This window comes from Ranitomeya variabilis, chromosome 3, assembly GCF_051348905.1.
Source record: "Ranitomeya variabilis isolate aRanVar5 chromosome 3, aRanVar5.hap1, whole genome shotgun sequence".
NCBI lineage: Eukaryota > Metazoa > Chordata > Amphibia > Anura > Dendrobatidae > Ranitomeya > Ranitomeya variabilis.
The window spans coordinates 47,838,981-47,911,069 of NC_135234.1; positions in this window are offsets into that span (position 1 = coordinate 47,838,981).

Genomic DNA, 72,089 nt, shown 5'->3' on the forward strand with positions numbered 1-72,089 from the left:
TACTGGATACTGACCTGAAAGCTGAATTCTGGACCATAGGTGTGTGTATGTATAAATATACATATATATATATATATATATATATATATATATATATATATATATATATATATATATATGGTACTTCCATCTGTTTCTAACTTCAGTCTGTCTGTCGCGGAAATCCCGGGTCGCTGATTGGTCGCGGGCTGCTTGCCGCGACCAATCAGTGACAGGCACAGTCCGGCCGCGAATTAGCCCCTCCCTACTCCACTCCAGTCAGTGCCCCTCCTTACTCCCCTCCAGTCAGCAGCCACATAGGGTTTTAGCAGTCCGTTAACGCTGCTATTAACCCTGTGTGACTAACTTTTTACTATTGATGCTGCCTATGCAGCATCAATAGTAAAAAAATATAATGTTAAAAATAATAATAAAAAAATCATTCTATTCTCACCTTCCTGTGCCTTTCCCACTCCTCGTGACGCTCCGATCCCAAGAATGCATTTTGGCAATTACCGGAGATCAATTAGCGGTCTCGCGAGATGATGACGTAGCGGTCTCGCGACACCGTTACATCATCACATGTTATTGCCGCAATGCATTCTTGGGACCAGAGAGTAAATGCCTGGCCTGGATCTGGGGGCTGACGGAAGGTGAGTATATAACTATTTTTTATTTTAAGTCTTTTTTTAACAGGGATATGGTGCCCACATTGCTATATACTACGTGGCTGTGTTATATAATGCGTGGGCTGTGTTATATACTGCATGGCCTACTATATACTGTGTGGGCTGTGTTATATACTATGTGGCTGTGCAATATACTGCGTGGCTTGGCAATATACTACGTGGCTGTGCTATATACTACGTGGGCTGTGTTATATACTGCATGGGCTGTGCAATATACTGTGTGGCTGTGCAATATACTACGTGGGTGTGCTATATACTATGTGGCTGTGCAATTTACTGCGTGGCTGTGCAATATACTTCGTGGCTGTGCTATATACTACGTGGCTGTGCTATATACTATGTGTGCTGTGTTATACACTACGTGGGCTGTTTTATTTACTGCGTGGCCTGTGTTATATACTACTTGGGCTGTGCTATATACTACTTGGGCTGTGCTATATATTACTATATATATTCTAGAATACCCAATGCATTAGAATCGGGCCACCATCTAGTATATATATATATATATATATATATATATATATACAATATATATATATATATATATATATATATATATATATATATATATGTGTGTGTGTGTGTGTATATATACAGTACAAACCAAAAGTTTGGACACACCTTCTCATTTAAAGATTTTCCTGTATTTTCATGACTATGAAAATTCTACATTCACACTTAAGGCAGCAAAACTATGAATTAACACATGTGTAATTATATGCTTAAGAAAAAAGTGTGAAACAACTGAAATTATGTCTTAGGCTACTTTTACACTAGCGTCGTGCACTGCACGTCGCTATGCGGCATGGCAGCGCACCAACGCATAGTGTGGAAGTGCCGCACAATGGGGGCAGCGGATGCTGTTTTACATCGTATCCGCTGCCTCATTGTGAGGTGCGGGGAGGCGGGAGTGGAGTTCCGGCCGTGCATGCGCGGTCAGAAAAGATGCTATCGACGCACAAAAAAACGTTACATGCAACGTTTTTTGTGCCGACGGACCGACGCAACACGACGCAACCGTCGCACGACGGTTGCGACTTGTGGCAATGCGTCGCACTGCGTCACTAATTCAAGTCTATGGAGAAAAAATGCATCCTGCAAGCAATTTTGCAGGATGCGTTTTTCCTACAGAACGACGCATAGCGATGTGCAGTGCATGATGCTAATGTGAAAGTAGCCTTATATTCTAGGTTCTCTAGGTTCTTCAAAGTAGCCACCTTTTGCTTTGATGACTGCTTTGAACACTGTTGGCATTCTCTTGATGAGATTCAAGAGGTAGTCACCGGGAATGGTCTTCCTACAATCTTGAATGAGTTCCCAGAGATGCTTAGCACTTGTTGGCCCTTTTGCCTTCACTCTGCGGTCTAGCTCACCCGAAACCATCTCGATTGGATTCAGATTTGGTGACTGTGGAGGCCAAGTCATCTGGCGTAGCACCCCATCACTCTTCTTCTTGGTCAAATAGCCCTTACACATGCCTGGAGGTGTGTTTGGGGTCCTTGTCGTGTTGAAAAATAAATGGAGAAGCATGCCGCTGCAAGATGCTCTGCAAGCCATGCTGGTTCAGCATGCCTTCAATTTTGAATAAATCCCCAACAGTGACACCAGCAAAGCAACTCCATACCATCATACCTCCTCCTCCATACTTCACGGTGGGAACCAGGCATGTAGAGTCCATCCATTCACCTTTTCTGCGTCGCACAAAGACACGGTGGTTGGAAAAAAAGATCTCAAATTTGGACTCATCAGACCAAAGCACAGATTTCCACTGGTCTAATGTCCATTCCATGTGTTCTTTAGCCCAAACAAGATTCTTCTGCTTGCTGCCTGTCCTTAGCAGTGGTTTGCTAGCAGCTATTTTACCATGAAGGCCTGCTGCACAAAGTCTCCTCTTAACAGTTGTTGTAGAGATGTGTCTGCTGCTAGAACTCTGTGTGGCATTGACCTGGTCTCTAATCTGAGCTGCTGTTAACCTGCGATTTCTGAGGCTCGTGACTCGGATAAACTTATCCTCAGAAGCAGAGGTGACTCTTGGTCTTCCTTTCCTGGGGCGGTCCTCATGTGAGCCAGTTTCTTTGTAGCGTTTGATGGTTTTTGCCATTGCACTTGGGGACACTTTCAAAGTTTTCCCAATTTTTCAGACTGACTGACCTTCATTTCTTAAAGTAATGCTAGCCACTCTTTTTCTTTACTTAGCTGCTTTTTTCTTGCCATAATACAAATTCTAACAGTCTATTCAATAGGACTATCAGCGGTGTATCTACCAGACGTCTGCACAACACAACTAATGGTCCCAACACCATTTATAAGGCAAGAAATCCCACTTATTAAACCTAACAGGGCACTCCTGTGAAGTGAGAACCATTCCCGGTGACTACCTCTTGGCCAAGAGTGTGCAAAGTGTTCATCAAAGCAAAAGGTGGCTACTTTAAAGAACCTAGAATATAAGACATAATTTCAGTTGTTTCACACTTTTTTTTTAAGTATATAATTCCACATAATTCCATTCATAATTTTAATGCCTTCAGTGTGAATGTACAATTTTCATAGTCATGAAAATACAGAAAAATCTTTAAATGAGAAGGTGTCCAAACTTTTGCTCTGTACAGTATATACATACAGTATATACAGGTGCTTCTAACAAAATTAGAATATCATCAAAAAGTTAATTTATTTCGGTTCTTAAATACAAAAAGTGAAACTCATGCTGTATATTAAATAGAGACATTATAGAGTGATCTATTTCATGGGTTTATTTCTCTCAATATTGATGATTATGGCTTACAGTCAATGAAAATCCAAGTAATTTTCTCAGTAAATCAGAATAATTAACAAAAAAACACCTGCAAAGGCTTCCTAATCATTTAAAAAGGTCCCTTAATCTGTTTCAGTAGGCTCCACAATGATGGGATGACTGCTGACTTGACAGATGTCCAGAACGCTGTCAATGACACACTCTACTTGGTGGGTAAGCCACAAAAGGGTCATTTCTAGAGCAGCTGGCTGTTCACATAGTGCTGTATCCAAGTATATTAATGGAAAGTTGAGTGAAAGGAAAAAGTGTGGTAGAAAAAGGTGCACAAGCAACCGGGATAACAGCAGCCTTGAAGGGATTAAGAAAAAGCCATTCAAAAATTTTGGGGAGATTCACAAGGAGTGGACAGCTACTCGAGTCATTGCTTCAATAGCCACCACACACAGACGTCTCCAGGACATGGGTTACAAGTGTCGCACTCCTTGTGTCAAGCCGCTCATGACCAATAGACAACACCAGAAGCGTCTTACCTGGGCCAAGGAAAAAAATAACTGGACTGTCGCTCAGTGGTCCAAGGTGTTGTTTTCACATGAAAGTACATTTTGTATTTAATTTGGAAATCAAGGTCTGAGAGTCTGGAGGAAGAGTGGGAGGCCACAATCCAAGCAGCTTGAGGTGTAATGTGAAGTTTCCACAATCATTGATGGTTTGGGGAGCCATGTCATCTGTTGGTGTAGGTACACTGTGTTTTATCAAGACCAAAGTCAGCACAACCGTCTATCAGGAAATATTAGAGCACTTCATGCTTCCCTCTGCCGGCAAGCTTTTTGGAGATGGAAATTTCATTCACCAGCAGGACTTGGCAACTGCCAAAAGTACCAATACCTGGTTTAAAAACAAAAGTATCACTGTGCTTGATTGGCCAGCAAACTCTCCTGACCTTAACCCCATAGAAAATCAAATGGGTATTGTCAAGAGGAAGATGAGAGACACCAGGCCCAACAATGCAAATGAGCTGAAGACTGCTATCAAAGAAACTTGGGCTGCTATAACACCTCAGCAGTGCCACAGGCTGATTTCCTCCATGCCACGCCACATTGATGCAATAGTTGATGGAAAAGGAGCCCTGATCAAGTATTAAGTGCATTTACTGAGCATAGATTTTAGTAGGCCAACATTTTGGATTTTAAAATCATTTTTCAAGCTGTTGTTGTAAAGTATTCTAATTTACTGAGATAATGACTTTTTGGTTTTAATTGGCTGTAAGCTATAATCATCAACATTAACAGAAATAAACACTTGAAATAGATCACTCTATTTGTAATGACTCTATATAATATGTAAGTTTCACTTTTTGTATTGAAGAACTGAAATATATTAACTTTTTGATGATATTTTACTTTTGTCAGAAGCACCTGTATTTATGCCATTAGATAGAAAAGCTAAAATATAATAAATACATTAAAACATGGGGTATTTTCTTTTTTATTTTTTCAATCCTGTCTTATCCATGCATCCAGCAATGCAATACACATTATACATATTAAATTCCCACCCTTTTAAGATATTGCAGTGATTTTGCTGACTTTGTGCCAGTCTGCACAGCAAAGCTGACAAGATTTTCAAAAATTAGAAATGGACAAATTTATTTGAGTGAATTCAATTCTATCTGAGTTTTGCAAAAATCCATATTCTCTGTTATACTGATTTTTTTGAAATTAATTATTTGTAAATTCAGAAAAATAATGGCCTTCATTTTGCTAAATGGCAGAGGTCTAGCAAAATGAAAAAAAAAAAAGAAACTATTACCTTATTGGTCACCTTTCTGGCATCTCCCATGTGGTCCTTGGCACCTCTTCATAATGCCACCAGGTGCTGAAAACCAGGGCTTTTCACACTAGGCCAGTACCTCCTCTGCATGCTTGTTGGAAGTTTGCAATGTCATGATGTCACAAAGTACATCGCTATGCTATGACGTCTGGCCAATACCAGGCTTGGGATATCCCTGCACATATGCATCATTAAATCATGCATGCACAAGGATGTGTATGACCTGTTCACAGCTGGAAGTCACAGTCTGTTGTGAAGAGGTCCAGGGTTTCAGGATCCAGCAGGGGTAAAAAGAGGCACAAAGAACAAGACGGCAGACATAGGACAGCAGGAGAGGTGAAGGTGATATTATTATTATTATTTGTTTTTTACTTTTTCTCCATAAGACCTCATAGCATTATAAGGAATATTCAATTTGCAGAGAATAAATCCCTTTTGATTTGGCAAATTGAAATCTTGCAAAACCAAGACAAAAACAAAATTATCAAATACCCTGCAGTAAATAAATGACAAAAGTGCATGAAAATAATATAGGGTACTTGGTTAACATAATTTTGATTAAAAAAAAATGTGAAAGCCATCTCACCATGTCACAGTGACCCTATTCATGTTGGTCCTAACCGCTAGTATTAAAACCTTAAGATATGTTAAATGACATAATGTGAATAAGGGCCATTCAAACAAGTGCAAACACTGAAACAAAAATCAAAAGCATGCTGCATATATAACAACTTATATTCCAGTTCATTGCTTTTGTTTTCTACAAAAGGTTTTGCTTTCTGTGAAAATAAGGGTGTGGCCTGGCTTTTCTTTGAGCTGGACATTATGTTTACATAGCTCTCCATTGTTCACTGTTGGTTGTCCATTAGTGGGGGCCTCAATCCTTATCATCTTTCAATCACATGTATGTCATTAGACACATGGTAAGGTTTTAGCACTAGAGGTTAGGAACATCCCGAAAAGGGTTACCGTGAAAGGGCGGGAAGGCTTTTACATTTTTTTAATTAAGATTATGTTATCTAAGTACCCTATATTATTTTCATGCTGTTAGGAGTCGATTTCCCGCCTCTGCACAGGGGGAATCTTGAACCATCTCCGCTGCGGTCTTCCATTCTTCTCCAGCCGTGGTGGAGCCTGCTCAGTGGAGACGTCGGTCCCAGCGTCTGGCTCAGCCTGATATGGTTCAGATGGTTACTTCTGCCTTTCCATGCTCAGCCATTGTAGCCAGTACTGGTCAGCGGCAAGCAGACATCTCTGGGACTAAGTCCTGCTTTTTCCCTTCTGAGCATGCTCAGGGTAAGTCCTCTCATTGGAGGTTGGGGTCACATGCTCAGGTACTACTGCAGCTCCCATTGGTCTTCTAGGAAGGTCCTGAAGTGGCTCAGGTACTGTAGCAGTTCTCATTGGTCCTCTAGGAAGGTCCTGTAGTTGCTTCAGCTATAAAAGGTTTGCATGGCCGCACGGCCATGCGCTAGTATCAACTAAGTTATGTGTTCTGCGCCAGTGTGGTCATATGTATGTGGTTTCAGGGTTCAGCTGAAATAAGCCCCTAGAATACAGGCACCTATGGTGAGGAGTTTTGTGTGAGTGGATTCAGGGCCCGGCTGAAATAAGCCCCTAGAATAATGGCACCTCCGGTAAGGAGTTTTTCGTGTGCTATTCTGACTGCATGACCACTGTTCGCTCTATTTGGTAGCTGTGTTCCTCTGTGATGTTAGCAGGGTACAGCGTTCTCTTGTCTTAAGTGACTCTGTGAAGTAGCAGAGTTCACTTATACCGCCATATAGTACCATCAGTTACTAGCAGCGGGTTTTATTCCTGCACAGTGGACCCTGGGTTGCGAACTCACCTATTGCTCTATAAATATATATTTGATGTGTTCCGCCAAACCCTAACACATGCACTATTGCTATTTACTGCAAGGTGTTTGCTCATTTTGTTTTTGTCTTGCATTTTATTTGCTTAGTGGTCAGTGTGAAAATGAGGAATGCACACCAACTTATATTCTAGTTTATCGCTTTTGTTTTTTAAATTCAAATCCTGGCAGATTTGATACTTGACTTGAGCTTTATACTTGAGCATTATAAGAGCTTCCTTGCGTCTATCATGACTAGGGTTGAGCGAAACGGGTCGATCATTTTCAAAAGTCGCCGACTTTTGGCTAAGTCGGCGTCTCATGAAACCCGATCCGACCCCTGTGCTTGTCGGCCATGCGGTACGCGACTTTCGCGCCAAAGTCGCATTTCAATGACGCGAAAAGCGCCATTTCTCAGCCAATTAAGGTGAACGCAGAGTGTGGGCAGCGTGATGACATAGATCCTGGTCCTCACCATCTTAGAGAAGGGCATTGCAGTGATTGGCTTGCTGTCTGCGGCGTCACAGGGGCTATAAAGGGGCGTTCCCGCCGACCGCCATCTTACTGCTGCTGATCTGAGCTTAGGGACAGGTTGCTGCCGCTTCGTCAGAAGCAGGGAGAGCGTTAGGCAGGGTCCACTAACCACCAAACCGCTTGTGCTGCAGCGATTTCCACTGTCCAACACCACCTTCGGTGTGCAGGGACTGTGGAAGCTACTTTTTTTTTTTTTTCCCCTCAGCGCTGTAGCTCATTGGGCTGCCCTAGAAGGCTCCGTGATAGCTGTATTGCTGTGTGTACGCCACTGTGGAAACCAACTGCTTTTTTCAAAGCACATATCCTCTTGTTCCTTCCTTTCTGCACAGCTATCTTTTTTGTTTGTCCACACTTTTTATTTAATTTGTGCATCAGTCCACTCCTATTGCTGCCTGCCATACCTGGCTTAGATTACTGCAGGGAGATAGTAATTGTAGGACAGTCCCTGTTTTTTTTTTGTTTTTTTTGTGGGAGATTAAGATTGGCATTTCTGCTACAGTGCCATCCCTGTGTGTGCCATCTCTCACTGAGTGGGCCATAGAAAGCCTATTTATTTTTTCCGTGATTTGTGTTCTAAATTCTACCTCAACACAAAAACACTACATCAATCAGTGGGAGAAAAATATTGGCCTCAGTCAGGGCTTGTGTGCCACTGCTGTGTGTGCTATCTCTCATTCAGTGGGCTATAGAAAGCCTATTTATTTATTTTTTTTTTTTAATATTATTTGGTTTCTAAAGTCTCCCTGAAAAAAAAAAAAACCTAAAAAAACAGTGGGAGAGTAATATTGCCCTTTCAGCTTGTGTGCCAGTCTTGACTCCTGGGTGTGCCACCTCTCTCCCTCTCATTCAGTGGGCCATAGAAAGCCTATTTATTTATTTTTTTAAATATTATTGGGTTTCTAAAGTCTCCCTTAAAAAACAAAAAGTACATAAAAAAACAGTGGGAGAGTAATATTGCCCTTTCAGCTTGTGTGCCAGTCTTGACTCCTGGGTGTGCCACCTCTCTCCCTCTCATTCAGTGGGCCATAGAAAGCCTATTTATTTTTTTTTTAAATATTATTGGGTTTCTAAAGTCTCCCTTAAAAAACAAAAAGTACATAAAAAAACAGTGGGAGAGTAATATTGCCCTTTCAGCTTGTGTGCCAGTCTTGACTCCTGGGTGTGCCACCTCTCTCCCTCTCATTCAGTGGGCCATAGAAAGCTTATTTATTTTTTTTTTAAATATTATTGGGTTTCTAAAGTCTCCCTTAAAAAACAAAAAATACATAAAAAAACAGTGGGAGAGTAATATTGCCCTTTCAGCTTGTGTGCCAGTCTTGACTCCTGGGTGTGCCACCTCTCTCTCATTCAGTGGGCCATAGAAAGCATTTTTTTTTTTCCTTGATTTGTGTTCTAAAATCTACCTCAACACAAAAACACTACATCAATCAGTGGGAGAAAAATATTGGCCTCAGTCAGGGCTTGTGTGCCACTGCTGTGTGTGCTATCTCTCATTCAGTGGGCTATAGAAAGCCTATTTATTTATTTATTTTTTTTCTTATTATTTGGTTTCTAAAGTCTCCCTGAAAAAAATAAATAAATAAAAAAACAGTGGGAGAGTAATATTGCCCTTTCAGCTTGTGTGCCAGTCTTGACTCCTGGGTGTGCCACCTCTCTCTCATTCAATGGGCCATAGAAAGCCTATTTATTTTTTTGGTTTTTTTTAATATTATTTGGTTTCTAAAGTCTCCCTGAAAAAAAAAAAAAACATAAAAAAACAGTGGGAGAGTAATATTGCCCTTTCAGCTTGTGTGCCAGTCTTGACTCCTGGGTGTGCCACCTCTCTCCCTCTCATTCAGTGGGCCATAGAAAGCCTATTTTTTTTTTTTTTTTAATATTATTGGGTTTCTAAAGTCTCCCTTAAAAAACAAAAAATACATAAAAAAACAGTGGGAGAGTAATATTGCCCTTTCAGCTTGTGTGCCAGTCTTGACTCCTGGGTGTGCCACCTCTCTCCCTCTCATTCAGTGGGCCATAGAAAGCCTATTTATTTTTTTTTAAAATATTATTGGGTTTCTAAAGTCTCCCTTAAAAAACAAAAAGTACATAAAAAAACAGTGGGAGAGTAATATTGCCCTTTCAGCTTGTGTGCCAGTCTTGACTCCTGGGTGTGCCACCTCTCTCCCTCTCATTCAGTGGGCCATAGAAAGCCTATTTATTTTTTTGGTTTTTTTAATATTATTTGGTTTCTAAAGTCTCCCTGAAAAAAAAAAAAACATAAAAAAAACAGTGGGAGAGTAATATTGCCCTTTCAGCTTGTGTGCCAGTCTTGACTCCTGGGTGTGCCACCTCTCTCATTCAGTGGGCCATAGAAAGCCTATTTATTTATTTTTTTTAAATATTATTGGGTTTCTAAAGTCTCCCTTAAAAAACAAAAAATACATAAAAAAACAGTGGGAGAGTAATATTGCCCTTTCAGCTTGTGTGCCAGTCTTGACTCCTGGGTGTGCCACCTCTCTCATTCAGTGGGCCATAGAAAGCCTATTTATTTTTTTGGTTTTTTTAATATTATTTGGTTTCTAAAGTCTCCCTGAAAAAAAAAAAAAAAAAAAAAAAACAGTGGGAGAGTAATATTGCCCTTTCAGCTTGTGCGCCAGTCTTGACTCCTGGGTGTGCCACCTCTCTCTCTCTAATTGTGGGCCATAGAAAGCCTTTTTTTTTTTTAATATTATTTGGTTTCTAAAGTCTCCCTGAGAAAAAAAAATAAATAAATTAGGTGGGAGATTAATATTGACATTAGTGCTTGAGTGACAGTCCTGCGTGTGTGTCATCTCTGTGATTTTGTGCCACAGAAAACAGAGTGTGTAACATTGTGCCTGATTTTCCTTGTGGTCTCACCAACCTGTTAAGGGATATTTAAATCATACTGAAGTTATAGCTCACCGTGTAAGTTGTTTGACAGCAACAAATAAAGTTACTTTGGTTAAGATTTTAAAACAATGAGGAAGTCTGGTGCAAGAGGTCGTCGTGGGCGTTCATTGTCAGCTGGTAATGATGGTAGTGGTAGTGGAGCATCAGGTGGTCGTGGGGATAAAAATATTCCACCTAAGTCTGGAGCTGTGGAGCCAGTTTCGTCGTCAGGCTACACAAGGCCTCGAACGCTCTCTTTTCTGGGAGTAGGAAAACCGCTTTTAAAGGCGGAGCAGCAACAGCAAGTTTTGGCTTACATTGCAGACTCAGCCTCTAGCTCTTTTGCCTCCTCTTCCGAAACTGGTAAATGTAAAAGCAGCGCGTCGCTTGTGGATGTTCACGGTCAGGGACAAGTCGCTTCCTTGTCCTCCTCAGCAAAAACTACAACAAGAGAGAAGGATGCAGCAGGCGACACAACGGGTCACTCCATGGAGCTCTTTACACATACCGTCCCTGGCTTAGAAAGTGAAACATTTAACAGGCCATGCCCATTACAAGTATATTCTGACATGGAGTGCACTGATGCACAGCCACAGCCAGAGTACTATGCTGCTCCTTTGACTCAGACCACCACATTGCCCTCTCAGGGTACAGATCCACAATCAGACCCTGATGAGACTATGTTGCCCCGCCACGAACGCTATACCACCGACCGACACAGTGACACAGACGAAGTTGCACACGAGCTCGAAGAGGAGGTAATAGATGACCCAGTTATTGACCCCGATTGGCAGCCATTGGGGGAACAGGGTGCAGGCGGCAGTAGTTCAGAAGCGGAGGTGGAGGAGGGGCCGCAGCAGGCATCAACATCGCAACAGGTTCCATCTGCCGGGCCCGTATCTGGCCCAAAACGCGTGTCAAAGCCAAAACCTGTTGGAGGACAGCGTGGCCATCCGGTTAAAGCTCAGTCTGCAATCCCTGAAAAGGGATCCGAGTCTAGGAAGAGTGCAGTCTGGCATTTTTTTAAACAACATCCAACTGATCAGCGCAAAGTCATCTGTCAAAAATGTTCAACTAGCTTAAGCAGAGGTCAGAATCTGAAAAGTCTAAATACTAGTTGCATGCATAGACACTTAACCACCATGCATTTTCAAGCCTGGACTAACTACCAAACGTCCCTTAAGGTTGTAGCACCCTCGGCCAATGAAGCTAGTCAGCAACGCAACATCCCTTCCGTCACTGTAAGGCCACCATTTTCCGCACCACCGGCAGTATCTGTGCAGGTTTCTTTGCCAGCCAAAAGCAGTCAGGGTCAGGGAACCACCAGTTTTGTAGGAGGAAATATTGCATCTAGGGCACCGGCGGAAACAATACCGTCTCCAACCGTCTCTCAGTCTGCCATGTACACCGGCACACCTGAAAGTTCCACGATCTCCAGCTCTCCAGTCCAGCTCACCCTACATGAGACTCTGGTTAGAAAAAGGAAGTACTTATCCTCGCATCCGCGTACACAGGGTTTTAACGCCCACATAGCTAGACTAATCTCGTTAGAGATGATGCCCTACCGGTTAGTTGAAAGCGAAGCTTTCAAAGCCCTGATGGAGTACGCTGAACCACGATACGAGCTACCCAGTCGACACTTTTTTTCCAGAAAAGCCATCCCAGCCCTGCACCAGCATGTTAAACAGCGCATCGTCCATGCACTCAGGCAATCTGTGAGTACAAAGGTGCACCTGACTACAGATGCATGGACCAGTAGGCATGGCCAGGGACGTTATGTGTCCATCACGGCACACTGGGTGAATGTGGTGGATGCAGGGTCCACAGGCGACATCAATTTAGGGACAGTTGTGCCTAGCCCACGGTCTAGGAAACAGTTGGCTGTAGGCGTTCGCACCCCCTCCTCCTCCTCCTCCTCGTCCTCCTGCAGAAGCTACAGCTCTTCCACAGAACGCAGTCTGCCAACCACTCCATCGGCAGATGACACTGTTGCACACCAGTTGTCCCATTATGGGCCAGCTACTGCCAAGCGTCAGCAGGCTGTATTGGCTATGAAGTGCTTGGGCGACAACAGACACACCGCGAAAGTTCTGTCCGAGTTCTTGCAACAAGAAACGCAGTCGTGGCTGGGCACAGTAGATCTTGAGGCAGGCAAGGTAGTGAGTGATAACGGAAGGAATTTCATGGCTGCCATCTCCCTTTCCCAACTGAAACACATTCCTTGCCTGGCTCACACCTTAAACCTGGTGGTGCAGTGCTTATTGAAAACTTATCCTGGGTTCTCCGACCTGCTCCTCAAAGTGCGTGCACTTTGCTCACATATCCGACGTTCGCCTGTACACGCCAGCCGTATGCAGACCTATCAGCGGTCTTTGAACCTTCCCCAGCATCGCCAAATCATAGACGTTGCAACAAGGTGGAACTCAACACTGCACATGCTTCAGAGACTGTGCGAACAGAGGCGTGCTGTTATTTATTTGTGGGAGGATACACGGGCAGGCAGTAGGATGGCAGACATGGAGTTGTCAGGTGTGCAGTGGTCTAAGATACAAGACATGTGTCAAGTCCTTCAGTGTTTTGAGGAATGCACACGGCTGGTTAGTGCAGACAACGCCGTAATAAGCATGAGCATCCCCCTAATGCGTCTGCTGATGCAAAGTTTGACGCACATAAAGGAGCAGGCGTCTGCACCAGAGGAAGAGGAAAGCCTTGATGACAGTCAGCCATTGTCTGGTCAGGGCAGTGTACAGGACGAGGTAGCGGGCGAAGAGGAGGTGGAGGACGAGGAGGATGATGGGGATGAGTATATTTTTAATGCCGAACCTTTCCCGGGGGCACAGGAAATTGGTTGCGTGTCACGGCCGGGTTCTGGTTTTTTGAGGGACACAAGTGACGTAGATTTGCCTGCAACTGCCCCTCAACCAATCACAACCGGAGATTTGACAACTGGAACTTTGGCCCACATGGCGGATTATGCCTTACGTATCCTAAAAAGGGACACTCGCATTACGAAAATGATGAACGATGACGATTACTGGTTGGCCTGCCTCCTTGATCCACGCTATAAAGGCAAATTGCAAAATATTATGCCACATGAGAACTTGGAACTAATATTAGCAACCAAACAATCAACTCTTGTTGACCGTTTGCTTCAGGCATTCCCAGCACACAGCGCACGTGATCGTTCTCACACGAGCTCCAGGGGGCAGCAGACTAGGAGTGTTAGGGGTGCACACATCAGAAGTGGCATTGGACAGAGGGGTTTTCTGACCAGGTTGTGGAGTGATTTTGCTATGACCGCAGACAGGACAGGTACTGCTGCATCAATTGAAAGTGACAGGAGACAACATTTGTCCAGTATGGTTACTAACTATTTTTCATCCCTTATCGATGTTCTCCCTCAACCGTCATTCCCATTTGATTACTGGGCCTCCAAATTAGACACCTGGCCAGAATTGGCAGAATATGCATTGCAGGAGCTTGCTTGCCCGGCAGCAAGTGTCCTATCAGAAAGAGTATTCAGTGCTGCAGGTTCAATATTAACCGAAAAAAGGACTCGTCTGGCTACCCAAAATGTTGACGATCTAACATTCATTAAAATGAACCACAACTGGATTTCGAAATCTTTTGCCCCACCTTGCCCGGCCGACACCTAGCTTTCCTATGAAAGGCTCTTGCCTGTGAATTACTTTTCTAATGTCTAATTTGCTGCAGCTGATTGTACAGCATACGACATGTTTACACCTCCCTAAATGGCCAAACTCCCCACACGGGGCCGTGGTATCGCGACTTGGCGCAAGCACCCGTGAGACTGCTGTTTGTCTGAAGAGGTGGGTGTGCTCGCTTTTGGTTGACGGCATTGCTACTGGGTCCCTCATAGTACAATGTAGTGTCTCTGGCGGTGGTGGTGCGCACCCAACGTCAGACACACCGTTGTAACATGAGGGGCCCTGGGGCGGTCCCGCCGGCCTCTAGAGAGTTCCCCCCTACCCCAGCTCAAAATGTGCTCTACCACATGCAAAATTATGTCGCACAGCTCCACCAATCTTTAGTCTATTCGCTGACATCATTCAATGTCTGGCACTGACAATACAAATTTGTAGACATCTATGATGCAACTTAAAGTAGTCTGTGTCTGTGTCCTATATTGGCACCATTAAATAGTTACTGCCAAATTACTATGTCAGAAACTCAGCAGATGAGCCCACCCCTGTACCTAAGTATGCCACCTTTTTTTTTGTTTTGGTTGTTTTGCGAGACATTAACATCTATTTATATTTTGGGAGTACTGGGACAGACACTCCTTGCACTACTCCTCCACTCACCACCAAGCTGCCCGTGTATCCATGTAACCGCTGTAAAACTGCCATGAGCCTATTGTTTGTTATTTTAGGCCTTTGATAGCCTGTCTGCGGTCCCTACTTTAAATACTCCTCCACTCACCACCAAGCTGCCTGCCCGTGTATCCATGTAACCGCTGTAAAACTGCCATGAGCCTATTGTTTGTTATGTTAGGCCTTTGAAGCCTGTCTGCGGTCCCTCCTTCCACTAGTCCTCCACTGACCAGACCACTGCTGCCCGTGTACCCCTGGAACCAATTATAAAGTGCCTACAGTCAGCCCATTTTTTTATGTTAGGCCTTTGAAGCCTGTCTGCGGTCCCTCCTTCCACTAGTCCTCCACTGGCCAGACCACTGCTGCCCGTGTACCCCTGGAACCAATTATAAAGTGCCTACAGCCAGCCCATTTTTTTATGTTAGGCCTTTGAAGCCTGTCTGCGGTCCCTCCTTCCACTAGTCCTCCACTGGCCAGACCACTGCTGCCCGTGTACCCCTGGAACCAATTATAAAGTGCCTACAGCCAGCCCATTTTTTTATGTTAGGCCTTTGAAGCCTGTCTACGGTCCCTCCTTCCACTAGTCCTCCACTGGCCAGACCACTGCTGCCCGTGTACCCCTGGAACCAATTATAAAGTGCCTACAGCCAGCCCATTTTCTTATGTTAGGCCTTTGAAGCCTGTCTGCGGTCCCTCCTTCCACTAGTCCTCCACTGACCAGACCACTGCTGCCCGTGTACCCCTGGAACCAATTATAAAGTGCCTACAGCCAGCCCATTTTTTTATGTTAGGCCTTTGAAGCCTGTCTGCGGTCCCTCCTTCCACTAGTCCTCCACTGGCCAGACCACTGCTGCCCGTGTACCCCTGGAACCAATTATAAAGTGCCTACAGCCAGCCCATTTTTTTATGTTAGGCCTTTGTAGCCTGTCTGCGGTCCCTCCTTCCACTAGTCCTCCACTGGCCAGACCACTGCTGCCCGTGTACCCCTGGAACCAATTATAAAGTGCCTACAGCCAGCCCATTTTTTTATGTTAGGCCTTTGAAGCCTATCTGCGGTCCCTCCTTCCACTAGTCCTCCACTGGCCAGACCACTGCTGCCCGTGTACCCCTGGAACCAATTATAAAGTGCCTACAGCCAGCCCATTTTTTTATTTTAGGCCTTTGAAGCCTGTCTGCGGTCCCTCCTTCCACTAGTCCTCCACTGACCAGACCACTGCTGCCCGTGTACCCCTGGAACCAATTATAAAGTGCCTACAGCCAGCCCATTTTTTTATGTTAGGCCTTTGAAGCCTGTCTGCGGTCCCTCCTTCCACTAGTCCTCCACTGACCAGACCACTGCTGCCCGTGTACCCCTGGAACCAATTATAAAGTGCCTACAGCCAGCCCATTTTCTTATGTTAGGCCTTTGAAGCCTGTCTGCGGTCCCTACTTTAAATACTCCTCCACTCACCACCAAGCTGCCTGCCCGTCTATCCATGTAACCGCTGTAAAACTGCCATGAGCCTATTGTTTGTTATGTTAGGCCTTTGATAGCCTGTCTGCGGTCCTTACTTTAAATACTCCTCCACTCACCACCTAGCTGCCTGTGTATCCATGTAACCGCTGTAAAACTGCAATGAGCCTATTGTTTGTTATTTTAGGCCTTTGATAGCCTGTCTGCGGCCCCTACTTGCAATACTCCTCCACTGACCACAATGCTGCCTGGAGTGCCTGCCTGTGTATCCATGTAACCGATGTAAAACTGCCATGACTGCCTACTGTTTGTTATTTTAGGCCTTTGATAGCCTGTCTGCGGCCCCTACTTGCAATACTCCTCCACTGACCACAATGCTGCCTGGAGTGCCTGCCTGTGTATCCATGTAACCGATGTAAAACTGCCATGACTGCCTACTGTTTGTTATTTTAGGCCTTTGATAGCCTGTCTGCGGCCCCTACTTGCAATACTCCTCCACTGACCACAATGCTGCCTGGAGTGCCTGCCTGTGTATCCATGTAACCGATGTAAAACTGCCATGACTGCCTACTGTTTGTTATTTTAGGCCTTTGATAGCCTGTCTGCGGCCCCTACTTGCAATACTCCTCCACTGACCACAATGCTGCCTGGAGTGCCTGCCTGTGTATCCATGTAACCGATGTAAAACTGCCATGACTGCCTACTGTTTGTTATTTTAGGCCTTTGATAGCCTGTCTGCGGCCCCTACTTGCAATACTCCTCCACTGACCACAATGCTGCCTGGAGTGCCTGCCTGTGTATCCATGTAACCGATGTAAAACTGCCATGACTGCCTACTGTTTGTTATTTTAGGCCTTTGATAGCCTGTCTGCGGCCCCTACTTGCAATACTCCTCCACTGACCACAATGCTGCCTGGAGTGCCTGCCTGTGTATCCATGTAACCGATGTAAAACTGCCATGAGTGCCTACTGTTTGGTATTTTAGGCCTTTGATAGCCTGTCTGCAGCCCCTACTTGCAATACTCCTCCACTGACCACACCAATGCTGCCCGTGTACCCCTGGAACCTATTTAAAAGTTCATAGAGCCTAGTTATATATTTTATTTACTATTAATAAGGCCATGATGGACTACGCTGTACCACGCTACAAGCTAACCAGTCGACACTTCTTTTGCGAGAAAAGCCATCCCAACCCTCCACCAGCATGTAGAAGACCGCATTGTCCATGCACTCTGGCAATCTGTGAGTACAAAGGTGCACCTGACAACAGAGGCATGGACCTGTAGGCATGGCCACGGAAAATTACGTGTCCATTACGGCGCAATGGGTTAATGTGTTGGATGCATGGTCCACAGGGGACAGCCTACTAAGTCTGTCTGCAGTCCCTAATTCAAATTGTCCTCCACTGTCTAAATCGGAGCTTCCACCTTCTGGCTTTCGGCCTATAGTATCAGAAATTAAACTGCATTTGGCCTTCAACTTTGGTTAGGGCCTACTAACGGCTTCTGCCCCTCCCTGGTGTTGCCCTCAACTAAATAAAGCTGAGCTTCAACCTTCTGCTCCAAATTACCATTTTAAAAAATGCAATAGGCTTTTCCGGCCTACTAAAGGTGTCTGTCTGTGTGCCCCCTGCCTGGTGTTGTCCTCAACTGAATAAAGCTGAGCTTCAACCTTCCGGCTCTCATTAAGTGGTTTTTAAAAAACAAAATGGTGGTTAGGGCCTACTAACGGCTTCTGCCCCTCCCTGGTGTTGCCCTCAACTAAATAAAGCTGAGCTTCAACCTTCTGCTCCAAATTACCATTTTAAAAAATGCAATAGGCTTTTCCGGCCTACTAAAGGTGTCTGTCTGTGTGCCCCTGCCTGGTGTTGTCCTCAACTGAATAAAGCTGAGCTTCAACCTTCTGCTCCAAATTACCATTTTAAAAAATGCAATAGGCTTTTCCGGCCTACTAAAGGTGTCTGTCTGTGTGCCCCTGCCTGGTGTTGTCCTCAACTGAATAAAGCTGAGCTTCAACCTTCTGCTCCAAATTACCATTTTAAAAAATGCAATAGGCTTTTCCGGCCTACTAAAGGTGTCTGTCTGTGTGCCCCTGCCTGGTGTTGTCCTCAACTAAATAAAGCTGAGCTTCAACCTTCTGCTCCAAATTACCATTTTAAAAAATGCAATAGGCTTTTCCGGCCTACTAAAGGTGTCTGTCTGTGTGCCCCTGCCTGGTGTTGTCCTCAACTGAATAAAGCTGAGCTTCAACCTTCTGCTCCAAATTACCATTTTAAAAAATGCAATAGGCTTTTCCGGCCTACTAAAGGTGTCTGTCTGTGTGCCCCTGCCTGGTGTTGTCCTCAACTAAATAAAGCTGAGCTTCAACCTTCTGCTCCAAATTACCATTTTAAAAAATGCAATAGGCTTTTCCGGCCTACTAAAGGTGTCTGTCTGTGTGCCCCTGCCTGGTGTTGTCCTCAACTAAATAAAGCTGAGCTTCAACCTTCTGCTCCAAATTACCATTTTAAAAAATGCAATAGGCTTTTCCGGCCTACTAAAGGTGTCTGTCTGTGTGCCCCTGCCTGGTGTTGTCCTCAACTAAATAAAGCTGAGCTTCAACCTTCTGCTCCAAATTACCATTTTAAAAAATGCAATAGGCTTTTCCGGCCTACTAAAGGTGTCTGTCTGTGTGCCCCTGCCTGGTGTTGTCCTCAACTGAATAAAGCTGAGCTTCAACCTTCTGCTCCAAATTACCATTTTAAAAAATGCAATAGGCTTTTCCGGCCTACTAAAGGTGTCTGTCTGTGTGCCCCTGCCTGGTGTTGTCCTCAACTGAATAAAGCTGAGCTTCAACCTTCCGGCTCTCATTAAGTGGTTTTTAAAAAACAAAATGGTGGTTAGGGCCTACTAACGGCTTCTGCCCCTCCCTGGTGTTGCCCTCAACTAAATAAAGCTGAGCTTCAACCTTCTGCTCCAAATTACCATTTTAAAAAATGCAATAGGCTTTTCCGGCCTACTAAAGGTGTCTGTCTGTGTGCCCCTGCCTGGTGTTGTCCTCAACTAAATAAAGCTGAGCTTCAACCTTCTGCTCCAAATTACCATTTTAAAAAATGCAATAGGCTTTTCCGGCCTACTAAAGGTGTCTGTCTGTGTGCCCCTGCCTGGTGTTGTCCTCAACTAAATAAAGCTGAGCTTCAACCTTCTGCTCCAAATTACCATTTTAAAAAATGCAATAGGCTTTTCCGGCCTACTAAAGGTGTCTGTCTGTGTGCCCCTGCCTGGTGTTGTCCTCAACTAAATAAAGCTGAGCTTCAACCTTCTGCTCCAAATTACCATTTTAAAAAATGCAATAGGCTTTTCCGGCCTACTAAAGGTGTCTGTCTGTGTGCCCCTGCCTGGTGTTGTCCTCAACTAAATAAAGCTGAGCTTCAACCTTCTGCTCCAAATTACCATTTTAAAAAATGCAATAGGCTTTTCCGGCCTACTAAAGGTGTCTGTCTGTGTGCCCCTGCCTGGTGTTGTCCTCAACTGAATAAAGCTGAGCTTCAACCTTCCGGCTCTCATTAAGTGGTTTTTAAAAAACAAAATGGTGGTTAGGGCCTACTAACGGCTTCTGCCCCTCCCTGGTGTTGCCCTCAACTAAATAAAGCTGAGCTTCAACCTTCTGCTCCAAATTACCATTTTAAAAAATGCAATAGGCTTTTTCGGCCTACTAAAGGTGTCTGTCTGTGTGCCCCTGCCTGGTGTTGTCCTCAACTGAATAAAGCTGAGCTTCAACCTTCTGCTCCAAATTACCATTTTAAAAAATGCAATAGGCTTTTCCGGCCTACTAAAGGTGTCTGTCTGTGTGCCCCTGCCTGGTGTTGTCCTCAACTAAATAAAGCTGAGCTTCAACCTTCTGCTCCAAATTACCATTTTAAAAAATGCAATAGGCTTTTCCGGCCTACTAAAGGTGTCTGTCTGTGTGCCCCTGCCTGGTGTTGTCCTCAACTGAATAAAGCTGAGCTTCAACCTTCTGCTCCAAATTACCATTTTAAAAAATGCAATAGGCTTTTCCGGCCTACTAAAGGTGTCTGTCTGTGTGCCCCTGCCTGGTGTTGTCCTCAACTGAATAAAGCTGAGCTTCAACCTTCCGGCTCTCATTAAGTGGTTTTTAAAAAACAAAATGGTGGTTAGGGCCTACTAACGGCTTCTGCCCCTCCCTGGTGTTGCCCTCAACTAAATAAAGCTGAGCTTCAACCTTCTGCTCCAAATTACCATTTTAAAAAATGCAATAGGCTTTTCCGGCCTACTAAAGGTGTCTGTCTGTGTGCCCCTGCCTGGTGTTGTCCTCAACTGAATAAAGCTGAGCTTCAACCTTCTGCTCCAAATTACCATTTTAAAAAATGCAATAGGCTTTTCCGGCCTACTAAAGGTGTCTGTCTGTGTGCCCCTGCCTGGTGTTGTCCTCAACTGAATAAAGCTGAGCTTCAACCTTCCGGCTCTCATTAAGTGGTTTTTAAAAAACAAAATGGTGGTTAGGGCCTACTAACGGCTTCTGCCCCTCCCTGGTGTTGTCCTCAACTAAATAAAGCTGAGCTTCAACCTTCTGCTCCAAATTACCATTTTAAAAAATGCAATAGGCTTTTCCGGCCTACTAAAGGTGTCTGTCTGTGTGCCCCTGCCTGGTGTTGTCCTCAACTGAATAAAGCTGAGCTTCAACCTTCCGGCTCTCATTAAGTGGTTTTTAAAAAACAAAATGGTGGTTAGGGCCTACTAACGGCTTCTGCCCCTCCCTGGTGTTGCCCTCAACTAAATAAAGCTGAGCTTCAACCTTCTGCTCCAAATTACCATTTTAAAAAATGCAATAGGCTTTTTCGGCCTACTAAAGGTGTCTGTCTGTGTGCCCCTGCCTGGTGTTGTCCTCAACTAAATAAAGCTGAGCTTCAACCTTCTGCTCCAAATTACCATTTTAAAAAATGCAATAGGCTTTTCCGGCCTATTAAAGGTGTCTGTCTGTGTGCCCCTGCCTGGTGTTGTCCTCAACTGAATAAAGCTGAGCTTCAACCTTCCGGCTCTCATTAAGTGGTTTTTAAAAAACAAAATGGTGGTTAGGGCCTACTAACGGCTTCTGCCCCTCCCTGGTGTTGCCCTCAACTAAATAAAGCTGAGCTTCAACCTTCTGCTCCAAATTACCATTTTAAAAAATGCAATAGGCTTTTCCGGCCTACTAAAGGTGTCTGTCTGTGTGCCCCTGCCTGGTGTTGTCCTCAACTAAATAAAGCTGAGCTTCAACCTTCTGCTCCAAATTACCATTTTAAAAAATGCAATAGGCTTTTCCGGCCTACTAAAGGTGTCTGTCTGTGTGCCCCTGCCTGGTGTTGTCCTCAACTAAATAAAGCTGAGCTTCAACCTTCTGCTCCAAATTACCATTTTAAAAAATGCAATAGGCTTTTCCGGCCTACTAAAGGTGTCTGTCTGTGTGCCCCTGCCTGGTGTTGTCCTCAACTAAATAAAGCTGAGCTTCAACCTTCTGCTCCAAATTACCATTTTAAAAAATGCAATAGGCTTTTCCGGCCTACTAAAGGTGTCTGTCTGTGTGCCCCTGCCTGGTGTTGTCCTCAACTAAATAAAGCTGAGCTTCAACCTTCTGCTCCAAATTACCATTTTAAAAAATGCAATAGGCTTTTCCGGCCTACTAAAGGTGTCTGTCTGTGTGCCCCTGCCTGGTGTTGTCCTCAACTGAATAAAGCTGAGCTTCAACCTTCCGGCTCTCATTAAGTGGTTTTTAAAAAACAAAATGGTGGTTAGGGCCTACTAACGGCTTCTGCCCCTCCCTGGTGTTGCCCTCAACTAAATAAAGCTGAGCTTCAACCTTCTGCTCCAAATTACCATTTTAAAAAATGCAATAGGCTTTTTCGGCCTACTAAAGGTGTCTGTCTGTGTGCCCCTGCCTGGTGTTGTCCTCAACTAAATAAAGCTGAGCTTCAACCTTCTGCTCCAAATTACCATTTTAAAAAATGCAATAGGCTTTTCCGGCCTACTAAAGGTGTCTGTCTGTGTGCCCCTGCCTGGTGTTGTCCTCAACTGAATAAAGCTGAGCTTCAACCTTCCGGCTCTCATTAAGTGGTTTTTAAAAAACAAAATGGTGGTTAGGGCCTACTAACGGCTTCTGCCCCTCCCTGGTGTTGCCCTCAACTAAATAAAGCTGAGCTTCAACCTTCTGCTCCAAATTACCATTTTAAAAAATGCAATAGGCTTTTCCGGCCTACTAAAGGTGTCTGTCTGTGTGCCCCTGCCTGGTGTTGTCCTCAACTAAATAAAGCTGAGCTTCAACCTTCTGCTCTAAATTACCATTTTAAAAAATGCAATAGGCTTTTCCGGCCTACTAAAGGTGTCTGTCTGTGTGCCCCTGCCTGGTGTTGTCCTCAACTAAATAAAGCTGAGCTTCAACCTTCTGCTCCAAATTACCATTTCAAAAAAATGCAATAGGCTTTTCCGGCCTACTAAAGGTGTCTGTCTGTGTGCCCCTGCCTGGTGTTGTCCTCAACTAAATAAAGCTGAGCTTCAACCTTCTGCTCCAAATTACCATTTTAAAAAATGCAATAGGCTTTTCCGGCCTACTAAAGGTGTCTGTCTGTGTGCCCCTGCCTGGTGTTGTCCTCAACTAAATAAAGCTGAGCTTCAACCTTCTGCTCCAAATTACCATTTTAAAAAATGCAATAGGCTTTTCCGGCCTACTAAAGGTGTCTGTCTGTGTGCCCCTGCCTGGTGTTGTCCTCAACTGAATAAAGCTGAGCTTCAACCTTCCGGCTCTCATTAAGTGGTTTTTAAAAAACAAAATGGTGGTTAGGGCCTACTAACGGCTTCTGCCCCTCCCTGGTGTTGCCCTCAACTAAATAAAGCTGAGCTTCAACCTTCTGCTCCAAATTACCATTTTAAAAAATGCAATAGGCTTTTCCGGCCTACTAAAGGTGTCTGTCTGTGTGCCCCTGCCTGGTGTTGTCCTCAACTAAATAAAGCTGAGCTTCAACCTTCTGCTCCAAATTACCATTTTAAAAAATGCAATAGGCTTTTCCGGCCTACTAAAGGTGTCTGTCTGTGTGCCCCTGCCTGGTGTTGTCCTCAACTAAATAAAGCTGAGCTTCAACCTTCTGCTCCAAATTACCATTTTAAAAAATGCAATAGGCTTTTCCGGCCTACTAAAGGTGTCTGTCTGTGTGCCCCTGCCTGGTGTTGTCCTCAACTAAATAAAGCTGAGCTTCAACCTTCTGCTCCAAATTACCATTTTAAAAAATGCAATAGGCTTTTCCGGCCTACTAAAGGTGTCTGTCTGTGTGCCCCTGCCTGGTGTTGTCCTCAACTAAATAAAGCTGAGCTTCAACCTTCTGCTCCAAATTACCATTTTAAAAAATGCAATAGGCTTTTCCGGCCTACTAAAGGTGTCTGTCTGTGTGCCCCTGCCTGGTGTTGTCCTCAACTAAATAAAGCTGAGCTTCAACCTTCTGCTCCAAATTACCATTTTAAAAAATGCAATAGGCTTTTCCGGCCTACTAAAGGTGTCTGTCTGTGTGCCCCTGCCTGGTGTTGTCCTCAACTAAATAAAGCTGAGCTTCAACCTTCTGCTCCAAATTACCATTTTAAAAAATGCAATAGGCTTTTCCGGCCTACTAAAGGTGTCTGTCTGTGTGCCCCTGCCTGGTGTTGTCCTCAACTAAATAAAGCTGAGCTTCAACCTTCTGCTCCAAATTACCATTTTAAAAAATGCAATAGGCTTTTCCGGCCTACTAAAGGTGTCTGTCTGTGTGCCCCTGCCTGATGTTGTCCTCAACTAAATAAAGCTGAGCTTCAACCTTCTGCTCCAAATTACCATTTTAAAAAATGCAATAGGCTTTTCCGGCCTACTAAAGGTGTCTGTCTGTGTGCCCCTGCCTGGTGTTGTCCTCAACTAAATAAAGCTGAGCTTCAACCTTCTGCTCCAAATTACCATTTTAAAAAATGCAATAGGCTTTTCCGGCCTACTAAAGGTGTCTGCCCCTCCCTGGTGTTGTCCTCAACTGAACAAAGCTGAGCTTCCACATTCTGGCTTTCGCCCTATACTATCAGATATTAAACTGCATTTGGCCTACTAGTGTGGTTAGGCCCTTGAAACAGTGTCTGCTGCTCTTGGGTTTGCTACTCCACTGAACAAAGCAATGCCGCCTGTTTAGTCCTGTTACCAATTTTGAACTGCATTTAGCCTACTTTATTCTTTGGCCCTATATCTGTTTCCTCCTCATCCTGCCCATTGCCCAGCCACTGCTAAATGAGTCTGCTGGTACATTGACCTAGACCACTACATTCCCCTTGTACTCTACACAGCCAGAATCTGACCCTGCTGAAAGTAAGGTTCCCCTTCCCGCATGTTATACCACCTTACACAGGGACAAAGAGGAAGGTGCAGATGAAAGTGCAGGTTCCTTCATCAGGTGGGGGGGCATACTCGTTGGCGACGTCACTGGCACAGGGCCCCTCAGAGTACGCAAAAGTGTCGCTGCTGGTGGGAGGCGCCCCCGCCATGCAAACACACCGCCGTACTTTGAGGGGCCCTGTGCCAGTGCCAATGCGAACGAGTGGGCCCCCCCCTGCTTGCTCAGGATCACAGCACTTGCAACGTTTAAATACTTACCTTTCCCTGCAACACCGCCGTGACGTAGTCCGCATTTCCTGGGCCCACGAAAAACTTGAGCCAGCCCTACTCCCCCCACAACTTTCCCCCAATTCCCTATGCCCAACTATTATTATACAGTTAATTAAGATTGGCAAGCTTCAGAAACAAGAATGGATGTTTTTGGCATTAAAATGGGCACTGTAGGTGTTTTCCTGGCCTCCACTCACTGCCGACTATGCTTCCCCATTGACTTGCATTGGGTTTCGTGTTTCGGTCGATCCCCGACTTTTAGCGATAATCGGCCGACTGCACTCGACTCGACTCTGGACAAAATCGGGTTTCCCAAAACCCTACTCGATCTTAAAAAAATGAAAGTCGCTCAACCCTAATCATGACCATACATTAAAACTGCACCATAAAAATTACACCTGAAATATAATTTGTACACTTTTTTAATATACATTAAAATGTTTTAGTCTAGTTAAGAATGTCTTGCTTTTTCAAGATGTAGTCAAATTTTTACAGAACAAATGCCACTGTATTGGATCTAAATCAGTATGTGGAAATAGAACATCATACAATAACAAAAAAGTATCATCAAGCAGACAAAAGAGAGAGGAGAGAAATTCACCTTTAAGAGTATAAAGTTTTCAAAATTCCCTTTTGTACTGACTATTAAAAGGTAGAGATCAGTGAATATCGCAAAATTGGACTGAACAGATTCACTTCATATCTTCTGGCGGATTTTATTTGGTTCAAATAAATTTGGTTCAAATTTAAACTTCCTCAATTTCCATAAAAGGACCATATAATAATAATAATTATTATTATTATTATTTTATATAGCCCTAACACATTCTACAGCACTTTACAATTAAATGACGGTGTTGACAATAAATTCAATACAAGGTGAGACAGTTTAAAAAATTACATTAGGGGTGAGGGCCCTGCTCATGATCTTACAATCTACAATGAAATAGGGGGACACAATAGGTGAAAAGTGCTTGCTAGTTCAGATCCAGCAATTATAATAAATCGGGTTTTTTATCTGTCCTGATGCTGCCTCCACTGTATCATGGTCTTTTAACACTCCATATGCTTGCCATGCAGGATGTGACCTCATAAGACCATAAGATCATAAGATCTCAGCTTCACCATTTGTGGTCACTTTTGAGTGATGCACGTTATTATGGATGTAGCTGCTTCTCGTGAATGCATGTGTCAAAACATAGACCTCAGATTGGCCTCTGAAGTGGGCCAACGTAAAAACAAAAGATCTCCGAGCCACAGCAGTAGCTGAGGTGGTGAAGGATAGGTCAAGATGAGTATAAATCCTTTTTACTTTAATTCCTTGGTTCTCAAAGAACAATCTGCAAAATGGTGTCTGAATGGCCTCCTTTTTGAAGGATTCATGAAAATCAAATTCCCAAATAGTTAGCACTAACTTGATTTGATATGATTGCTTTCTCTCATCTCCACTAGCAGAAGATCAGATGATTCCAGATCACAGCTGCGAAAATATATTGACAAATAGACATTAAATACGAGGCCAAAATGTGACATAAAAGGATCTGGTTCCAATTTTTTTTTAAAAGTAATGATCTCACACCTGTGGCTAAAGGAAAGTTTGTGATGACTCTACTGTAAGTCTAAATAAAGGTACCAGAAAAAAACTGGATGGTGTTCAAGATTACTGCTATAGGTAAACTTTATTTCCGGCCATCAGTCTTTTACTTGAATATGTATTTATGTCAAATATTAAATCACAAACTTCTCATCCTCCTTTTTTAGTGATCACATTAAAAGTTCTGTTAGTTTCTTTGTGATGTTAAGCTTGGTTACAATAAATCTGTTTTAACAATTCTTCATGAAAGGTTAAGCCATACTAGTGGCCATAAATATCGAGCACAAGATTTTCAGAGTTATTAAAGTGGTGTCCTTGTTGGTCATAAAAAAAAGCAAAACAATTTTTATATTTTGTAGGTATAGTGATTTTTAATGTTTGAGATTAGCCTAGAGTGGGATGATCTAAGTTGAAAGTAAAGTGACAATTTTCTGTCAAGGAGTAAGACAGAGCCTGTAGTGCATAGAAATAGGACCTAAGGTCCATTCTGACAGTGCCACATTCTGGGGTGTCCATAAAGGGAGAGGAGACTGAAGGGAAAACAAGATCCGGAGCAAAAGTGAGACAGAGTGATCGATCAGAGATGGGTCCTTGGAGAGGACACAAAACAGAAAGGCACAGAGTTTATCATTAGTGATGATCGAATAGTGAAATATTCAGATTTGGGAAAATTGGCACAAATAATTTCTAATATACGTGTATTTGTACCGAATAACGAATTCAATGCAAGTCAATGGGAAAGTCGAATATTTTTCTGCTGGACCCAACAAACAGGTCTGGGGCATGAGAAAAAAAGCTGAAATGGGTGGGAAATAACTGATGCTAAATGGGAACAGCATGGAGAAGATGCCCGCATGCCTTTCTGACTCACATATGGTATCTGGGATACGGATTTTTAAAAAGACCTAACAAACCAAATTTTTTTTAAAGGGAAAAATGCTAAGAAACATTACTTCCTTCATAATTACATGTATATAGAGCAAAATAAAAATGAAAAAAAAATTATACCTCCCCTTCAGCATATGTTCACATGGAGCATTTTGGCTTTAGTTTTTTCTTTAACATTTGTGAGGGCCCTCACTCCTACATTTGAGAGATCCCTCTCTCATGCCAAATAGTTAGCAAGATAGTGGAATACATATTCCCCATCCCTTTACAATGCCATTTAAAACATGCTCATTTGAATTTTGGGCTTTGCCCGCCACCATCACCATGTCCACCGCCATGTCATTATGTGGCCCTCGCTTACAATTTGCAGAGTGACAGCAGGTGCCATGAAATCTGAATTTATTAATGCCACTCAGGTGGCCCTGAATCATACATTTGGAAGAGATCTCAGTTCTACATTCGGGAGGTCCCACCCTCATGCCAAATAGTTAGTAAGATAGTGGAATACATATTACCCATCCCTTTACAATTCCATTTAAAAAATGCCCATTTGAATTTTGGGCTTTGCCCACCACCACCACCATGCCCACGGCCATGTCATTATGCGGCCCTCGCTTTTAATTTTAAAAGGGCCACCAGGAGCTGTGAAAATAGCATTTTGCAAGGTCCACAGTTCATTTTTGCCACGGAACAACTGCCATAGCGGGTGAAGCCACTGTAAGGTGAATATAATACTGGAGTTGGGGGAGCTGTATGATTAATGTCAGTAAATTGTATTCTACCAGACAACAAAAGCATTAGAATTAAATTCTGAATACAGTGTATGCAAGCAAGGGCCTGTATTGTGGTCAGTCTGTCAGGCCTGAAACCCATGTACAAGCCTAATTTTACTTGGAAGCAGCCTCCTCAAAGGAAAGAGATAGAAGTGCCATTGACTAATCTGCACAAGCCTGCACACTTCTTCTGGATACTACCTAACCAGGCAGAATGGATCTTTTGCATGGTTTTGAGCAACAATGGAGTAATTACAGGATATGTCCCAGAGAATGTCGAGGTCTATGGCGTGTATTACTCAGGTGACAGGCAGTGCTACAGAGCTCCGTAAAAGGATTTAGCGTGGCAATGACCATGTTCAAATATGTATAAGGCTCCGACCTGAATAGGTCTGTGGAGTGTATTAACACAGTCTCTAAGAAGTGCTTAAAATATACAGAATCTGGCCAATACCTCACCACTACTTTTTTGGAAGGACCCAAATGTAGTAAATGTATGAGAAGCAACAGTTTAATAAAGAGACACAAGTCTCATTTAGGAGCCTGGAAAATTCAGCAATGGTCTTTGTTCAACATGATACAATGTAAATTGCTAACGAATATGTATGCCCTATCTAACTAACAATTTGTGATCAGACATATACAGTGGGGGAAAAAGTATTCAGTCAGCCACCAATTGTGCAAGTTTTCCCACTTAAAAAGATGAGAGAGGCCTATAATTAACATCATAGGTAGACCACAACTATGAGAGTCAAAATGAGATGGTGGAAAATAAGTATTTGCTCATTAACAAAAGTTCATCTCAATATTTTGTTATATATCCTTTGCTGGCAATGACAGAGGTCAAACATTTTCTGTAAGTCTTCATAAGGTTGTCACACACTGTTGGTGGCGTGCTGGCCCACTCCTCCATGCAGATCACCTCTGGAATAGTGATTTTTTCTGTCACTGGACAACACGGACTTTCATCTCCTGCCAAAGGTTTTCTATGGGGTTGAGATCTGGAGACTGGTTAGGCCACTCCAGAACCTTCATATGCTTTTTATGAAGCCACTCATTCGTTGCCCTAGTGGTGTGCTGGGGATCATTATCATGCTGATAGACACATCCACTTTTCATCTTCAATGCCCTTACGGATGGAAGGAGGTTTGCACTCAAAATCTCACGATACAAGGCCCCATTCATTCTTTCATGTACATGGACCAGTTGTTCTGATTCCTTTGCAGAGAAACAGCCCCAAAGCATGATGTTGCCACCCCTATGTTTCACAGTAGGTATGGTGTTCTTTGGATGAAACTCAGCATTCTGTCTCCTCTAAACAAGATGAGTTTTGTTTCTATCAAACAATTCTACTTTGGTTTCATCAGACCATATGACATTCTCCCAATACTCTTCTGGATAATCCAAATGATCTTTAACAAACTTCATACGGGCCCAGACATGTATTGGCTTAAGCAGGGGGACACATCTGGCACTGCAGGATCTGAGTCCCTGGTGGCGTAGTGTGTTACTGATGGTAGCCTTTTTTGCAATGGTCCCAGCCCTATGCAGGGCATTTACTAGGTCCCCCTTGTGGTTCTTGGATTCTTGCTCACTGTTCTTGTGATAATTTTGACCCTATGATCTTGCATGGAGCCCCAGATTGAGGGAGATTATCAGTGGTCTTGTATGTCTTCCATTTTCTTATTATTGCTCCCAGAGTTGATTTCATCACACCAAGATGCCTGCCTATTGCAGATTCAGTCTTCCCAGCATGGTGCAAGGCTAAAATTTTGCTTCTGGTGTCCTTTGACAGCTTTTTGGTCTTCACCATAGCGGGGTTTAGAGTGTGACTGAGGTTGTGGACAGGTGCCATTCATACTGACAAGTTCAAACAGGTGCCATTACTACAGGTAATGAGTGGAGAACAGAAGAGCCTCTTAAATAAGAAGTTACAGGTCTGTGAGAGCCAGAAATCTTGCATGTTTTTAGGTGACCAAATACTTATTTTCCACCATAATTTGCAAAATAAATCTTGCTAAATCAGACAAGGTGATTTTCTGGATTTGTTTTCTCATTTTGACTCTCATAGTTGTGGTCTACCTATGATGTCAATTACAGGCCTCTCTCATCTTTTTAAGTGGAAGAACTTGCACACTTGGTGGCTGACTAAATACTTGTCCCCCACTGTATAGCAAAGTTGTTTGTTTGACCAAGGTGGGGCTAGCTCAGCCAAGTCCAAGTGGCCGGGGATTGTTCTGTTTAGTTATCATCTGAGCAAGGCTAGGAATTTCTTTATGAGTTTGTTTTGATGCTTGACAACCTGTGAAATGCAATAAAAACTGCACTAGTTTGGATCAAAGCTGCATTGCCTGTTTGGACGCTATCTAATGCCTAATGCCTACCAGAGAAAATTAATCCTTGCAATTGGTGGAAAATGCAGCATGGGATCCCAGAGAGCACAGGCGATTGCAATATAAGGATATCCTTGATAAAGGTGGCTACAGTATTGTAGATGCAGTCTGAAAGCATGGAAGAGCTGTCCTCCTGGAAGGTGAAATTGGTGCAGTGTCATGGTGCCGCTAGTGCAGTTCAGAGGAGCACTGAAAACTTGGAGCTGTTTCTCTATGTGGAGTTGTGCGGAGGAGAACTGACTTCCACATTGACGGCTGCCAGTGGACTGCAACATTGGCCGTCACAACTAATAGTTTGCCTATCCTGCCTGCAGTGCTGTTCCTCATCTGAGAGACCTCAGGAGCGCTAGGTGACTGTGGAATAGTGTCCAAGTATCTGGACTCAGGGAGTTTTGTCATGCTTCCGAATATGCTAGTTCCTGGGGCGAGGGTAAAGTGTATCCAAAGAGATGCCAAGAACTGTCCAGATCGACATACGCACAGATTGTTGTTTCGTTGCCCACAATGTGAGAGTGGTCAAGGACTTGTTGCCTGCTATGGGACTCACGGGCCTAAGTGGTAGCACACAGTAATCCGGTATGCCATCAGGAGTTGGCTGTGGTGAGAATGTCATATGATGTGTAGTGATATGATGCTTGGTGATGTGTAGACGAGGCGGGACGCCACATGGGACCCGCAGTTCCCACCAGGACCAATGTCCCTCTCAGTGCTTTCCGGATTTACTCAAATACTGCCATATAGCTCTGCTTGTGAGCCCCTATACTCTACTGTGGCTCCTCTTTTCCTTCTCTTATCTTCTTAAAAGTGAGGTTTGATAAAGACTTATTACGGGGTCAAAACGTTACCTTGACAACATTTTTTTTTTCTATTTCTGTGGTGACTCAAATAAATACCTGATTTTTGTTGCGCATTTGAAAACCTACACCCTGAGTGCAGCTGTTTTTCTATTTTATGGTACAGACGAGGTGGCAGTGTGTAGGGTTGTGTACAGTGTTCAGGACTGTGTGCAATGGGTTTACAGCCTTATGATGTCAGTATTGATTGTGCAGCATGCGTTGTGTGTGATGCTGTGTGTCTGCAGAACAGTATGGAACTTGTGTATGTGTTGTAAGTTTGATTTTAGTACCAGACTGGCTGCATGTTGTAGGCAGTGAGTGTCTTTGTAATATGCATATAGCAGGGCCTGTGTGCGTTATGTGTAGGTAGCGGAATATTGTGTTTAATCTATAGGTAGCAGATCCATGTAGGCTCTGTGTATTAGCAGATGGTTCCCAGCCCCCCCCCCCCCCCCCGCTTTGGCAGGGGGGAGATCTGTAGCAAAGCCATATAAATCCCACCTCAGGAGGGTCTTTATTAGATGCACCTATAGGGTAGTGGCTTAGAACCAGTCTGGAGGTTGAGCAGAGTTGAGATTGCTACTGTTGAGTGGCAAGCCAAAATGTGAGCTATAGCTGATATAGGGAGACCTGCTGGGTCTCTCTCTAATTGGAGACTGCGCTAGGCAGTCTGTTTGTGGAAGCTGCAGAGAACCATGTTGAAGCTGCAGCCTGTTCAGTGTGGATTTTGACAGGAGTTAAACACTTCTGTTTGGCACTGGAAACTGCTGTATCTCGAGCTGAACAGGTTACTGCAACTGTTGAGATTATGCATCTTCCATGTATGAAGTCTGCTCAGGGAGTAAGGACTGTAATCTATTAAAATGAGCCAACACTGACATATGTGATCATGGTTAAATGCTCAAGCTATGTCCCGAGAACCGCAAGTATAACTGGTTGCTATGGGCAATAGCTGTTTGTTTGACCTAGCTGGGTCTAGCTTAGACGTGTATGAGTAGCCAGGCTCTGTTGTGTTTAGTTAGTGCCTGGACAAGGCTAGGGATTTATGTTTATGAGTTTGTTTTGTTGCTGGGAAACCTGTGGAAGCAATAAAAACTGCTTGTGTTTGGACCAAGTAACCATTGCCTTTGGACCAAATCACTAATGCATTTCATAGTTAGATGCATTGAAACAATAAAACATAAAAATAATCAATGTAAATCCAAATTAATATTCCATGGACATCTGGATTTGGAATGATACTCAAAATCAAAGTGGAAAATCAAACTACAGGCTGATCCAACTTCAGTGGAGATGCCCCAAGATAAGGAAATGATGCTCAGTAGTATGTGTGGCCTCCACGTGCCTGTATGACCTCCCTATAATGCCTATGCATGATCCTGATAAGGCGACAGATGTTTTCCTGAAGTTATCTCCTCCCAGACCTGGATTAAAGCATCAGTCAACTTCTTGACAGACATTTTGTCCCAGATGTGGGCGATACGACTCAGGTCTGGGGAACAGACAGGCCAGTCCATAGCATCATTGCTTTCATCATGCAGTTACTGCTGACACACTTCAGATACATGGTGCCTAGCATTTTCATGCTTCAGAAGGAACCCAGGGCCCAGTACACCTGCGTATGTTCTCGCAATGGGTCTGAGGATCTCACCTCAGTACCTAACAGCAGTGAACCTGCTCTTATTAATGAAGAGCACAGGGCAACACTGTCTAATCTGTCAATCTTGTTTTTTTCGGGTAAATGAAAATCGCCCTGCTTGGTGTTGGGCAACACCTACTTGTGGACGTTGGGCCCTCATATCACCTTCATGGAGTCTGTTTCTGACAATTTAACCAGACACATGGATGTTAGTGGCCTGCTGTAAGTCATTATGCAGGGCTCTGGCACTGCTCCTCCTATTTCTCCTTACACAAAGGAGGAGATAGCGATCCTGCTGCTGGGTTGTTGCCCTCCTATAGCCCCCTCCACATCTTTTGGTGTGTGAGGGTACTGTCACACAGTGGCACTTTGGTCGCTACGACGGTACGATCTGTGACGTTCCAGCGATTTCCATACGATATTGCAGTGTCTGACACGCTACTGCGATCAGGGACCCTGCTGAGAATCGTACGTCGTAGCAGATCGTTTGAAACTTTATTTCGTCGCTGGATCTCCCGCTGTCATCGCTGGATCGTTGTGTGTGACAGCGATCCAGCGATGCGTTCGCTTGTAACCAGGGTAAACATCGGGTTACTAAGCACAGGGCCGCGCTTAGTAACCCGATGTTTACCGTGGTTACCAGCGTAAAAGTAAAAAAAAAAAAACCGTACATACACACATTCCGGTGTCCTTCAGGTCCCTTGCCGTCTGCTTCCCGCTCTGACTGACTGCCGGACGGAAAGTGAGAGCAGATCACAGCGGCGACGTCACCACTGTGATCTGCTTTCACTTTATGGCGGCACTCAGTCAGTGCGGGAAGCAGACGGCAAGGGACCTGAAGGACACCGGAATGTGAGTATGTACGTTTTTTTTTTTTTAACTTTTACGATGGTAACCAGGGTAAACATCGGGTTACTAAGCGCAGCCCTGCGCTTAGTAACCCGATGTTTACCCTGGTTACCCGGGGCCTTCGGCATCGTTGGTCGCTGGAGAGCTGTCTGTGTGACAGCTCTCCAGCGACCACACAACGACTTTCCAACGATCACGGCCAGGTCGTATCGCTGGTTGTGATCGTTGGAAAGTTGCAGAGTGTGACAGTACCCTAAATTTTATATGCAAATTGCCTCTTCAGAGAGAAAGAGGACTTGAACTCTAGCACCATCTAAAGGCTTGATTGTGACTTGTAGGATCGCTACTTCCAACAGGTGGCACTAGAGTTTAAGTCCTCTTTCTCTCTGAAAAGGCAATTTGCATATAAATGTGTTATATTCATTACGATCAGTGCAATGAACTACAGATTGTTGAGCTTGTTACTTTCATAACTTCAATGTTGTGCATCTGCCATGTCACACACAGCTAGAGTACAGACGTCGAATGGCTGGTTTGATATCTAATTTCCTAACTGACTCTACCTTGTATACCTCTAAACAAATGCTTTGTATTCAACATTAGCAAAGTTTCCATATCCATAACGAGATTATATTTACAGGTAAACATTTAAGCAAACTATAGTTGGGTTGTCCTGGCAGTCATGTCTTCCAATTATTTAAGAGACAAGATGCCGGCTATTAATTTAGCGTTCAGTATTCAGCAATAGGATGGTTATTAAAAGAAATCTCAGATTGGTCTGCTTCAGAGGCAATTTTCTTACCAATGTAGTCTCTGAGTGAGAAATTGCAAGTCATTATAAGATCTAGCCTGTCTTTTCCATCCCTAGTCAAATGCATTTTAGATGTTATATAAATTGTCAGCGGATTACAACCCATGCTGTATTCAATCATTGGCCTGTCAGATGCAAAATATACAGAAAAAAATAGAAGATGAATAATAATTGCCAAAAATCGAGAGTACTTTGCATAGTTCTATTTCACTTAAGGAAAGATCTGAAAGGAAAGGGTTCACAAAGATTAGTATACTCCACAGTTTATTTTCTAACTGTAATTAAATTTAATGGCTAATTCGACAAAAATACCTAATTGGCTGCATAAAAAAGGTTGATATAATGGATTCTAGGTGAGCTCTCAAAAAATGAAACAGAGGAAGTACAGTACTTAATATTGTTTAAGTAATATACAAGCGCAGGGAAATGGGGGGAGGATGAATTTGTAGCAAGAATAATGTTATGAACTTCTCTGAAAAGGAAACTAATTTGAGTAATAGTGGAAATGGAATTTCAAAGTGTGGATGAGGTGAAATGGGAGAAATGTCACAGCTGTCCATGTGTAATTTTAATACACAAAAGGACATTATATTCTCGTTTATGATTTATGTGCTGGGTAACAATATGGAGAGAGGAGGATTTTGATCATCTGATGTGTTTTGGTCTTGGATTGCAATATTTTATTATGCCCTGGCTTTCTTTCTAATTATTCTCAAGATTAACCATTGGATGTTCTCTTCATTTTGCACTTTTTACTGCCTAATCAATCCCTGCTCTTCTATTCCTGGACTCTGATGCGGCTAACCTTGACTTTGTTTTTTTTATCAGATTCTATCCTAGTAATTGCTTCCCTGGTTCTGTTCTGACTTCTTTCACTTTTACCTCAGCTCTCATAAACAGTAAGTAGCTACTCTGTGCACACAACCTGAAAGCCCTTGTAAGGATAAAAACAAGTGAACCTTTTTGATCTGGACAAGCAGAATTAATTTGGTATGAATTACGTTTAAATGTAACAAACTGATATACAAAGCACTTAAAAAACTATTATAACAAGTGTCATACCATGGGAGAGAAGCAGGACGAAGGCACAGCTGTATGACCTCGGATTAATGAAGCTGCACACACACCAGGGATTACGGGTGCCACTTCCAAAGAAAAAGAATCTGTGTATCAATAGAAAAGAAAGTGGATAGGCACATACCGTCCCGTGCAACCAACAGCAGGCGGATAGAACAATGGAGCAAATACAGGCGATGATCGTTTCGCATTTACATTGCGCTTCAACAGGTCCAGCTTCCTAGTCAGCCACGAAATCATGATATTCAACAGGATGCTACTGAGTCAATAGAAAAATAGTATATCCGGCTCTAGCAAAGATGTTAGGACTTAGCATATGACAACACATCTCATGTCCACACCCGTTTACTATCCTGTGCCTTTGTTGAAGGTTTAAAGGCCATGATTAAAGACTATAGGTACCGTCACACTTAGCGATGTTGCAGCGATACAGACAACGATGCCGATCGCTGCAGCTTCGCTGGGGAGCTGTCACACAGACCGCTCTCCAGCGACCAACGATGCCGAGGTCCCCGGGTAACCAGGGTAAACATCGGGTTGCTATGCGCAGGGTCGCGCTTAGTAACCCGATGTTTACCCTGGTTACCAGCGTAAAATGTAAAAAAAACAAACACTACATACTCACATTCGCGTCCCCCGGCATCCGCTTCCTGCACTGACTGAGCCCGGCCCTAACAGCAGAGCGGTGACGTCACCGCTGTGCTGTACTTTCACTTTCACTTTGCGGCGCTCAGTCAGTGTGGGAAGCGGACAGCGGGGGACTCGAAGGTGAGCATGTACTGTTTGTTTTTTTACATTTTACACTGGTAACCAGGGTAAACATCGGGTTACTAAGCGCGGCCCTGCGCTTAGCAACCCGATGTTTACCCTGGTTACCAGTGTAAAACATCGCTGGTATCGTTGCTTTTGGTGTCAAACACGACGATACACGCCGGTCTGATGACCAAATAAAGTTCTGAACTTTCTTCAACGACCAGCGACATCACAGCAGGATCCTGATCGCTGCTGCGTCACACTCAACGATATCGCTAGCCAGGACGCTGCAACATCACGGATCGCTAGCAATATCGTTTAGTGTGCGGTACCTTATGTCTCCGGTTGTGATAGTCCAAATAGCCAAGGGCATAGAACAACCAATGCCCTGAATAACAAGGCAGAAACCTGGTCCTTAGCCCCTCTAATGTACAAACAGACCAGGCAAGGATGAATACATTTCACATGTTATAATTATTGAAAGCCTGGACACATAGAGAAATTGCAGCCTTCCTCCTAGACTCAGAGTAGAGCATGATAACCACCCTTCTTCTCCTCTTTCTCCAGCAGGGGAGTCAGGTTCCCACTAAGCAATAAATGATGTGCAGCTACTGTTGGATTAGTCTGCTGAAATTGTTCTGACTTTCTTTCTCACTGTTTATATCCCTTGTGATTAGTGTTGAGCGATACCGTCCGATACTTGAAAGCATCGGTATCGGAAAGTATCGGCCGATACCGGCAAAGTATCGGATCTAATCCGATACCGATACCCGATACCAATACAAGTCAATGGGACTCATGTATCGGACGGTATTCCTGATGGTTCCCAGGGTCTGAAGGAGAGGAAACTCTCCTTCAGGCCCTGGGAACCATATTAATGTGTAAAATAAAGAATTAAAATAAAAAATATTGCTATACTCACCTCTCCGACGCAGCCTGGACCTCACCGAGGGAACCGGGAGCCTTCTTTGCTTAAAATGCGCGCTTTTCCTTCCTTCCGTGACGTCACGGCTTCTGATTGGTCGCGTCGCCCATGTGGCCGCGACGCAACCAATCACAGCAAGCCGTGACGTAATTTCAGGTCCTTCAGGATTTTAAAATTACGTTCCGGCGTTGTGATTGGTCGCGTCGTGGTCACATGGGCGACGCGACCAATCACAAGCCGTGACGTCACGGGAGGCTGGACACGCGCGCATTTTAAAATGCGCGCGTCTCCTGCCCCCCGTGACGTCACGGCTTGTGATTGGTCGCGTCGCCCATGTGACCGCGACGCGACCAATCACAACGCCGGAACGTAATTTTAAAATACTGAATGCCTAGAAGGACCTGAAAATTACGTCACGGCTTGCTGTGATTGGTCGCGTCGCGGCCACATGGGCAGCAAGCGACCAATCAGAAGCCGTGATGTCACGGAAGGAAGGAAAAGCGCGCATTTTAAGAAAATAACGCTGCCGGTTCCCTCGGTGAGGTCCAGGCTGCGTCGGAGAGGTGAGTATAGCAATATTTTTTATTTTAATTCTTTCTTTTACACATTAATGTTGTTTCGATACCGATACCCGATACCACAAAAGTATCGGATCTCGGTATCGGAATTCCGATACCCGCAAGTATCGGCCGATACCCGATACTTGCGGTATCGGAATGCTCAACACTACTTGTGATGTTTCATTTTCTCAAGTACAACCAGGACATTTCAGTAGTTCTTGGAATATTAGGCTTTAATGTGCCCTCCTTATGCCTGATAACATCACGTTCAATGTTGCACTACTCTGAATCGAGCCACCTTGTTGCCACTGGAGGGGGAGGAAGGGTGGTATTGGTAACTTAAGTGATCTGCTAGCTCATCCAGAAGAGAAACATGACTGTGTACAACTAATGACCCAGTAAACGGGGGTTGCAGTCATGTTACCGATGTCCCACTAAATAACCCAGACAATGAGCTCTTTGTGGATCGATCACAGTATGGCATGAATGGACAGTTCTTCACATGATATTCTGTTTTTCTCCATGAAACCATAAAAGTAGAAGCACTACCTGTCCCACACGTCCACTCAGGAAGCAGAAGTCTGTGCCCTAGAAGAAGCCTGCAGGCATGCTAAAGATCAAACTGCCACCATTTATACATATAGTCTCTATGCTTTTGGGATAGCTCAAGACTATAGACCTATATGGAGAGCTTGATCTTTCCTCACAGCGCTTGAGATAGTGTAGAGAGTAGGGTTGAGCGAAACGGGTCGGCCATTTTCAGAAGTCGCCGACTTTTGGCAAAGTCGGGTTTCATGAAACCCGATCCGACCCCTGTGTGGGGTCGGCCATGGGGTTGTCGATCTTCTGAATCTGGTATGGGAATTCCGATACCGAGTTCCGATATGTTTGCGATATCGGGAATCGGTATCGGAATCCATATTTAAGTGTAAAATAAAGAATAAAAATAAAAAATATTGATATACTCACCCTCGGACGCGCCCTGGTACTAACTGGCAGCCTTCCTTCCTAAGAATGAGCGCGTGAAAGACCTGCGGTGACGTCGCGGCTTGTGATTGGTCGCGTGAGCGGTCATATGGGCGGTCGCGACCAATCACAAGCCATCTAAGGTCCTTCACGCGCTCATTCTTAGGAAGGAAGGCTGCCGGAAAGAAGCAGGGCACGTCCGAGGGTGAGTATATACCTAATATTTTTTATAGGATCGGCCGATTTCACTCGACCCGACTTTTGAGAAAGTCGGGTTTCGTGAAACCCGACCTGATCCTATAAAAATAAAAGTCGCTCAACCCTAGTAGAGAGCTTTAATGGGACTCTGAAACTTAAAATCCAGAAAGCCATGGCTGAAACTTCTTCTCAATCAGGTATACTCCCATCGAAAAAACTGGCCTCAGTACATGTGAGGTTTTATTTGAGCCAGCCCCTATGCTAGAGTTGTATTTGCCACACCAGCTCCCGATGCAACATGATAGGCTGTCTTATGTTATTGCAATCACAAAATGCATGTCTAATATATACTTTCGAGTTTATACTTATCTTTCAGATCTAAATTCTGTGGAAAGGAGCCACCCCCTGCAGCCTGGATACTGGGTAGTGGTCAGAAGACACATCAGAAGAGCCCTTGAGCCTCGATTTAATGGTCCCTTCCAAGATCTAAAAACAACTGAGAAAGCTGTAAACCTCGAGGAAAGCCCAACTGGATTCATGCCTCACACTGGAACAAGATAGCTGATCCCAGGAATGGCATCAAATGATGTGTACACACACTCTATGCCTTATCCTTTTTGTATGGATAAATGGGGACTCATCAAGGGCTTTGACCATAGAGAGAAAATTTGGGGTGCTATTTATCTCTTTCTGGTTTAATACCTCAGAACTTGTAGTCAGTTATAAATTTGATCTGTGTAACATGGTCTCCTGCCCTAGGGTGGAGTGGCAGCGTGGGGACACCTATAGATTCACCCAAAATATATATGTGCCACTACCACCAATACTGGCTATTGGTCCTGGAGTATGGTGGGGTGGAACACTTTGCAACACTGGGCCTACAACCCTTCCAATGCTCGAGAAAAGACAAACAAGACAGACTCATTTGAAAAATGACTATGTTATAACCAGAATACATGTCCAAACTCTATACAGTGGGGTCCTGTCTTACTTGTAATCTGGCTACTGTCTTCCCTGTTGTGAATTTGGTTTCTGGGCTCCCCCGGTGGTTTCTGGTGGTACTGCACTTGTGTGCTTCATCTCCTCTGTTCACCTGTTTTCCATCAGTATGTGGGAGTTTTCTATTTAGCCTTGCTCCTCAGTCATTTCTATGCCGGCCAACAATGTTACCAGAAGCCTTTCTGTTGCATGTTCCTGCTCCTAGACTACTATCAGCTAAGTTGGACTTGTTGTCCTAAGTTTGTTTTGCATTTTTGTTCCAGTTCTCTGTGATTGAATATTTCTGAGGCTGGAAGCTCTTGTGAGCTGAAATTGCCACTCTGGTGACATGAGTTGATGTTAGAGTCTTAAAGTAATTTCAGGATGGTATTTTGAAAGGGTTTTCAGCTGACCGTGAAGTTCCCTTTTCTGCCTTCCTACTATCTAGTAAGCGGACCTCAATTTGCTAAACCTATCTTCATACTTCGTATGTCATTTTCCTCTAAAATCACCGCCAATATATGTGGGGGCTACTGTCTGCCTTTTGGGGAAAATTTCTCTAGAGGTAAGCCAGGTCTGTATTTTCCTCTGCTAGGGTCAGTCAGTTCTCCGGCTGGCGCTGGGCGTCTAGGGATAAAACGTAGGCACGTGTTATGACCCCAATGGCGAGGGTCTCAGAGGAACGTAGAAGTCTGCAGAATACAAAAATCCAGCTCATAGGGCAGTGGTAACTGGGTTGACCATATATCTACTCCTAACGCCAACACTAGAAGTAGCCGGGGATCATTCCTACGTTGATTCTAGATGACACGCTCCAGCCAGAGAATCTAGCTACCCCTAGTAGAGGAAAACAAAAGACCTTTCTTGCCTCCAGAGAAGGGGACCCCAAAGCTGGATAGAAGCCCCCCACAAATAATAACGGTGAGGTAAGAGGAAATGACAAACACAGAAATGAACCAGGTTTAGCACAGAGAGGCCCGCTAACTGATAGCAGAATAAAGAAAGGTAACTTATATGGTCCACAAAAACCCTATCAAAATCCACACTGGAAATTCAAGAACCCCCGAACCGTCTAACGGTCCGGGGGGAGAACACCAGCCCCCTAGAGCTTCCAGCAAAGGTCAGGATATAGATTTGGAACAAGCTGGACAAAAATACAAAACCAAAACAAATAGCAAAAAGCAAAGGCAGACTTAGCTGATATAACTGGAACCAGGATCAGTAGACAAGAGCACAGCAGACTAGCTCTGATAACTACGTTGCCAGGCATTGAACTGAAGGTCCAGGAAGCTTATATAGCAACACCCCTAACTAACGACCCAGGTGCGGATAAAAGGAATGACAGAAAAACCAGAGTCAAAAAACTAGTAACCACTAGAGGGAGCAAAAAGCAAATTCACAACAGTACCCCCCCCTTAGTGAGGGGTCACCGAACCCTCACCACGACCACCAGGGCGATCAGGATGAGCGGCATGAAAGGCACGAACTAAATCGGCCGCATGAACATCAGAGGCGACCACCCAGGAATTATCCTCCTGACCATAGCCCTTCCACTTGACCAGGTACTGAAGCCTCCGCCTGGAGAGGCGAGAATCCAAGATCTTCTCCACCACGTACTCCAACTCGCCCTCAACCAACACCGGAGCAGGAGGCTCAGCAGAAGGAACCACAGGCACAATGTACCGCCGCAACAAGGACCTATGAAATACATTGTGAATAGCAAACGACACAGGAAGATCCAGACGAAAAGATACAGGATTAAGGATTTCCAATATCTTGTAAGGCCCAATAAAACGAGGTTTAAATTTGGGAGAGGAGACCTTCATGGGAACAAAGCGGGAAGAAAGCCATACCAAATCCCCAACGCGTAGTCGGGGACCCACACCGCGGCGGCGGTTGGCAAAGCGCTGAGCCCTCTCCTGTGACAACTTCAAGTTGTCCACCACAAGATTCCAGATCCGCTGCAACCTATCCACCACAGAATCCACCCCAGGACAGTCAGAAGGCTCCACATGACCCGAAGAAAAGCGAGGATGGAAACCAGAGTTGCAGAAAAAAGGCGAAACCAAGGTGGCGGAACTAGCCCGATTATTAAGGGCAAACTCAGCCAACGGCAAGAATGTCACCCAATCGTCCTGATCAGCAGAGACAAAACACCTCAAATAAGCCTCCAAAGTCTGATTGGTTCGCTCCGTCTGTCCATTAGTCTGAGGATGGAAAGCAGACGAAAACGACAAATCAATGCCCATCCTACTACAAAAGGATCGCCAGAACCTGGAAACGAACTGGGATCCTCTGTCCGACACAACATTCTCAGGGATGCCGTGCAAACGAACCACGTTCTGGAAAAACACAGGAACCAGATCGGAAGAGGAAGGCAGCTTAGGCAAAGGAACCAAATGGACCATCTTTGAGAAGCGATCACATATCACCCAGATAACGGACATGCCCTGAGATAGCGGAAGATCAGAAATGAAATCCATGGAGATATGTGTCCAAGGTCTCTTCGGGACAGGCAAGGGCAAGAGCAAACCGCTGGCACGAGAACGGCAAGGCTTAGCTCGAGCACAAGTCCCACAGGACTGCACAAATGACCGCACATCCCTTGACAAGGAAGGCCACCAAAAGGACCTGGCCACCAGATCTCTGGTGCCAAAAATTCCCGGGTGACCTGCCAACACCGAGGAATGAACCTCGGAAATGACTCTGCTGGTCCACTTATCCGGGACAAACAGTCTGTCAGGTGGACAAGACTCAGGCCTATCAGCCTGAAATCTCTGCAACACACGTCGCAGATCCGGAGAAATAGCTGACAAGATAACTCCATCTTTAAGAATACCAACAGGATCAGCGACTCCAGGAGCATCAGGCACAAAGCTCCTAGAAAGAGCATCGGCCTTCACATTCTTTGAACCTGGTAAATACGAGACAACAAAATCAAAGCGGGAGAAAAACAATGACCAGCGGGCCTGTCTCGGATTAAGGCGTTTAGCAGACTCGAGATACATCAGATTTTTGTGATCAGTCAAGACCACCACACGATGCTTAGCACCCTCGAGCCAATGACGCCACTCCTCAAATGCCCATTTCATGGCCAACAACTCCCGATTGCCCACATCATAATTTCGCTCGGCAGGCGAAAACTTCCTAGAGAAAAAGGCACAAGGTTTCATAACAGAGCAACCAGGGCCTCTCTGCGACAAAACGGCCCCTGCTCCAATCTCTGAAGCATCCACCTCAACCTGAAAGGGAAGTGAGACATCGGGCTGGCACAAAACAGGCGCCGAAGTAAACCGGCGTTTCAACTCCTGGAAAGCCTCCACGGCAGCAGGAGCCCAGTTAGCTACATCTGAGCCCTTCTTGGTCATATCCGTCAAAGGTTTCACAATGCTAGAAAAATTAGCGATAAAACGACGGTAGAAGTTAGCGAAACCCAAGAACTTCTGAAGACTCTTAACTGACGAGGGCTGAGTCCAATCAAGAATAGCTCGGACCTTGACTGGGTCCATCTCCACAGCAGAAGGGGAAAAAATGAACCCCAAAAAGGGAACCTTCTGTACACCAAAGAGACACTTTGAGCCCTTGACAAACAAAGAATTTTCACGCAAAATTTTAAAGACCAACCTGACCTGCTCCACATGCGAATCCCAATTATCAGAAAAAACCAAAATATCATCCAGATAAACAATCAAAAATTTATCCAGATACTTCCGGAAAATGTCATGCATAAAGGACTGAAAAACTGAAGGCGCATTGGAGAGCCCAAAAGGCATCACCAAGTACTCAAAATGACCTTCGGGCGTATTGAATGCGGTTTTCCATTCATCACCTTGCTTAATGCGCACAAGGTTGTACGCACCACGAAGGTCTATCTTGGTGAACCACTTGGCACCTTTAATCCGGGCAAACAAGTCAGACAACAGCGGTAAAGGATACTGAAATTTGACAGTGATCTTATTTAAAAGCCGATAATCAATACAAGGTCTCAAAGATCCGTCCTTTTTTGCCACAAAAAAGAATCCCGCACCAAGAGGGGAAGAAGACGGACGAATATGTCCTTTCTCCAGAGACTCCTTGATATATGAACGCATAGCGGTATGTTCAGGTACCGACAGATTAAACAGTCTTCCCTTAGGAAATTTACTGCCTGGGATCAAATCTATAGCACAGTCACAGTCCCTATGAGGAGGCAGTGCACTGGACTCAGACTCACTGAAGACATCCTGATAATCAGACAAATACTCCGGAACTTCCGAAGGCGTAGACGAAGCAATAGACACAGGCAGGGAATCCCCATGAATACCCCGACAGCCCCAACTTGAGACTGACATAGCCTTCCAGTCCAGGACTGGATTATGGGTCTGTAACCATGGCAGCCCTAAAACAACCAAATCATGCATTTTATGTAAAACCAGGAAACGTATCACCTCGCGGTGTTCAGGAGTCATGCACATGGTAACCTGTGTCCAATACTGCGGTTTATTTGCTGCCAATGGCGTAGCATCAATACCCCTAAGAGGAATAGGATTTTCTAATGGTTCAAGAGTAAAACCACAGTGCTTAGCAAATGACAGATCCATAAGACTCAGGGCAGCACCTGAATCTACAAACGCCATGACAGGATAAGATGACAGTGAGCAAATCAAAGTTACAGACAGAATAAATTTAGGTTGCAAATTACCAACGGTGACAGGACTAACAACCTTAGCTATACGTTTAGAGCATGCTGAGATAACATGTGTAGAATCACCACAGTAGTAGCACAAGCCATTCCGGCGTCTATGAATTTTCCGCTCATTTCTAGTCAGGATTCTATCACATTGCATTAAATCAGGTGTCTGTTCAGACAACACCATGAGGGAATTTGCGGTTTTTCTATCACATTGCACCGAATTAGGTGTCTGTTCAGACAACACCATGAGGGAATTTGCGGTTTTGCACTCCCGCAACCGCCGGTCAATTTGAATAGCCAGTGCCATAGTATCATTCAGACCTGTGGGAATGGGAAAACCCACCATAACATTCTTAATGGCTTCAGAAAGGCCATTTCTAAAATTAGCGGCCAGTGCACACTCGTTCCAATGTGTCAGCACGGACCATTTCCGAAATTTTTGGCAATACACTTCAGCCTCGTCCTGCCCCTGAGACATAGCCAGCAAGGCCTTTTCTGCCTGAATCTCAAGATTGGGTTCCTCATAAAGTAAACCGAGCGCCAGAAAAAACGCATTAATATCAGCCAATGCCGGATCTCCTGGCGCCAGCGAAAAAGCCCAATCCTGAGGGTCGCCCCGTAAGAACGAAATAACAATTTTTACTTGCTGAGCAGAGTCTCCAGATGAACAGGGTCTCAGGGACAAAAACAACTTACAATTATTCATGAAATTCCTAAACTTAAACCTGTCTCCGGAAAACAGTTCAGGAATCGGTATTTTAGGTTCTGACCTAGGATTTCTGATAACATAGTCTTGTATGCCCTGCACACGAGTAGCCAGCTGGTCCACACTTGTAATCAAGGTCTGGACATTCATGTCTGCAGCAAGCATAGCCACTCTGAGGTAAAGGGGAAGAAGAAAAAAAAAAAAAAAAAAAACTCAGAATCTTCTTTCTTATAATCCCTCTTCTGCAATGCATTAAACATTTAATACTGGCCTGGCAAACTGTTATGACCCCAATGGCGAGGGTCTCAGAGGAACGTAGAAGTCTGCAGAATACAAAAATCCAGCTCATAGGGCAGTGGTAACTGGGTTGACCATATATCTACTCCTAACGCCAACACTAGAAGTAGCCGGGGATCATTCCTACGTTGATTCTAGATGACACGCTCCAGCCGGAGAATCTAGCTACCCCTAGTAGAGGAAAACAAAAGACCTTTCTTGCCTCCAGAGAAGGGGACCCCAAAGCTGGATAGAAGCCCCCCACAAATAATAACGGTGAGGTAAGAGGAAATGACAAACACAGAAATGAACCAGGTTTAGCACAGAGAGGCCCGCTAACTGATAGCAGAATAAAGAAAGGTAACTTATATGGTCCACAAAAACCCTATCAAAATCCACACTGGAAATTCAAGAACCCCCGAACCGTCTAACGGTCCGGGGGGAGAACACCAGCCCCCTAGAGCTTCCAGCAAAGGTCAGGATATAGATTTGGAACAAGCTGGACAAAAATACAAAACCAAAACAAATAGCAAAAAGCAAAGGCAGACTTAGCTGATATAACTGGAACCAGGATCAGTAGACAAGAGCACAGCAGACTAGCTCTGATAACTACGTTGCCAGGCATTGAACTGAAGGTCCAGGAAGCTTATATAGCAACACCCCTAACTAACGACCCAGGTGCGGATAAAAGGAATGACAGAAAAACCAGAGTCAAAAAACTAGTAACCACTAGAGGGAGCAAAAAGCAAATTCACAACAGGCACGCTACCCGGCCACTGTTAGTTGTGCGGTAGGTTTAGCTCATGGTCAGCTCGAGTTCCCATCTTCCAAGAGCTAGTCCTTTTGTATGCTTAATTACGTTCTCTTGCCATTGAGAATCGCGACAGTTTGGCCGGCCAAGGGTTAAAATAATTGGCAGAAGAAAGGAGAGAAAAGAAGTCTGCAGAGAATTTTTTTTTTTTTTTTCCTGAGTTTGCTCATTAGTTGATTCACTAGCATCTCTGCTTACTGCAGCCTTCGTCTCTCTCTCCTTCTAATCCTTGAATGGTTCTGATTTCACCTGATTAATATGGATCCACAGAGTTTAGCTACAGGTTTGAATAATCTCGCTATGAAGGTTCAAAGCTTACAGGATTTCGTTATTCATGCTCCTACATCTGAACCTAGAATTCCTTTACCTGAATTTTTCTCTGGGGATAGATCTCGCTTCCAGAATTTCAAACATAATTGTAAATTATTTTTGTCTCTGAGATCTCGCTCCGCTGGAGATCCTGCACAGCAGGTCAGGATTGTGATTTCCTTGCTCCGGGGCGACCCTCAGGATTGGGCATTTGCTTTGGCACCAGGGGATCCTGCGTTGCTCAATGTGGATGCGTTTTTCCCGGCTTTGGGGTTGCTTTATGAGGAACCTCATTTAGAGATTCAGGCTGAAAAAGCCTTAATGGCCCTGTCTCAAGGGCAAGATGAGGCTGAAATATACTGCCAAAAATTTCGTAAGTGGTCTGTGCTTACTCAGTGGAATGAGTGCGCCCTGGCGGCGAAATTCAGAGAGGGTCTCTCTGATGCCATTAAAGATGTTATGGTGGGGTTCCCTGTGCCTACAGGTCTGAATGAGTCCATGACAATGGCTATTCAGATTGATCGGCGTTTGCGGGAGCGCAAACCTGTGCACCATTTGGCGGTGTCTACTGAGAAGGCGCCAGAGATTATGCAATGTGATAGAATTCTGTCCAGAAGCGAACGACAGAATTTTAGGCGAAAAAATGGGTTATGCTTCTATTGTGGTGATTCAACTCATGTTATATCAGCATGCTCTAAACGTACTAAGAAAGTTGATAAGTCTGTTTCAATTGGCACTTTACAGTCTAAGTTTATTCTATCTGTGACCCTGATTTGCTCTTTATCGTCTATTACCGCGGACGCCTATGTCGACTCTGGCGCCGCTTTGAGTCTTATGGATTGGTCCTTTGCCAAACGCTGTGGGTTTGATTTAGAGCCTCTGGAAGTTCCTATACCTCTGAAGGGTATTGACTCCACGCCATTGGCTAGTAACAAACCACAATACTGGACACAAGTAACTATGCGTAGTAATCCGGATCACCAGGAGATTATTCGCTTTCTTGTGTTGTATAATCTACATGATGTGTTGGTGCTTGGATTGCCATGGCTGCAATCTCATAACCCAGTCCTCGACTGGAAAGCAATGTCTGTGTTAAGCTGGGGATGTCAGGGGACTCATGGGGACGTACCTTTGGTTTCCATTTCGTCATCTATTCCCTCTGAGATTCCGGAATTTTTATCTGATTATCGTGACGTTTTTGAGGAGCCTAAACTTGGTTCACTACCTCCGCACAGAGATTGCGATTGTACTATAGATCTGATTCCGGGCAGTAAGTTTCCAAAGGGTCGTTTATTTAATCTATCTGTGCCTGAACATGCTGCTATGCGGGAATATATTAAGGAGTCCTTGGAAAAGGGACATATTCGTCCTTCGTCATCTCCCTTAGGAGCCGGTTTTTTCTTTGTATCTAAAAAAGATGGCTCTTTGAGGCCGTGTATTGATTATCGGCTTTTGAATAAAATCACGGTTAAATATCAGTATCCTTTGCCACTGCTTACTGATTTGTTTGCTCGAATAAAGGGGGCCAAGTGGTTCTCTAAGATTGATCTTCGTGGGGCGTATAATTTGGTGCGAATTAAGCAGGGGGATGAGTGGAAAACCGCATTTAATACGCCTGAGGGCCATTTTGAGTATTTAGTAATGCCTTTTGGTCTTTCAAATGCCCCTTCAGTCTTTCAGTCCTTTATGCATGACATTTTCCGTGATTATTTGGATACATTTTTGATTGTGTATCTTGATGATATTTTGATTTTTTCGGATGACTGGGACTCTCATGTCCAACAGGTCAGGAGGGTTTTTCAGGTTTTGCGCTCTAATTCCTTGTGTGTAAAGGGTTCTAAGTGCGTTTTTGGGGTTCAAAAGATTTCGTTTTTGGGGTACATTTTTTCCCCCTCTTCCATTGAGATGGACCCTGTCAAGGTTCAGGCTATTTGTGATTGGACGCAACCCTCTTCTCTTAAGAGCCTTCAGAAGTTTTTGGGCTTTGCTAATTTTTATCGTCGATTTATAACTGGTTTTTCTGATGTTGCTAAACCGTTGACTGATTTGACTAAGAAGGGTGCTGATGTTGCTGATTGGTCCCCTGCTGCTGTGGAGGCCTTTCGGGAGCTTAAGTGCCGCTTTTCTTCCGCCCCTGTATTGCGTCAGCCTGATGTTACTCTTCCTTTTCAGGTTGAGGTTGACGCTTCAGAAATCAGAGCTGGGGCGGTTTTGTCGCAGAAAAGTTCCGACTGCTCCGTGATGAGACCTTGTGCGTTCTTTTCTCGTAAATTTTTGCCCGCTGAGCGAAATTATGATATTGGTAATCGGGAGCTCTTGGCTATGAAGTGGGCTTTTGAGGAGTGGCGTCATTGGCTTGAGGGGGCTAGACATCAGGTGGTGGTATTGACCGACCACAAGAATTTGATTTATCTTGAGTCTGCCAGGCGCCTGAATCCTAGACAGGCGCGCTGGTCGTTATTTTTCTCTCGGTTTAATTTTGTGGTTTCTTACCTACCAGGTTCTAAAAATGTGAAGGCGGATGCCCTTTCTAGGAGTTTTGAGCCTGATTCCCCTGGTAATTCTGAACCTACAGGTATCCTTAAGGATGGAGTGATATTATCTGCTGTTTCCCCAGACTTGCGACGGGTCTTGCAGGAGTTTCAGGCGAATAGACCTGATCGTTGCCCGCCTGGTAGAATCTTTGTTCCTGATGATTGGACCAGTGGAGTCATCTCGGAGGTCCATTCTTCTGCGTTAGCAGGTCATCCTGGAATCTTTGGTACCAGGGATTTGGTGGCTAGGTCCTTCTGGTGGCCTTCCCTGTCGCGAGATGTGCGAGGTTTTGTGCAGTCTTGTGATGTTTGTGCTCGGGCCAAGCCTTGTTGTTCTCGGGCTAGTGGATTGTTGTTATCTTTGCCTATTCCGAAGAGGCCTTGGACTCACATCTCCATGGATTTTATTTCTGATCTCCCTGTTTCTCAGAAGATGTCTGTCATCTGGGTGGTGTGTGACCGTTTCTCTAAGATGGTCCATTTGGTTCCCTTGCCCAAATTGCCTTCCTCATCCGAGCTGGTTCCTCTGTTTTTTCAAAATGTGGTGCGCTTGCATGGTATTCCGGAGAATATCGTTTCTGACAGGGGAACCCAATTCGTGTCTAGATTTTGGCGAGCGTTCTGTGCTAGGATGGGCATTGATTTGTCTTTTTCGTCTGCTTTCCATCCTCAGACTAATGGCCAGACCGAGCGAACTAATCAGACCTTGGAGACTTATTTGAGGTGTTTTGTGTCTGCGGATCAGGATGATTGGGTTGCCTTTTTGCCCTTGGCGGAGTTTGCCCTCAATAATCGGGCTAGTTCTGCCACCTTGGTTTCTCCTTTCTTCTGTAATTCGGGGTTTCATCCTCGTTTCTCTTCCGGTCAGGTGGAGTCTTCGGATTGTCCTGGAGTGGATGCTGTGGTGGAGAGGTTGCATCAGATTTGGGGGCATGTGGTGGACAATTTGAAGTTGTCCCAGGAGAGGACTCAGCATTTTGCCAACCGCCGTCGTCGTGTTGGTCCTCGTCTTTGTGTTGGGGACTTGGTGTGGTTATCTTCTCGTTTTGTCCCTATGAAGGTTTCTTCTCCTAAGTTTAAGCCTCGGTTCATCGGCCCGTACAAGATATTGGAGATTCTTAACCCTGTGTCCTTTCGTTTGGACCTCCCTGCATCTTTTTCTATTCATAATGTCTTCCATCGGTCATTGTTGCGCAGGTATGAGGTACCGGTTGTGCCTTCCGTTGAGCCTCCTGCTCCGGTGTTGGTTGAGGGTGAGTTGGAGTACGTTGTCGAGAAGATCTTGGACTCCCGTGTTTCCAGACAGAGACTTCAGTATCTGGTCAAGTGGAAGGGCTACGGTCAGGAGGATAACTCTTGGGTGACAGCCTCTGATGTTCATGCCTCCGATTTGGTCCGTGCCTTTCATAGGGCTCATCCTGATCGCCCTGGTGGTTCTGGTGAGGGTTCAGTGCCCCCTCCTTGAGGGGGGGGTACTGTTGTGAATTTGGTTTCTGGGCTCCCCCGGTGGTTTCTGGTGGTACTGCACTTGTGTGCTACATCTCCTCTGTTCACCTGTTTTCCATCAGTATGTGGGAGTTTTCTATTTAGCCTTGCTCCTCAGTCATTTCTATGCCGGCCAACAATGTTACCAGAAGCCTTTCTGTTGCATGTTCCTGCTCCTAGACTACTATCAGCTAAGTTGGACTTGTTGTCCTAAGTTTGTTTTGCATTTTTGTTCCAGTTCTCTGTGATTGAATATTTCTGAGGCTGGAAGCTCTTGTGAGCTGAAATTGCCACTCTGGTGTCATGAGTTGATGTTAGAGTCTTAAAGTAATTTCAGGATGGTATTTTGAAAGGGTTTTCAGCTGCCCGTGAAGTTCCCTTTTCTGCCTTCCTACTATCTAGTAAGCGGACCTCAATTTGCTAAACCTATCTTCATACTTCGTATGTCATTTTCCCCTAAAATCACCGCCAATATATGTGGGGGCTACTGTCTGCCTTTTGGGGAAAATTTCTCTAGAGGTAAGCCAGGTCTGTATTTTCCTCTGCTAGGGTCAGTCAGTTCTCCGGCTGGCGCTGGGCGTCTAGGGATAAAACGTAGGCACGCTACCCGGCCACTGTTAGTTGTGCGGTAGGTTTAGCTCATGGTCAGCTCGAGTTCCCATCTTCCAAGAGCTAGTCCTTTTGTATGCTTAATTACGTTCTCTTGCCATTGAGAATCGCGACACTTCCCCTATAGTTGACAATTGAAAAAACCCTGTTACAGATGCAGGACTACACTGTGTTCCAAATTATTATGCAAATTGGATTTAAGTGTCTTAAAGATTTAATTGTTTTGTTTTTCAAATAAACTCGTGGATGGTATTGTGTCTCAGGGCTCAATGAATCACTGAAATCAATCTTAAACACATAGGATAATTAGTTTTCCAGGTGATTCTAATTAAAGGAAAACTACTCAAAAATGATGTTCCACATTATTATGCAGGTCACAGGTTTCAAGCAATATGGGAAATAAAAAGGATCTCTCTGCTGCTGAAAAGCGTTAAATAGTGCAATGCCTTGGACAAGGTATGAAAAAATTAGATATTTCACGAAAACTTAAGAGTGATCATCATACTGTAATGAGATTTGTGACTGAAACAGAGCACAGACAGAGTTCATGCAAATAAAGGCATAATGAGGAAGTTTTCTGGCAGACAAATTCATTAAATTAAGAGAGCAGCTTCCAAAATACCATTACAAAGCAGCAAACAGTTATTTGAAGCTGCTGGTGCGTCTGGAGTCCCTCGAACCTCAAGGTGTAGGATCCTTCAAAGGCTTGCTGTGGTGCATAAACCTACTATTCGGCCAACCCTAAACAGTATTCACAAGCAGAAACGGTTGCAGTGGGCCCAGACATACATGAAGACTAATTTCCAAACAGTCTTGTTTACTGATGAGTGTCGAGCAACTCTGGACGGTCCAGATGGATGGAGTAGTGGATGGTTGGTGGATGGCCACCATGTCCCAACAAGGCTGCGACGTCAGCAAGGAGGTGGAGGAGTCATGTTTTGGGCTGGAATCATGGGGAACCACCTGGTAGGGCCCTTAAGGTTCCTGAAGGTGTGAAAATGACCTCAGCAAAGTAAATAGAGTTTCTGACTGACAACTTTCTTTCATGGTCTAAAAAGCAGAAACGTGCCTTCAGGAACAAAATCATCTTCATGCATGACAATGAATACCTCTGAGTAATTGGCTGCTATGGGCATAAAAGGAGATAAACTCATGGTGTGGCCACCATCTTCCCCTGACCTCAACCCTATAGAGAACCTTTGGAGTATCATCAAACAAAAGATCTATGAGGGTGGGAGGCAGTTCACATCAAAACAGCAGCTCTGGGAGGCTATTCTGACTTCATGCAAAGAAATACAAGCAGAAACTCTCCATAAACTCACAAGTTCAGTGGATGCAAGAATTGTGAAGGTGATATCAATGAAGGGCTCCTATGTTAACATGTAACTTGGCCTGTTAGGATATTTTGGAGTTAAATAGCTTTTTTGTTCAGTGAATGTGACCTCCTAATGCTGCAAATTCCACAAATGAGCATTTTCAGTTCATTAAAACATATCAAATGTTTAGAAATACTACTGTGCGTAATAAATTGGAACAGTGCATTTTGAGTTTTTATTCATTTTGGAGATTATACTGTTATCATTGGGAGGTTTCTTCAATAAAATTCGATGTATACTCTAACGGTTGATGACTTTTATTAGACTGACTGTCATTTGCACTGACCATTTAGGAAAATCCGAGAAAAATGTCATTTGCATAATAATTTGGAACATAGTGTATATATGATGGGCACAAATATGACAGTCACAACACACAGGCACTCCATGCATGTGACTGTCACACAGCCGCGACACATACAGCTGTGGAGCCGAACAGCTGATGAGCTGGAGCGATCCAGGAAACTGGGTTCCCTCTGCAGCTTTTTCGGTAAGCGGTATAGCTTGCTGAATAAGCAGGGACCCGCTCAAATTCGCTTATCTCTACCCGTAACCCAATACTTCCAAAGACTCATTCCTAGTTCTTTTCCCTTTAAGCAACTAGAAAAACCTTGTTGCTTTTGCCTGCCTAGTTCAGCTATTTTATGGAAGAAGAAAATACTTTGGAGTGTAATCTGCACCAGCAGTTGTATTCCCCCATAAAACCTTAAAGGTACAGGCCAATGGAGGTAGCTCCTATTCCGGGAATTACATGTGTTTTCAGAGTTTAACGGGTACCATTGACCTAACTCATTTAGGTTCCTCATACTACAGTCCTACCACCACCACTAACTTGGTACGAAGCCATGCCCTTCTGAATCAGACAGTTGCTAGGGCTGACTTGTGGTGTATGTGTGGACATGGTGACTTTTATCTAGTATTGCCAGTGGGATGGAAGGGTACATGGGCTAATATTAAATTCCTGATACCATTCCAGATCGTGACTCCAATACAGAGTTCCACAAATATGCAATGGAAAACCAGAGACGTAAGCGTGACATTAGTATTCCTACTTCTTTTGACATTAGTGTGTGTACATTAATGCCATTAGAGTCCCAAGAGGAGTAAAAGAGGAGTTCAAAGCTAGAGACGAAGTAGCAGTGGGATTTGAATCGCTATTCTACATCGTTACAGTGAAAACAAATGTGGACTGGATAAATTATACCTACTTTGACCAACCGTTGATGCTAATTCTGATCAGCACATAAATTTAGCACCCGTTTAGCGTCCTTGTTGATTGTGGCTTGTGTGTTTCCATCCGATGGTGTGACAGACAGGAGAATCCTGTGAAGCAGTGTAGAAAGGCCAGTTAATAGGGGAGGAGAACGTATCTGTGGGAGTCTTTAGGTGTGCACTTTGTCTGGAACATCCACCCACTGCCGCAAGAGAAGAGAGTTGTTGGATCAGGATTTATTTATCTGTCCTTGCAACTTTTTGTTTATTCTACACTTATCTCTTGCTTTCCCAAATGGAGTCTGTGTATGTTTTGAGATATATAGTCTCAGGAATTTCTTTGTCTAATGGGATTTACAGATAACATATAGCAAAGTGAAAGTAAAAGGTACCATACCTAAACTCTTCAGCTGAATGTAGAGAGTATTAACTTTAGCCAATGAGATGTATGTATGCCAATGCCAGCACATTTGTAGAGATAAGCTGAGCCAATTATATTGGTGAAATATATGTGCAGAAAATGCCTGTACAAACACTGACCAATCATATAATAAACAGAGATCTGGCTCGATGCTCAATGTATCAGTGTGTATCTTCTTTGCTTGTATTTGGATTTTACAATTTAACTTGAAGCATGCACAATGTCTTAGAACATCACACAATATATGGCAATGACAAAGCCTGGTGCCCGGACAGTGATGTGCTAATTCAAAGGATGGCTTGATCCAAATGTTTTACCATGTCCAGACAGATGGACAACTTAGGACAGCTGCAGCAAAAGGTAAGAAGCTTTGTTCTTACACTACCTGAAAGTGAAGCAGGACAACGTCTTAGAACATCCCAAAGACTGTACAGCTTTCATGCCTGCAAAATTGCTACCAATGAATGAGCATGTGACCATCACTCTCCTCCCATAGGAAAATACTGTGTTAGCCACCTATTTTTCAACTGGAGAGATGTCTGATGGAGAGATGTTATCTCATGCTCCTCCATAAACTACCTGATTCCATCAACTACATAACTGCAGTAGCACTTTTAATGCTGAAATGGTCATTTCCTTTTATTAGGGTAGTCAAAGTTTCTTGTAATTTTTGTACCAGCACCCGATAATCTACTATACTAGGTATAACGCTTTATATTCCGTTCAAAATTAGCTTCTTCATTTAACTAATGCATTTTTATTTCATTTTAAAATAGTTTGTCTTAATGTTAGAAAATATTAGAAACGCCATAAACCACAGAGGCATAAATATTGATGAGTTCTATCATACAGAATGAGATAATCCATCAATATGCCAAATGTTGCCTGATATCAGACATGACAAGGAGTGTAATTCATAGCCTTCTGCAGATCATCATGTTGCTGAGCTCTTCAGTGTCAATGAGTTAACACTTTGTGCCAATTTTGAACTTAGAGTTTTAATCTCATAAGGGACACTGTCTATATAGAGCTTATATGTTCTTTAAGCCTGTGTGGATTTCCTCATGGTTCTTTTATGTTTTCCTATAACTTAGAATTACAACTGTACTCCCAGGTTTATTGCTTTTTCATGATATTGGACAGGTGTTTTAAGGAAGACGAGTTCTTTTCTTTGTGCAAGCTTTTAATTATTACTCTTTAGGCAGTTTTTAATTAAATTTTCATGTTTCAAATGTCAAGAATGAAAAGTTTAGTAAATATAAATTCAGAAAATATAGTGACTTTTTGCTTGTCCTTCAACCCAGTGATTTTCAATCTAAATACCACATAAGAACATTTAACACATTGAAAAACTTGATGTAGGTAAATTATGTTTAAAAGAATTATCCAGTTTTGCAATGTTAGTCTTTGTGCCCTATGTATTATTGCAGACCTTTGAATCCCCACAGTATTCACACCGTGCGCTGTCAGGATTCTCCAGTGTCGGAGTTGAGAGCGGGCAGTCATGTGACCACAAGTATGCAATATGCATACATCCAGTCACATTCCAACTAGACATGTTCTGCATCATTCAATGCAAGTTAATTGAGTGAGGTTGTGCTCATCTAGACAGAATATGGCCGAAAGTAGGCATATCGGATACTTGCGTTTACATGACTGCCCCCAATCGCCTCCAGCGCCAGAGAAATCTGACAGTGCATGGTTTGTGATCTGTGAAATTCAAAAGTCTGCAGTCACAGACTTTTGGCACAAGCCTTGACAACCCCTTTAAATTTTATGTTCTAGTTTATATTGATTTTTTAAACCTCTTTAAAACTGTAAGTAAAGTTTTTTAGTCCAAGTTTAATGGTTTTTTATTGTTTTTTTTTTTAATCTCTGCATTTTAAGAACTTTTTTTTTACAAAAATGAAGCTGAATAATGATTGTTTTTTATTTATTTTAAGTGATAAAAATAACATTGTTTAATCAGTACATGTAATGTCAGAGTTGGTGGACATAATTGAAGGATTTTTGTGATTGAGACACTCTCTAAGCATGAAAAAGATTTCATTAGACTTCTGGTTAAAATAGAAAATTGGAACACATTGGTATCTTTAAAGGGACTCTGTCACCTGAATTTGGAGGGAACAATTTTCAGCCATAGAGGCGGAGTTTTCGGGTGTTTGATTCACCCTTTCCTTACCCGCTGGCTGCATGCTGGCTGCAATATTGGATTGAAATTCAAATTCAGGTGACAGAGTCCCTTCAATATGGTGACAGAAAAAGCTCCCTTTCTCTAATGACTATTGATTGTAGCCTCCAAGAGAAGAAGACAAAAATATGCCTGCAACTCTTTGGAAGTCTAAAGTCTTCTTAGTGTTTTATTGAACCCTTGGACATGTTCCTTCCTTGCAATATAAAAAAGTGAAAGTGTTTGGAAACTACAGAAAGTCAACAAAAAGTGGCAGACTGCATAATGTTACTGAGCAGGCTGGCCAATTGTAGAAAAGTATTCTTTATCTGGCATCTGATGAATGAGTACGTATTTGTCAAATGCCAGAAGAACATCACCTGTCTAACTGTAATGTGCCAGTTTTAAAGCTTGGTGGAGGAGAGATAATACAATGGGCTTGATTTTCAGTGGTCAAATCCTAGATTTTCAATGGTTGCCCCTAAGATTCAGTGGAGAGAGATTATAATGCTTCATCATACCAAGACATTTTTGACAACTGTGTGCTTCCAACATTTTTGGAATAGTTTGGGAAAGAGCCCTTTTCTGTTCCAGCATGACTATACCCCACTGCAAAAATCATGGTGCATAAAGGCAATGCACAAAATTAGCTTCGAGTGTGGACATTTTGTGGTCCCCACTGAAGACTAAAGGTACCGTCACATTTAGCGACGCTGCAGCGATCTAGACAACGATGTCGATCGCTGCAGTGTGGCTGTGTGGTCGCTGGAGAGCTGTCACACAGACAGCTCTCCAGCGACCAAAGATGCCGAAGTCCCCGGGTAACCAGGGTAAACATCGGGTTACTAAGCGCAGGGTCACGCTTAGTAACCCGATGTTTACCCTGGTTACCAGTGTAAATGTAAAAAAACCCAAACACTACATACTTACATTCCGATGTCTGTTGCGTCCCCCGGCGTTCTGCTTCCCTGCACTGTAAGCGCCGGCCGTAAAGCAGAGCGGTGACGTCACCGCTGTGCCCTGCTTTACGGCCAGCCGGCGCTGACACAGTGCAGGGAAGCAGAACGCCGGGGGACGCGACAGACATCGGAATGTAAGTATGTAGTGTTTGTTTTTTTTTACATTTACACTGGTAACCAGGGTAAATATCGGGTTACTAAGCGCGGCCCTGCGCTTAGTAACCCGATGTTTACCCTGGTTACCAGTGAAGACATCTCTGCATCGGCGTCACACACGCCGATTCAGCGATGTCTGCGGGAGATCCAGCGACGAAATAATGTGCTGGCCTTCTAGCTCCGACCAACGATGTCACAGCAGGATCCTGATCGCTGCTGCGTGTCAAACATAACGATATCGCTATCCAGGACGCTGCAATGTCACGGATCGCTAGCGATATCGTTGTTAAGTTGTTCAGTGTGAAGGTACCTTAAGACTCATGTGTCGTGTTATCATCCTCTATACAACACTACAGATATTGTTGACTCTACATTAGCAATAATAAACACATGAATACAATTATTGTAACATTTATTATTATATATTATGTAAACTGATCTTTTAGTTTGTTCAATAGTGCACATTTCCTCAACACTTAGATGTTCTACGAATGCTCCTCTGTTGCTCTGATGCTTTTGGTCTGAGCCTCATATAGTGATCATTTTGATCAATATTGTTTTAATTAATTTATTTATATAATTCAGTGCAAGGCAGAGTATGAGAGCTGTTATCCATAACATGTCCTTTCCGTAATTGCTTCTTTCCATATAGCATTAGTACACACTGTACTTTAATAACCTTTTCATATTCACGTTGATAGTGAATTGATAAAAGGACTTCAATCAACTCAAAATCCAAAGCTTCGGTAATGTATCAAAGTGAATTTCAAAAATATTATCACTTAATTGCATCATAAACCTGTCTCATAAAATTCCATACAAATATAGGGACATGTTTTGAAAAGGACTTACAGATTTGCAAGTGGATTTATCATTGAAAATTTTCTATAATAGTTGAGATAAAATAACTTTGTAAATTTAACTCTAATTGCATGGAAAATGTGATTAAATGTAGTTAAACTTTTTTGTTCAAAATATCTAATCATTGTTTAACAGTGTATCGCTTGATAAATAGGAAAATCTTAACATTCTTGACAATTGCTACGCGGTTTCTCTCTTAGAATACATAGCGTTGACAAAATTGAAGTGGTATCAAGGATTACAAAAACATGTCATTCTCTGCCAAGACCAGGCTTTGTGTGGCACCATACTCATACTCATACTCATTTCCATGGAATTGAGCTGCAAAATCACACACCCCCTATAAATTGGTTTGTGATGTTTTTGGAAAAAACAGCCAAGTTTTTCTAATTCTGGACAAAACCTTTAACTCCATCACAACATGATGTACATTTACGTCATATGTCGTGTCCATCACTTTAATGAGGGCTTGCATACTAACCCACATGTTTCCCAGCAGATGATGGCTGATGTAATGAGCCATCATGTGCCTTTATGTATTTTTTATCAATACATTTTTGTGAATCTATTTACTATTTCCATCAAAACCTTTGATGGTTCTGTGATCACACTCCAATATCTTATCAATTTCAAGAGTGCTGCATCCTTTTGTAAGACTTGTAACAATTGAGTCACACTTTTGACTTGGACTCAATCATAGCCAGAGATTAGTCTGGAGACAATGTGGGCTTTGCCCTGAAGAGACCTCTGTGGGGAAACAGCACATCGCTTCAACTCCCGGGATTATGGTGTAGGATCAGTAGCGTAGCTACCGGGGTGGAAGAGAGTGCGGGCACCCCGGGTCAGGTGCTCTGAGGGGGCCCACCCAGAGCTACGCTACTGTAACTGTATCAGCGCACGCAGCACGCCAATACAGTTACCTTCTGCGGCAGAGCAGGGAGAATCGATCTCCCTGCTCTGCCGCCCGGCCGCTATGGGTCTCGGTGCCAGTATTGGACCCTCCGCCGCCATCCAATGATCAGCTGTACCGTCATTTAGCCGATGCAGCTGAACTCATTGATGGGAGAAGGAGCGCTACACTCCTTCTCCCATCATCCCCCTATCAGTGTTGGCATCTGATGTAGCCGACACTGACAGCACTGCCCGGGGCCCGCTGTCAGGAGATCAGCGGGAGCAGCGCTGGAACCAGGAAGAAGAGAGGTGAGTATTTATTTATATATTTTTATGGGTGCTGCTGCCTTATTACAGGGGCTGCCTATGGGGGTCTGCCACCTTATTACAGGATCTGCCTATGGGGGGCTGCCTTATTACAGGGTCTGCCTATGGGGATCTGCCACCTTATTACAGGGTCTGCCTATGGGGGTCTGCCACCTTATTACAAGGTCTGCCTATGGGGATCTGCCACCTTATTACAGGGTCTGCCTATGGGGGTCCACCTCCTTATTACAGAGTCTGCCTATGGGGATCTGCTGCCTTATTACAGGGTCTGGCTATGGGGTCTGCCGCCTTATTACAGGGTCTGACTATGGGGGTGCTGCCTTATTACAGGGTCTGACCATGAGCGTGCCGCATTATTACAGGGTCTGCCTATGGGGGTCTGCTCCCTTATTACAGTGTCTGCCTATGGGGATCTGCTGCCTTATTACAGGGTCTGCCTTTGAAGGTCTGCCGCCTTATTACAGTGTCTGCCTATGGGGATCTGCCGCCTTATTACAGGGTCTGATTATGGGGGTGCCGCCTTATTACAGGGTCTGGCTTTGGGGATCTGCCGCCTTATTACAGGGTCTGACTATTGGGGTCTGCCACCTTATTACAGGGTCTGACTATGGGGGTGCCGCCTTCTTACAGGGTCTGACTATGGGGGTGCCATCTTATTACAGGGTTGCCTATGGGGATCTGCCGCCTGATTACAGGGTCTGGATTTAAGGATCTGCCACCTTATTACAGGGTCTGCCTATGAGGGAGCTGCCTTATTACAGGGTGTGCTTATGGGGATCTGCCACCTTATTTCAGGGTCTGACTATGGGGTGCCGCCTTATTACAGGGTCTGCCTATAGGGATCTGCTGCCTTATTGCAGGGTCTTACTATGGGGGTGCCACCTTATTACAGGGTCTGCCTATGGGGATCTGCCGCCTTATTACAGGGTCTGCCTATAGGGGTGCTGCCTCATTAGAGGGTCTGACTATGGAGGTACTGCCTTATTACAGGGTCTGCCTATGGGGGTGCTGCCTTATAGTACAGAGTCTGCCTATGGCGGTACTGCCTTATTACAGGGTCTGCCTATATGGGGGTGCTGCCTTATTACAGTGTCTGCCTGTGGGGGCTGCCTTATGCTATAGAGTCTGCCTATGGGAAGTGCATTATACTATATTGCAGACTATTTGATGCATTATGCTACTGTATATGGAGGCTATCTAGAGGGCCATCATACAGTATGGAGATTACAGTATGGGGGTCATTAAACATTGTTGGAGCCATCAAACACCCTTATTACAGGGTCTGACTATGGGGGTCTGCCACCTTATTACATGGTTTGACTATGGGGGTGCCACCTTATTATAGGTTCTGCCTATGGGGATCTGCCACCTTATTACAGGGTCTGACTATGGGGGTCTGTCGCCTTAATACAGGGTCTGACTATGGGAGTGCCGCCTTATTACAGGGTCTGACTATGGGAGTGCCGCCTTATTACAGGGTCTGAATATGGGGGTCTGCCGCCTTATTACAGGGTCTGACTATGGGGGTCTGACTATGGGGGTCTGCTGCCTTATTACAGGGTCTGCCTATGGGGGGCTGCCTTATTACAGGGTCTGCCTATAGGGGTGCTGCCTCATTAGAGGGTCTGACTATGGGGGTGCTGCCTTATTACAGGGTCTGCCTATGGGGGAGCTGCCTTATAGTACAGAGTCTGCCTATGGTGGTACTGCCTTATTACAGGGTCTGCCTATATGGGGGGTGCTGCCTTATTACAGTGTCTGCCTGTGGGGGCTGCATTATGCTATAGAGTCTACCTATGGGGAGTGCAATATACTACATTGCGGACTATTTGGTGCATTATGCTGCTGTATATGGAGGCTATCTAAAGGGCCATCATACAGCATGGAGATTACAGTGTGGGGGTCATTAAAAATTGTTGGAGCCATCAAACAGTTTGGGGGCTACTAAGGGGTCAGTATACTGTGTGGGTGGTACTATACGGTGAGGGGGCATTATACTGTGTACAAGAGAGCATCATGCTGTGTATAGGGGAACTGTACAGGGGGAAGACTCGGGACATTATTAAATGTAAAGTGGGTACTTATTGTTATAGGGGAACTCAGCTTACTGTGGCTATCAAAGGGGCACACAGGGCGATAATAATTTCTAGGGGGCAAAATATGGGCACTGTTTTCTAGGGCACTTGCACCCAGCATTACTATATTATAGAGGGATGCTTTAGAATTTAGAGGGCACAGAGAACCATACAGCAGGTGCAGTAATAGGGTCACATACGGCAGCAGCGGCTCAGTATTGGGGTATCAGTATGATGAAGAGTTTGTGCAGGTTCGGAATAGATGGTGATGGGGCTAGAATAGGCAGGGTAAATTAACCCCCAAACCGCTTGTGCTGTAGCGATTTCCACTGTCCAACACCACCTTTTCTTTGCAGAGACAGTGGAGGCAAGATTTCTGTGCAACAGCTCTGTAGGTTATAAGGCTCCCTGATCACTGCGTTGCTGTGTGTACGCCGCTGTGCAAACCAACTGCTTTTTTAAAAGCAAAAATCCTGTTGCTCCTTCCTTTCTGCACAGCTATCTTGTTTGTTTGTCCTCATTTTTTGTGTGCAGCAGTCCTTTTTATTGCTGCCTGCCATACTTTTCAGAGATTATTGTAGGGAGATAGTAATTGTAGTACAGTCCCTTTTTTATTTTTTTAATATCTTCCAGCCACTTTCAGCCCCTGAAGCTGTGTAGTGTAAAACAGTGGGCCTGTATTTTTCTGCACTGTCCCACACCTAAGAAGGGAGATTTATATTGCCAATCAGTGCATCTGTGCCAGTGCTGTCTGTGGTATCTGTCAGTCATTTTGTGCCACAGAAACTATACTGTGATATAGTGGGCCTGATAAAATCACTTGTCTCCCATATAAAAAAAAATAAAATAAAATAAAGGGAGAATAATCTTGCCAAATCTGTGCATCGGTGCCAGTGCTGTCTGTGGTATCTGTCATTCATTTTGTGCCACAGAAACTATACTGTGATATAGTGGGCCTGATTAAATCACTTGTCTCCCATATCACAAAAAAAAAAAAAATAATAAAATAAAGGGAGAATAATCTTGCCAAATCTGTGCATCTGTGCCAGTGCTGTCTGTGGTATCTGTCATTCATTTTGTGCCACAGAAAATATACTGTGATATAGTGGGCCTGTTTAAATCACTTGTCTCCCATATAAAAATAAAATAAAATAAAGTGAGAATAATCTGGCCAAATCTGTACATCGGTGCCAGTGCTGTCTGTGGTTTCTGTCAGTGATTTTGTGCCACAGAAACTAAACTGTGATATAGTGGGCCTGATTTGTTCACTTGTCTCCCATATAAAAAAATTAAAAAATAAAGGGAGAATAATCTTGCCAAATCTGTGCATCTGTGCCAGTGCTGTCTGTGGTATCTGTCAGTCATTTTGTGCCACAGAAAATATACTGTGATATAGTGGGTCTGATTAAATCCTGCATTCTCCCACACATAAAGAGGGAGATTTCTATTGACAGTGTGTGCATCTGCATCCGTCCTGTTAGTGGCATATCTGCCAGCCTCTTTCTGCCAATCAAACTGTGTAGTGTAATCCAGTGGGCCTGATTTTTCCCTGCATTCTACCACACATAAAGAGGGAGATTTCTATTGCCAGTGTGTGCATCTGCGTGCGTCAGTCCTGTTCGCGGCATATCTGCCAGCCTCTTTCTGCCAATCAACCTGTATTGTGTAGTCCAGTGGGCCTGATTTTTTCCTGCATTCTCCCACACATAAAAAAGGGAGATTTAAATTCACAACAAGTTTACGTACACCTTCTACCAGCTTGTACAGGACCACATAACGGTTGTTAGTTTGGTTTCATTTTTCCAAGAATGAGGAAGTCTGGTGGAAGAGGTCATGGCCGTGGGCGGTCATTGCCAGCTGGTAATGATGGTAGTGGTGGTGGTCGTGGAGCATCAGGTGGTCGTGGGAAAAGCAATATAGACCCTAAGTCTTGAGTTGTTGAGCCAGCATCATTGTCTTAGCTACACAAGGCCTCGAACGCTCCCTTTTCTGGGAGTAGGAAAACCGCTTTTAAAGCCGGAGCAGCAGGAACAAGTTTTGGCTTTCCTCTAGCTCTTTCGCCTCCTCCTCGGAAAGTGCAAAATGTAAAAGCAGTGCGTCATCAGTGGATGTTCCCAGTCAGGGACAAGTCACTTCCTTGTGTTCTTCACCCAGAACAACAGAGAAGGATGCGTCAGGCGACCCAACAGGTTACTCCATGGAGCTCTTTACACATACCGTTCCTGGGTTAGAAAGGGAAGTTGTTAACAGGCCATGCCCATTAAAAAGATGAATCGGACATGGAGTGCACAGATGCACAGCCACAGCCAGATTATTATGCTGTTCCTTTGACTCACTTCAGAACATTGCCCTCGCAGTGTACTGATCCACAATCTGACCCTGATGAGACTATTAAGCCCTGTCACGAACGCTATAGCACCGGCTTACACGGTGACCCAGAGGAAGGTGCACAGGACATAGAAGAGGAGGTCATTGATGACACAGTTGTTGACCCCGATTGGCAGCCATTGGGGGAACAGGGTGCAGGCGGCAGTAGCTCTGAAACAGTGGAGGAGGAGCCGCAGCAGGCATCAACATCGCAACAGGTTCCATCTGGCAGGCCCATATCTGGTCAAAAACGTGTGGCAAAACCAAAACCAGTTGTAGGTCAGCGTGGCCATCCGGTTAAAGTAGCTCAGTGTGCAATGCCTGAAAAGGTATCTGATAGTAGGAAGAGTGCAGTCTGGCATTTTTTTAACCAAGATCTAAATGATCAGTGCAAAGTCATCTGTAAGAAATGCTCAAGGACCTTCAGCAGAGGTCAGAATGTTAAAAATCTAAATACCAGTTGCATGCGTAGACATTTAACCACCATGCACTTGCAAGCCTGGACTAACTACCAAATGTCCCTTAACGTTGTAGCACCCTCTCACAATGAAGCTAGTCAGCAACGCTACATCCCTTCCCTCACTGTAAGCCCACCGTTTACCACACCACCTGCAGTAAATGTGGCGGTTTCATCGCAAGGCCAAAGCAGTCAGGGAATTACCAGGTTCGTGGTAGGAAACACTGTATGTAGGGCAACAGCAAGAATACCATCACCAACCCTCTCTCAGTCTGCCATGTCCACCGGCACCCCCGCTAGTTCCACACTATGCAGCTCTCCAGTCCAGCTCACCCTACATGAGACTCTCGTTAGGAGAAGGAAGTACTCATCCTCGCATCCGCGTACACAGGGTTTGAACGCCCACATTGCTAGACTAATCTCGTTAGAGATGATGCCCTACCAGTTAGTTGAAACCGAAGCTTTCAAAGCCCTGATGGACTCGGCTATGACACGCTATGAGGCTATGGACACGCTATGAGCTACCCAGTCAACACTTCTTTTCGAGAAAAGCCATCCCAGCCCTCCACCAGCATGTAAAAGACCGCATTGTCCATGCACTCAGGCAATCTGTGAGTAGAAAGGTGCACCTGACGACAGATGCATGGACCAGTAGGCATGGCCAGGGGCATTACGTCTCCATCAAGGCACACTGGGTTAATGTGGTGGATGCAGGGTCCACAGGGGACAGCACTATTGGGACAGTTCTTCCTAGCCCACGGTCTAGGAAACAGTTGGCTGTAGGCGTTCGTCCCCCCTCCTCCTCCTCGTCCTCCAGCAGAAGCGAGAGCTCGTCCACAGACCGCAGTCGCATGGCCACTCCATCTGCAGCTGCCACTGTTGCACACGAGGTGTCCCATTATGGAACAGCTAGTGGCAAGCGACAGCAGACTGTATTGGCAATGAAGTGTTTGGGTGACAACAGACACACCGTGGAAGTTCTGTCCGAGTTCTTGCAGCAAGAAACTCAGTCATGGCTGGGCACTGTACATCTTGAGGCAGGCAATGTAGTGAGTGATAACGGAAGGAATTTTATGGCTGCCATAGCCCTTTCACAACTGAAACACATTCCTTGCCTGGCTCACACCTTAAACCTGGTGGTGCAGTGCTTTCTGCAAAGTTATCCGGGGTTACCCGACCTGCTCCTCAAAGTGCGCAGACTTTGATCGCACATCCGCCGTTCGCCCGTACACTCCAGCCGTATGCAGAACCATCAGCGGTCTTTGAAACTTCCCCGGCACACACCAATTAGTTGCAGTGAAAAAGAAGGGGGTTTTATTAAATGAGGTTGAGTACATACAGTAGACGTTTCGGTCTAATCAATAGACCTTCATCAATGTACTGAAACAGAATATTAACAAAGTATAAGTAAAAAAAGGTATATACAAAATTGGAGGGTCACTTCATAATCGTAGATATAGAGCAATGTTATACAATAAGAATTGCCGGTATATAAGCAAGGTGGAAAACATCAAAATATTGCAGCAGCAAGGAATAAGGCCAAGAGGATATACAACAGAACAGCCCAGATGAATATATTAACAGTAGATTTGTGCAATATATCAACTAATTGTTTGCTAAAGAGAATTGAACCGCACCTACCCTCACTCAGTTTATACATGGGAAACCCCAGAATAATATGAGAAGAAAAAAGGTTATTAGACAGGCACCTCAATCTTACATGCTAGCCACTATTTGGACTGGGGGACTGTTGATTTGTAGCCATTTTGCTAGTTTGTAGGGCCGTTTTTTGTTCACCATATTGGGCATGTGTATTTAACCCTTCATTTGGGGTGCGGTGCTTAGGCCTTATTACAGGCTATTTGGTTCAGGGATATGTGTGATCCCTTGTTTTTAAATGTTTTTAAATGTTCTGTTTTTTGCATAAGTGTGTAATAAAAGTTGTTATCTTACATTTTAAAATCTATTTGGTGGTGACTCCCACTTTGTCAGGTCTACCTTTTTTCTTCTCATATTATTCTCAGTTTTTTTAGACCTGGGTTGAGTCCCACTGATCGTGGTGCCCCCACTGCTTTGTTTGGTACATGGGAAACCCCAATTCATGCAGTGGACAAGAAGTCCTAAAAGAGAGGAGGGTGGAAGATATGGTGTGTTCACTGCATGGAAACATCGAATATTATAGCACAATCAATGGTTCCAACTGATTTCCTTAGAGTACCACCTAAGGAGACGAGAGGCCGGGACTGGGATAGAGAACTGAGACGTTGCACAAATTTAGAGCTTCACTGCGCCACCCTCACTGAGTACTTAAAAGTCCAGAGAATACCGAGAGGTTTAAGCGTCCCCCTTCAACTGACCCTCTTTAGTGACTCCGCAGACTACTGCACGCATTTTGAAAAAATACTTAACAAGTGTTCTTTCGATCTTATCACCCTCACGCTAGAACATCTGCATCAAGGAATCACTCAGAGCAAGGAATAAGTAGCCAATATTGAGAGACAATTGACAACATCAACCACTACTGAGGAATTCAACAGCCTACAATCCAGAGTTAATACCGTGATAGAACAACACCGCCGAGACACCGAAGCAAGGAAGAGATCCAAGTTCATCCGGGACACCGAGGATTATGAGCACAGCAGAGTGTATAAATGGCGAGACAATCCCAACTCTGGGACTTTTCCCTCTCATTTAAATTACAGGTCTTCCACAGACATTTCATCTTCGGGGTCCGAACAGGAGAGACAGGACAGACCCACATCAACTGGTCATTTTTTAGGCCAGGGCCGAAGACAAACCAGAAGAAGAAGACCCGTCGAGGAAAGAGAATCTCGCAGAAATATGGACTTCACGCGAATTACCCGATCCCAGGTATTGACCCCCTCGTGATTAATATCTCTTCTAAATCACTGAGTATAGCCGAACATCAGATCCTTCAGAAGGGTCTGTCTTTCTGCCCAAGCTATAGACTCAACACCTTTAATCTAGAAATGGATCTACAGAGATTCTATAGATCACTTAGACTAAAGCTATTTTTTTCAGAATCAGACAGGACCAGTATACCAGAAACTACCCCGGAAGGTAACCTCCTCACATCCAGAAGTCTGGGTCTGAGAACTACGAGTAATTACAGACCTCCTCTAGGGTCACACGCACTTGAGACATTCATCTAATTCGTCCAAAACTCATTTCTGAAACTCAGACAAGATTTAGATCAGGGTAAATTACATGTCCCATCGAATCTCACCCCCCTTGATCAACAGGCATTGAGAACGCTTGAAACAGCAAAAGACCTGGTTATAAAACCAGCAGACAAGGGGGGCTCCATTGTTATAATGGATAGAACCTCCTATATGAGTGAGGTTTCTCGCCAATTAGGGGACTTAACCATCTATACACCTCTACAGAGGGACCCCACCAATACCGTGAGGGACATGATTCAACACACACTCAGAAAATACACGAGTCTGGGTGTCCTGAATCAAAAAACGTATGACTACCTAACGAAACAACATCCCATCACTCCTGTCTTTTATGTGCTCCCTAAGATTCACAAACGCCTTGACAACCCACCGGGGAGACCCATTGTTGCCTCTACAGAATCCATACTGTCACCCATTTCCATGTATGTAGAAAAAATTCTAACGCCCCTCATCAAACAAACCACCTCCTTCCTATTGGACACAGGAGCCTTTTTGAACCTCATCGAAAATACAAAACCCATTCCTAAGGGAGCATATCTAGTGACATTTGATGTCAAGGATTTATATACTTCCATACCACACTCAGAAGGAATCAAATCAGTCAGGAAATTGCTCGAAGCATCAGATAGGACTCCAGAACAGGTGAATTTAGTGTGTGACCTACTCACCATAGTACTCACACAGAATTTCTTTCTTTTTGAGGACAACTACTACCTACAAATACGGGGCACAGCAATGGGCTCGAACGCTGCACCCCCATATGCAAATAGCTACATGGTAGACTATGAAGACAGCATCATCTACGTCAATGACCTCTTCCGCACACATGCCATACTGTGGAAGAGGTACATTGATGACATTTTCTGCATCTGGGACGGCCCACTTGACACTTTGCAAACCTTCTTTAATCTCCTGAAAACCTCCTGGCCTGGCCTGGACTTTACTATGACGTATAGTCTGGAACAGGTCAATTTCTTGGATACTTCGGTAGCAAAAAATGACACAGGCGAGTTATACACAGATATCTACTCAAAACCCACAGATAGGAACAGCCTGCTTCACTACCAGAGTTTTCACCCCACTAGGATGAAAGATTCCATACCTAAGTAACAATTCAAAAGGGTACATAGAATAGTTTCTAGACAGGACTTACGTACACAACGCCTTGATGAGATGCGATCGAAATTTGTAGAGAGGGGTTATCCCCCCCATGTCTTGAACCCCACAGAAACTACCATTGTCACACAGACAAGGTCCAAACAGGAGAATCACATTCCTTTTGTCCATAGTTACCACCCCATGGCCTACCTAATACATAAGTCAATTCGGCGACACTGGCACATCCTCGGTACAGCCCATCCACAAGTAAAAGAATTTAACTGCCCTTTCCTCCCTTGCTTCAGAAGACCACGCAACCTCAGGGACAGATTGATTAAAGCTGACATTGGCCCCTCACGGATACTGAAACAACGGTTTCTGATGAATCCAAAATTTGGTATGCAATAATATACAACGGGGTGGGGTCTTCCATCACCCCTTCACGGGTAAAGAATATACGGTCAAGGGTTACTACACATGTGACTCAGCTTTCGTAATCTACCTCATAAAATGCCCATGCGGTCTCGGTTATGTGGGTGAAACCACACAACCCATACAAGATCGCATCTCGAAACATAAATCCACAATTAGGTGCAAGAACCTCCTCTTACCCGTCCCCAATCATTTCATAACCCACGGACACACCGTAGCACAACTAAGATTTCAATTCATTGATGCAGTGGCGCAACCACGCAGGGGAGGGGACAGGATTCGCCTCCTTAAGAAACGGGAAGCTTACTGGATACATGAACTCCAGACATTAGACCCACGAGGCCTGAACAAAGAATATGATATCCAGTCCTTTTTACCATAACTGATCCAAACTACTGCATTTGCCCTATGTTATGCTTTATGATTCTCTTTGCGCTATATTGTATCTTATTCTGCTTAATATTGCCTGCTTATGATGTACATGTTATGTTTGCATATAACACTAATATATTTGTGCCTTTCTTCACAGAACCGCCTCTACTAAACTTCACCACCTTTAGAATCTGTCCGTAGGATCACGTCTCCCCTGCTCCAATCCCTTTTAGCATCACCAGCGCTTGAGGACACACATCTGACACTTCCTCCCAGCGCGCATGCCCATTAGGTGGAACGCACACCCGGGCCTAACCACACCCCGTTCTGAGTACAGTAGAATGCACACATGTCACCGATCTACCTGCGTCACTTCCTGCTTGGCATTTCCGGCCGCACATGTTCAGGAGCACTAAGAACGCTATAAAAGACACACCACCTGGGCACCCAGACACACTGGACAAGCGGTGGATACTGCGTCCATGATCTGCAGACACTGGCCTCCTCCCACTCTGGAAAGTTTACCCAAGCTCACGTCCAGCCCCACTGTTATTCAGCCGGCACAGACAGCCGTCATACTCACAACACCGCTCTTTAATCTTACAGCGGTCTGCTCCCTCTCAACTTGCAGGAGCTACTCCTCCACAATAGGGTATGTAGTTTATTTCCCCTATGATCATGCTCCTACGGCAGCACTTCTCACTCGAGTCCATGCAGTGAACACACCATATCTTCCACCCTCCTCTCTTTTAGGACTTCTTGTCCACTGCATGAATTGGGGTTTCCCATGTATAAACTGAGTGAGGGTAGGTGCGGTTCAATTCTCTTTAGCAAACAATTAGTTGATATATTGCACAAATCTACTGTTAATATATTCATCTGGGCTGTTCTGTTGTATATCCTCTTGGCCTTATTCCTTGCTGCTGCAATATTTTGATGTTTTCCACCTTGCTTATATACCGGCAATTCTTATAATATAACATTGCTCTATATCTACGATTATGAAGTGACCCTCCAATTTTGTATATACCTTTTTTTACTTATATTTTGTTAATATTCTGTTTCAGTACATTGATGAAGGTCTATTGATTAGACCAAAACGTCTACTGTATGTACTCAACCTCATTTAATAAAACCCCCTTCTTTTTCACTGCAACTAATTGGTGTGTGCCGAGTTTATCACTATGCTCAATACGGCCTGGGCCCCTACATGAGCACCACCCCTCCTAGTAGTGCCTACGTTTACAGTTAAAATTTTGAAACTTCCCCAGCATCGCCTAATCATCGACGTTGCAACAAGGTGGAACTGCACATGCTTCAGAGACTGTGCGAACAGAGGCGTGCTGTTATGTATTTGTGGGAGGATACACATACACGGGTAGGCAGTTGGATGGCAGACATGGAGTTGTCAGGTGTGCAGTGGTCGAAGCTACAAGACCCGTGTCAAGTCCTTCAGTGTTTTGAGGAATGCACACGGCTGGTTAGTGCAGACAACGCCATAATAAGCATGAGCATCCCCCTAATGCGTCTGCTGATGCAAAGTTTGATGCACATAAAGGAGCAGGCGTCTGCAGCCGAGGACGAGGGAAGCCTAGATGACAGTCAGCCATTGTCTGCTCAGGGAAGTCTACAGGACGAGGTGGCGGGCGAAGAGGAGGAGGACGAGGAGGATGATGGGGATGAGTATTTTTTGGATGAGGAAGCTTCTCAGGGGGCAATAGAAACTGGTGGCATTGCAAGGCCGGGTTCAGGTTTTTTGAGGAAGACAAGTGACGTTGATTTGCCCGAAAGTGCTCCTCAACCCAGTACATGCACAGATTTGATAACTGGAACATTTGCCCACATGGCGGATTATGCCTTGCGGATCCTCAAAAGGGACCCACGCATTATAAAAATGATGACCGATGACGATTACTGGTTGGCCTGCCTCCTTGATCCTCGCTACAAAGGCAAATTGCAAAATATCATGCCCCATGAGAACCTCGACCAAATATTGGCAACTAAACAAGATACTCTTGTAGACCGTTTGATTCAGGCATTCCCAGCACACAGCGCCGTTGATGGTTCTCACACGAGCTGCAGGGGGCAACAGGGCAGAGGTGTTAGAGG